At 52.6% G+C, this 70,563-nt stretch overlaps 2 protein-coding genes across 2 annotated transcripts in view; both read right to left on the reverse strand.

The window, feature by feature from the left end:
• Positions 1-40,013: 40,013 nt before the first annotated feature.
• On the reverse strand, positions 40,014-54,882 carry MFNG (MFNG O-fucosylpeptide 3-beta-N-acetylglucosaminyltransferase). The gene is made up of 8 exons (XM_077807572.1): positions 53,887-54,882; positions 46,813-46,861; positions 45,624-45,726; positions 45,164-45,317; positions 43,400-43,485; positions 42,756-42,921; positions 42,046-42,131; positions 40,014-41,629 (listed from the first exon to the last, which is right to left on the reverse strand). The coding sequence occupies exons 1-8, from the start codon at positions 54,334-54,336 to the stop codon at positions 41,569-41,571; spliced, it is 1,155 nt and encodes a 384-aa protein (XP_077663698.1). The 5' UTR covers positions 54,337-54,882; the 3' UTR covers positions 40,014-41,568.
• Positions 54,883-59,455: 4,573 nt separating this feature from the next.
• The window catches only part of CARD10 (caspase recruitment domain family member 10), a 26,434-nt gene continuing 15,326 nt past the window's right edge, over positions 59,456-70,563 (reverse strand). Inside the window, exons 12-21 of the mRNA XM_077833593.1 lie at positions 69,880-69,997; positions 69,438-69,618; positions 68,198-68,321; positions 67,581-67,821; positions 67,200-67,269; positions 66,273-66,363; positions 65,437-65,613; positions 62,979-63,100; positions 62,157-62,272; positions 59,456-59,663 (exon numbers count right to left, since the gene is read on the reverse strand). Coding sequence (XP_077689719.1) covers positions 59,456-59,663; positions 62,157-62,272; positions 62,979-63,100; positions 65,437-65,613; positions 66,273-66,363; positions 67,200-67,269; positions 67,581-67,821; positions 68,198-68,321; positions 69,438-69,618; positions 69,880-69,997 — 1,448 coding nt within the window. The remainder of the gene's footprint in view (positions 59,664-62,156; positions 62,273-62,978; positions 63,101-65,436; positions 65,614-66,272; positions 66,364-67,199; positions 67,270-67,580; positions 67,822-68,197; positions 68,322-69,437; positions 69,619-69,879; positions 69,998-70,563) is intronic.

Genomic DNA, 70,563 nt, shown 5'->3' on the forward strand with positions numbered 1-70,563 from the left:
TAATTAGCATGTGAGGCAGAGGTGGCATTATTAATAGAGATAAAGCACAACGTTAAAAATAAACAGGCCGTCCTTCCCCCTGCCGCATATGCAAATGCCCTTTGGGATTGAGGTGATGTGAGATTCCCCCAATGATAACCCATGCTGAGGGGAGGAGGTGCTCTGGGCCAGAACGAGTGAAGGGACACAGGGGCAAATCAATGCACCAGGGAGCGTCATTCCTTTCTGCCAACATCCAGCCCCTCATCCCTGGGGGTAAGTCCCAGATCACTGGCCTCGGAAGCAGAACAGCAGCTTATCCTGACCAGATTCTACCTCCACCACGATAGGTAATTCAGGGGCACTCAGATCGCTCAGGGAGTGAGAGTGCTCAGCCCACACTAATCCCTCTAGTCTTCCAGCTCACCCTCAGTGGGAGAGGAGGGCTAGCAAGCAAAGATCTCAGGGGGCCAGCACGGCACCAGTGGTGACTGCTCCGAAGCATGTGGGGTTGACGCGGAAAGGAACTCAAAGGAGGCAGACAAGGGATCTCTGGGAAGATGGGATGCAATTCACACATGCATTTCTTGACCAGGTAAGGAATGGACTGGGGTGCTAGGTTAGTGTACAGAGGGATAGTGTAATGGGGGCAGGCTTGGCAGTGCAGTGGGTGGTTGCTAGAGGCTGGGGCTCTGCCCATGGCTTAAGATCACAAGTTAAAGGAGTTCAATGGGTCTGAGCCTCGTCTGCTGTTTGTGCACGCTCAAACCCACAAGCCAGAACCAAGCCGCTCTGTTACTGCCAGACAGGACTGACTGGCTCTGGCCGAGAGATCTGCTGCAGTAGAATAGCAGAGGGGAGGCTGCAGGTCAGGAGAGGCCTGCACAGCCAGAGCTGTGGGTGGGGAGCCCTGGGCTGGACTAGCGGAGGGTGCTGAAAGCTAGGAATAAGGTGCATTGGCAGTGGGGGCAGAACTGGGGGTGGGAGCTGAAGACTTGCACAGCAGGGGGCGAAGTGGGTCTGGACTGGAGCGCCTCAGCAGAGCTGTGGGTGGGAAGCTCACCCAGCGCCTGCCTACACTATACTGCCTCTAGACAGTGATTTCAGTCCTTTATTTTCATGGGCAGGAAAAATTCACTCACAAAATGTGAAGAGAAAAAAACTGAAGAGCCAGCGATGGCAAGGATGTCTGCACCGAGGGCCGTGCTGGGAGCATGTCGCTGGCACCCCCACAGCACGGCCTTGCCCCTCCCTCAGCGCCCACGGAGCGTCGCTGCTCCCAGAAACACACGGGGAGACTTTGTGGAGCTGCCAAGGCACATGAGAGGGGCAGCCTGGCACACTCACGGGTGCACGCCGTTGGATCCCTAGCACGTCACACATCTATCATCATCACGCTCTGGAGGAAGGCATGTCCCAATGGGCTGAAGTCGCCCCCATCCCTCTTTCCCTGACCGCTAGCACCCATAACTGCAGAGATGGAGACTTGGGGCCTGATCCAACGCTCACTTGAATAGAAAGGTTCCCAATGGGCTTTGGATCAGGCCCTGAAGCGTCAGTATCTTGCTGTGGTGGAAGCTGGTTAGAGTCCCCATCATACACGGCAGTGACATTTAGCACCAGGGCTGCTCCCTGCAGCATTCCCAGGCCCCTGATGGTCCCGGGGCTGACAAAGCCACAGCAGGGACCTAGCTCTCCCACAAGGCAGTGCAGAGCACTCACCCCTCAGGCCAGCCAGCCAGCCCGCCCCACCAAAGCCATTCTTGCAATCATTCTTCTCTAATCCTGTTGAGCCATTTTTCAGTTGCTTTAAGGCAGAGATGAAAAAGCCGCTGCTGCCTTAAGATGTTTTCCTGACCTGGCGCAACTCAAGATAAAGGCTTTGATTTCAAACATTGCAGTGGGGTCTGTCAATAATCCATAATATGGATTAAGGAAAACAAACAGAGACCCATGGCCCAGCTGGCATTAGGTAAGAGAGTGGGGGTGGAGAAGACAGAGGGAGGAGAGAGAGCACAGAAGAGAGAGGGAAAGGGAGAGTGGAGAGCGAGGGAGGCGTAGGAGACGTAGGAGACGGAAGTGGGGAAGGAGGGACAGAGATGGAGCGAATATATTGCAGGGACTACCTACGGGTGGGAGAGGCTGGGCAGGAGGTATCTCCAGCAAACATAATGGTACCAATGGCAGGGATGTGGAAAACTCCAGGGACCCGGTTTTTCACCCCAAACTCCCTCTCCTTCCCTTGTGCCCCTAGCACGTGCTGCACGTGACTGTCCCCACCACCCTCCCTCTTGCTTGAGTCTACCTGGAAAGTTGCCTTTTATCCTGAAAGCTACAAAGAGGATCTGGGAAAGGGGAAACACCCACAATATTAACCCAGACTGCCCAGCCAGGAGGTCTCTGAGACTGGAGCTGATGATGAACAGAGCAGCCCCCAGTCTGCTCTTAGCGTGGCAGCCTGCTGGGAGAGGAGATGGGATACAACCCAGGAGACTCTCCTAGTTGGTTGTGGGTAGACTACAGCTGCATGCCATCCTGGTGGGTGCCACACTGCAGACGGGGCCTCCAAAAACTGGGCAGAGGGCCAGGGGAGCAGCCAGAGAAGCAATGGCTGAGGAGGACAAGGGGGGAGATTATGGGAATGAAAAACCAGAGGCCTTGCAAGGCAGTGATTCTGTAGTCTGGTGATATTACTGGATGCTACAGACAGAGCAGCTCTGTTCTGTGCCACAGATCTCCCCATGCTGCTCACCTCTGCTACTTCCTCCTTCCCCTCCTCCCTCACCTTGGGCCACTCGACCACCCCTCATCCCTCCTTCCCTCTCTCATCATTAAGTCCCCCCTCTTCCTCCCTACATTACAACCACTTTCAGTACCCCGCTTGCAGCTGGTCCCTTCCCCAGCTCTTCACACAGCCCTCCCTAGACCCTAACGGTCTCCATAACCCATCCCTAATTCTCCCTTTCTCAGCAAAGCACCAGGGAGAGCAGTTCTCTCACCAGCCACCTCACGCAGCAGCATCCTCAGCCCTTAATCTGGATGGCTTGAAAACCACTTTCCCTCCTTAGAGCTGACCTTCTGTAGGCTGCTGCTCGCTCCTTTTTCCCACCTCTTCACCTCCATCACCATGGACCACTCCATTCCCCCCCGACCTCCTCTAGAGCCCTGGTTTCCTCCCGTTCAGGTTCTGTCCCTCCTTAGCAATCTGCCCTGCTCCTCTCTGCCTGCAGGCCTATCCCCGCGGGAGTCTGGGGGAAAATTCCTTCCTAACCCCAAATATGGTGATCAGTTAGACCCTGAGCATGTGGGCAAGACCCACCAGACAGACACCTGGGAAAGAATTCTCCGTAGTAACTCAGAGCCCTCCCCATCTAGTGTCCAATCTCCAGCCATTGGAAATATTTGCTAATAGCAAACACAGATGGGCCATATGCTCAATGCCTCAAAGACAGACATGCTCCTCTCGGAGCCTCCTCAAACACAGCTCCATCTCCTCTAGCTCCTTCCTTGATTCCTGTCTCCAACAATTAGTGTTCTCCTGAAGTTCCCATTTCCTGTGTCTGCAGATTTGCCTAGCATCACTTCCACAGCCTTGCCTGTATGTCCACCACTACCTTAAAATTCCCATCCAGGTCCTCATCTCCTTGGGCCTTGGTTCTGACCTCTCTTCTCTCCAGCCTCCCCAGGTCCCACTCTCCAGGCTCCTGCATGTGCAGAATCACACTGCTGGACATCTCACCCATGCAAAGGAGCAGACACATCACTCTGAGACACCATCGGGTCCCTGTATATCCCAGAATGCAGTTCACAAGCAACTTCCTTTTTTGTAAAGCCCTCTGTGATCTTGCTCCACCCCATCTCCTGGACCTTGACTCTCTCCACTGACCACAAAGCCCCCTCCCTGTTTCTTCCACTCATATCATACCAGCCTCCTCTTTGTCCTTTCACGCAATCCCAGCACTGTTGGCATGACAGCCTTCTCTGCATCTCCTGTTCCCCATTTCTCACTGCCATATCATTTCAAATCTCCTCTGCAAACACCCCTTCTCTCTCCGGCCTGTGTCCCTCTGCCATTATTTATTGTTTAATTCTACTCTGGCATATTGGGGTCTGGCGTGAATGAAAGACTCTGTACAATGCTGTGCTTTTTTACTGAGCAATGAGAAGAGTAGAAATAGCAGATTTCAGATGGAACAAGAAAGAAGGAAGTTGCAACTGCAGAAACAAGTTGTTTTTTACAACCAGATTAACAACAAAATGGAATCAAATTCCAGAAGGGGCCAGGAAAGCAAAATTGCCTGAGATCTTCCACATGAGCCCATGCTGGGGAAGGGCTAACGACAGGTGCGACAGTCGGGCTCCAGATACCCCAAGGGGAGAGCAGGGGGGTTGAACCCAAAAGAATAAGAAGTCAGATCAACTGATTGTGTACAATAAACGCCAAAAAAGGGTCCAGCTAGTTCAGCAAGGTGGCGCAAGACAAGCAATTTACATGGTGGGTGTCAGTAAGGTCATCCCTTCCTGCTATCTTGGGGCTGGACTGTGACTCAGGACTAATTGCTATCAAAGACGACTTTCTGTCATGGAGTTTGGGATGCAGTGCAGACCAGAGAGGCATTGTATCACCTCCTACCCTGTAACTCCCTGCCTGGGACGTTCACAGTTAGCAACACACGTGCATGTCACACCCTGAGTGTTTCTGTATAGCTGCAGCCCTGATCCAGCAGCTCTAACTCCAGCAACAAACCAGTCACACTCCCTGGTCTCTACCCACCTAGGTTACTATCTGCAGGGTGACCCCAACACCTTACCAGTCCTGAATTTTCCCAAAACCATGTGCTCTACAATGTCCAGCTCTGTCCTGGATAGTTCAGAGAAATAATATGATCCTTTTGTTCTTCTGAAGACACAAAAGCACATCACAGCTTATTAACTTAACTGGGGTAAATACATCCTTCCCTTTAAACACAGCACTGAGTTGGTTTATAAGAGAAATAAAAAAAATTATTATCAAAATAGGCAGAGGATTAACTGAGTTCATGCACAAGGAATGACAACAGAAAGCATTACAAGTAAAACAAAACAAAACAATGCTTCTAAAAGTCTAAAACTTAATCTAGCTAGATACAGGCTTTGTTCAAGATGGTTTCTCTCACCAGTCATTCTTCTTCCCAGTCATGGCTGACTTTCCCTCAGTTGGGATCTTCCACAGAAGAACAAGAGGCTGGTTTCCCTTGTCTTCCTAGGTGAAAGAGCTTTGCCTAAGCCTGTTTCTCACCTATATTCAGTTTCCAGACACTTCAACCCCCACATTGGTTGAAGGACCCATCTTTCTCAGCTTGCAAGAAGAGCTCTCTTCCCTTGTGTCTGCCTAGTGAGGGATAACCTAGGGGTTCTCTGCCCCTCCTTTTATAGTCCAGTAAACATTTGAAAGCATCTCTCTCAAAGTTCATTGACTTTGCTTCAGGATGACTTCATGCTGTTCTTCCCTTCCTGAGGTCTTCCCACCCCCCTGCTAAATTCTCTGTAAATGGGGCTTCCGTTGTTTTTGGCCACACCTTGCTTAATTTCTTTGGAAACAGGTAGATAGCTGTGACATTCAATCCCTCCTGTCTGGGAAAGACCTGTTTCTCCCTTTGGGTCACTGACTTTAAAGCATAATATCATTAAGTATCCATATTTCCTCAGATACCGTTAATATACACATTTCACAATTATATTAATCACCAGCGTGATATTAGCTTTCAAAAAAGACCTCACTCGATACACTTTTATAACACAGTAAGATTGTACACAATCAACATCACTTGAGATGCAGCCTCCCGGTTTTTACTGACCAGTAAACCTTTGCAACGTATTCTTTGAAAAGTAAAACCCGGACCAAGTTTCTCTCTCCTACTGGGACACAGATGCCACGTCGTCTCCTACCTGACTTGTTGGCTTGATAGCTTTGTTCACCTAATATGTAAAAAATAGACCTTCACTGTCTTTGCCTGAAGTCCCAGCTAGTCAGAGAACCAGCTACACATCAGTGTGTCTAATGTGCTTACTCACTGCTTGCCAAACACATTTTAAGAACATAAATCTAGGGCATATTCATAACTTTTTGTACACACCCCATGTATACATCATGCAAAAATATTAATGATCAGTGAGTTATTACTTTTCCAATGATAGCCTGCCTGACACCCTTTAGATACAGACTATAACCATAGTGAGTTGGAGTACACTGAATTGGTCAGGCCATCTGAAACCCATCACCTGCTACCAGTGAGCCCCTTGCCTTCTGGCACTGGGCTGCTCTTAGGGTCACACCTCCCCACTTACAAAGTTGCAGGCAGGTTAGCCACTGGCTGACCCAGACACAGCAGGTCAGGGCCCTCTCTCCTGGACAGGGCATCTACCATAATATCTCCTTTGCCCTTTATACAGAAGAAACCTGTGTTGTCACCTTTGTCTGTTTGTAGTCTCCAGGACAGAATAGCAGCGAGAATCCATAATTACACCTACTGAGGAGTTACAAACATTTCACAGTGACATTAATGACCAGTGTGTTTATTACATTTTACACGATATACTACAAGTTACCTTTTAAATAATCAGCCTGACTCCAGTGTATGAGGTGTAAGGAGTATGTCAGGCCTGACAAGAGTTGCTGACACACCGTACTGAACCACAAATGGGTGTCTGTGTCACACCTTCCCTGCTCCGGAACCCTCTTAGGGAGAATGTCTGTGGTATGGAGTTAATTCCCCCGACACCTTACCTCCCCTCCCCAAGGGCACTGTTCTGGTGCCCGTCTGTCTGTGACTAAAACTTAATCCCCCTCAAATCCCCGTTCCCACTCACTGAACATGTTGTCCCCTTGCTAGATTGTCTGTGACAGAGCTAATCCCTCTGAAGTCCCTTCAACCTTCCTGGACTTCTATCCCACGGCTACACTATTAGCATCTCACAGCTAATCCTTTTATCTGACCCCATTGTCCTACTCTGTGACTGGGGGCTGATCCCCTTGACCCCGCTGTCCTGGTGCTGGACTTCTCTGTGAGTGGGGCAGAGCCAATCCCCCTCGCCCCACTGCCCTGGTGCTGGACTGTCTGTGACAGGGAGGGGGGCTGATCCCCCTGAAATGGTCCTTCAAACCTAGATTATTCTAGCAAGTTTTTTTTTTTGACACAGTTCCCATCTGATCACAGACCATACCCCCCACCCCCAAGGCCACTTCCTATACCATGTTTCTAGAACACTTGGGAGTGGGGGCCTTACTCAGTCTACAATGGGGCAGATTCCCTCTCCTCTGGGCTCCCTTGGCTTTTTCAACCATGTCTGCAGTTTTCCCCAGCAGCAAGACAGAAAAGCAATAAAATGAAAAACGCAGTCAGCCGAAGCACAAGATTATGCAGAAATTAGAGACGGAAAAGGCCTCTTAAGTCACATCCTCCTGACTCTACACCAAGGCAGGACTGTTCCCCGCAGTATTTTTCACCTGCCTATCTTTAATTGCCCCAAGCGATCACGTCTCCAACGCGCCCCCTGGGAGACCCTTCTGTAGCCTAACCGAGCCTCACGGCAGGAAGTGTTTCCTGACAGCCAGCTGAAATTTTTCCCCTTTGCTCAGATTCATTCCATTACTCCAATTTACACCATCTTGCGCCACCTTAAATAATTCCTCTCCCTCCTTGGTGTTTCCACCTCTTCACTGTGTGCAGACTGTTATCGTGTCATCGTTTAACCAAGCTCTACATATTTAGTGCATTTAATCTTAACTCATAAATCAGTCCCTCCAGCCCCTTAAACATTTCTGTGGCTCTTCTCTGAATTCACTCCACTTTGTCAACATCCTTCTGCTAGCGAGGCACCCAGGACTGAGCGCTGTTTTCTAGGCGGGTCTCACTAGAGCAGTGCAGAGAGGAACTATTAGCCACTCGCTCCAGGGCATGTTGTCTCTGGATGTTGTCATATACAGACACCATGAGAGCTAGCTCATTACATACAGCTGGCACCAGGGAATAGAATTCAAGAGCTTTATCTTTTGAAGCACAAACTCTCTGCCCAGGGAGTTAAAGAAGCAGAACAGGAGCTCTGACAGGAAAGGGAGTTGATATATACCTGGGCAAGACTGATCAAGTCTAGGAGGGGGCAGTGGTTCATACACACGTGCCAGTACAAAGAGTAGCTCACAACCCTGGGTTTAGCAGGCCAATGCTCAAACCACTGAGCTATCCCTCCCCCCAACAACTAGCTCACTTAGTTCATCCAGGAGAGAGGACCTCAGATACCCCAACAACTCTAACACAGTCCCAGCACACAAGCCACAGAAAGAACTGATGTGAGCCCTGACATATCCCAAATAGCCAAGTGGACACAATCAGGGTAAGAGTCTGTATGTCTAGAGCATCGTCCATCCAATGATCTCAAAGCACGTCACAAACATTAGCTTGTACCAATAGTCATTAATGAAGTACAATTTGTGAGTGTTAGGCCCATATTTCAGCTATGGAAACTGAGGCACAGAGCGATCATGTGACTTGCCAAAGCTCACATAGGACAGCAGGGGCAAAGCCAGGAATAGGACCCAGGTATTCTTACTCCCAGCCCGCACACCTCACTCACAAGACAGGCCACCCACCAAAACCAAACACCCACACTCGTGCCAGAGAACAAGCCAATATACGTATGTGCAGTGAATAGTCACTGCTCCTCCTCTATATTGGTACCCACCAGCACAGACACAACAATGCCGATAACGGCAACTTGCATTTATATAGACACTTTAAGTCAAAACTCACCGAGTGCTCTACTAAGATGAACCCATCCATGCCCCTCTGGATAAAATCTCTCCTATGAGAACGCTGACCTCAAAATTGTTCTTCCCAACCCTGGTAACCTTGTGCTTTTCTATAGGTTCAACAAAGCTTCTTCCTGACTAAGTTCTCAGAATGCCTGAGATTCTTCAGATTTCAGCATGGCCGGACAAGACTCACTGGGCCTGAGGCAGAGCCCAGTAATAGGAGATACATCCCCCATCACTAGCTGGAGACTGGGATGGAGGGGTCTTTGGACTCAGTTTCCAACATATTAGATTATGCAAGGTATGGCTAGATAGATAGATCTGGGTTTTCATACCATATTCATCACCATGGTATCGGATACCATTCCACATTTAGAGTGCTATTTAGCAACATTACCTTCCCAACCCAGGGCCACCTGTAGTTTTAATTATCTTTGTGAGTATTGATGACCCCAGTGTAAACCCTAAGATCATTAACACCAGACTAATGGTTGATCACCTTGTTTCCCCCTAAAATACCTTGGGCCCAAGTCCCATCCCTCCTCCATACATCAGCCAGGCAGAGATCTCACTGTCTTTGAGTTTCTGTTGACTGGCATGTGTGGAGCACATAAAGCCAGTCTCCTGAGTATTAGAAAATTATTTTATGGATTCCATCTCTTATGTATTTTTATAGTTCTCCTCACTGTAGTACGTGGGCATCTTCCAAACCCCCATGACTCATGAGGTAGGTAAGTATGTTAATTTTCATCTTATAAATGAGGAACCAAGGCACAGATAAATTACTGTAGAACCTCAAAGTTACAAACACCAGAGTTACGAAGTGACCAATCAACCACATGCCTCATTTGGAACTAACTGGAAGTATGCAATCAGGCAGCAGAGACCAAAAAAAAAATCCCACCATAAATACAGTACAACAGTGTTTTAAAGCATAAACTACCAACAAAATAAAGAGAAAGTTTTTAAAAAAGATTTGACAAGGTAGGGAAACTATTTATGTGTTTGTTTCATTTTAAGATGGCTAAAAGCAGCATTTTTCTTCTGCATAGTAAAGTTTCAAAGCTGTATTAAGTCAATGTTCAGTTGTAAACTTTTGAAAGAACCACCATAACGTTTTGTTCTGAGTTATGAACAATTCGGCGTTATCAACAACTTCCATTCCTGACATGTTCGTAACTCTGAGGCTCTACTGTAAGTGACACGCCTGACATCACCTAAGGAGTATGTGGTAGAGGTGAGAATTAAGCCCAGGTCTTCTGAAGCCTAGTGCAATGCCCATAACCACAAGACCATCCTTCGCCTGAAGCTCCCAACTGGCTATCCTACCGTTGATGTCATTCCTGTGACACCAATGCCAAAGCAGCATACCTGGCTCTTTTTTGTTATTATATACAACATTAATCCTCTTTCATGTAGGAAAGCTCTCCCACCAGATCACCTCTGGAGAGAGGAGAGTCACTGACCTTCAACCTGGTCCCCCACCTCTGAACTCTTGCCTTTCAGCCCAACACAAGCCATTCTATAAACACCTTCTTTCTAGAAATGTGCTGTCCAGAATATTTTGTCCCTTGACACCCCAACATTCAATGTGGTGCTAGGATTCCTGTCTTTACAACCTGACTCAACATCATCACCGATTGAGGCTATGTGACTTAGTTGCAAAGCCTCATGTGAAACTGAGATTCCCTGACTGCCTGTAAGAATGCAGGCCAAAGCCAAGAAGACCATGACCATCCAGAGAATTTCAAAACGGTGGTGACCCTGGCTGGGGCTGGCCCAGGAGATTTTACCCCAGCTGCAGAAACTGAAGGATATGTCCAGGGGATAGCACTCCCTGGTTTTCTGCCAGCACCAGGGACATCCTGTCATCCTGGCCAGCGCTTCTGTTCTTTTGAAAAAGGAAACAAAACCATCCACACTCAATGCAATGGGGACTGCTCCCTGGACAAATGGCACCAACACCTCTCTATATGCGATGGCTGTACCACCTCGACCCCACACGGCCACATGGTCTACAATGGGCCAGGTTCTTGTTAAAGTGAGGCATTGCTCAGGTGTGTCTTTTGTCAGATGATGGTGTGAAGTGCTCTTCTGAGTTAAACTGGCTCTGACCCAGCTGCTAGGATCTACTGGAGCTTTCGAGGATCTAAACAGGCCTCCATGCAGCTGCTACGATTTTTAATGGCTGAAATGGCTCTGATATGGCCATTAAGGTCTTCTGACTGAGCCTAAACTAGTTTTGATGAGACTGCTAAGATCTCACCTGCCTGAACTGGCTTTGGCATGGCCTCTAAGATTTCCCATGGCATGCTCCGGGCTGCATCCATTCATGGGGAAATGCCAAGCGGGAGAGAGGAATTTAAGCCACTTTTCACCCCTCTCATTTCTACCCTCATCTGATCAGTTTACCTATGTGAAATTAACAGTCTTCTTGTTTTAATCCCATCCTGCAATCCACTCTGTATGACACAAGCTGAACCCAATAACCCACCCAGAACCAGCCCTGCTCTTTGGCAGGTAGATCCCATGCCCCCAGTGCCTGGAGAGGTCTTCTCACCCACCCAGGCTCATCACCACGGGGTGAGGGCCACAGACACAGCCCTGCCTATAGTGCCTTAGCTGTTGGCCAGGGCTGCCAGTCCCCAGGTTTGCACCCTTGCGGAGCTGCTGCCTTGCATGTGGAGGGGGCATATAGGGGGCAATCTGTTTGATGCGGGGCTCGCCCCTCCCTCTCCTCCCGCACCGCGGCCCCTGACATCTCCTCGCCTGTGCCTTCCTGCTGCGCAAACAGGGAGGGGGCGGCGAAGGGAGGCGGGGGGCGGCGGTATTTAAATAGATTAATAATGCATGTTCCATGCAAACGAAGCTTTCCCGGGCTGTTGCATTAGCGCTGCCGGCAGGCTGCACCTCCCCCGGACCCACACCGGCGGGGGCTGCTCAGCGCAGAGCGCCGCGGTGGCCGCATCACGCCCAGGCGCTTGGGGCCCCGCTCCCCAGCGATCCCACCCCTGCCCCGGGCGTGACACAGCGCGGCGCAGGCCAGCTCCCCCCGGGCACGGGCCCGGCCGCCCACCTCCCAGAGCGACCGGCCCAGAGCCCCGCTCAGCACCCCGGCCTCGCGGGGGAAGGGGTGAAAATTGAACCACGCAGCGCTTCCAAGGCCCAGCCACACGTGCATGCATGTGCTGGGCACTCTCTCCGACCTGCAGCAGCCTGGCACCCGTGGGCACTCACACGTGCACACACAGGAGGACGCATGCACGGCCCGGGGCGCCCATGCCTGCATGCATGCTGACACACATGTGCACGGCGGCCAGCGGCCACACGCGCACACAGGAGCAGACGCGCAGACAGCTCCTCCCGAGCGTGCCGGCTACTGCAGCACCGGCTGATCTCTGCTGCTCTCCGGCCAGCTCCACGGTCTGTCCTGGGATGACAATGGGATGCGTCTGGTCCCTCTTGTTCAGATTCTCCTCCCCTCACCCCATGGTCCGAAGCAGGGGGCTGCTGACACATACAAATGTGGGCACACTTTCTCGGCTGCAATAACCCGGCGCGCGGGCACCCTGCTCCCAGCACACACACACACAGGCACCCGGCTCTCTGGGCTGGCCCCTGCAGGCACACACCACACATTCCCGGGGAGCCTCCTGCAGCCAGTGGAGCCTGCCAGCAGAGCACGGGGGAGCCAGGCACAGCAGCCGGGGGCTGACTTTCCCCACCCACCCAAAACATACCCCCGCCACCCACGCACTCCTGCCTCTGCAAAGAATCCCCGCCAAAGTTTGCAAAGCCACAGAGGCTGGAGAAAAAGGGGTGTGTGTGTGGGGGGGTGGGGGACTACACAATCTCTCTCTTGCCCCTATAGTTGCCAGCAAAAAATTAAAACCTACCCCTCTTGCTCCCGCAGGGGTTGCAATGGGGAAATCCAGCCGACCCCAGCTGCACGCCGCCGGCTCGGCAGCTATTCACGATCCCCAGGCACACAGAGAGACCACGGGCGTGCAACGCACGGCTCCCTCCCTCTCCTCTTCACGTGTGCTTCATCTGGCCGGCCAGCCCCTCGGAGCCGCTGCTCTTCCTTCACCTGCCTCCCCCCCCCCCCCCCCCGCGGCCCCAAAGCAGTGACAGCTTCGAAGAGAGATCGGAAGGGGGAGGGAGAGATGCAGAGGCGGGTTTGATCCTTCTCGCCCTAACCTGGCTGGGAGACACGGGGCGACACGAAGAGCCGGGGAGCCAGCCCCACGGTGCATGCACAGCCGCCGCCGAGCGAGACACGTACCTGCCGCTCCAGCGGGGAGACTCTCAGACCCCTCCCGGCTCCGAGGATCGCTCCTGCAAGGGCTGGCGCTCCCGCCGCGCGCGCGCGCTCCTGTGTGTGTGTGTGTGTGCGCGCGCGGGGGGCCCCCTCCCCCGGCCTCACCCCTTTGCACGGTGGGTTCCCCTCTCCCCCAGCTGCTTCATTGCCCCGAGGCCCAGCGGCCGGGCTCACGACCCCCCGGCCGGGCGGAGACGGAGGCTGAAGCCGGGGCGGGCGGAGACAGGCGGGGGATTGGCCGCCGCTGCAGCTGCATCACGGGGAGCACTAGGCAGAAGGGGCCGTGGTGGCATTTAAACCGCCAGTGATGACTTCGGCCTGGGCTCTGGGGCGAGGCGAGGCTGCTGCTCCCAGCCGGGCAGGCTGTGACAAGCGAAGGTCTGTCTCCCCTGGAGCTAGCGCCCAGGCTGCACCGCCTTGCCCAGCCACAGCTCCGGTGCACACAGGTAAGGGGGTGGGCCTCCGTTAGATATGTTAAAACACACACATGCACCAGCTGCTGGGAAACTACCCCCTCCCCTCACACGATCGCACACATGCAACAGCTGCTGGGAACGACCCCCTCCCCTCACACGATCGCACACATGCAACAGCTGCTGGGAACGACCCCCTCCCCTCACACGATCGCACACATGCAACAGCTGCTGGGAACGACCCCCTCCCCTCACACGATCGCACACATGCAACAGCTGCTGGGAACTACACCCCTCCCCTCACACGATCGCACACATGCAATAGCTGCTGGGAACGACCCCCTCCCCTCACGCGATCGCACACATGCAACAGCTGCTGGGAACTACACCCCTCCCCTCACACGATCGCACACATGCAACAGCTGCTGGGAGACTACCCCCTCCCCTCACGCGATCGCACACATGCAATAGCTGCTGGGAACGACCCCCTCCCCTCACGCGATCGCACACATGCAACAGCTGCTGGGAACTACACCCCTCCCCTCACACGATCGCACACATGCAACAGCTGCTGGGAGACTACCCCCTTCCCTCACACGATCGCACACATGCAACAGCTGCTGGGCATGCACCTACATAGCTGCTGAGACACTATCGTTCCCCATACACACAAGCACAACAGCTACAGGGAAATCATCGTATCCCTCACAGAAACAGACACATACAAGTGGTGTAGAAAAATAATGCATGCCTCCAACCCCCTGCCCTCCCACACCTAGATATATGCAGCAGCAGAAAGGAAGATAGCTCTGTTCCTCACACTCACAAACACCACAGCTGTAGAAAAACTGGCCACTCTCTGAGACACAAACACACACAGATAGACACAACAGCTGCAAAGAAACTCCTCATGTCTTTCGCCCAAACATACACATGCAACAATGGAAGGGAAATGGTCCAAGTCCCTCAAACGCAGCTGCAGAGAAACTGCTCACATCTCCTTCTCCCAACACACACATGCACACAAAGAACAGCTGGAGTGAAACCAGCAGCTCTGCACAAATATAAACACACATACAACAGCTTCTGGAAAACTACTCATCTCTCTGTCTCTCTCTCTCTCACACACACACACACACACAGAAGCTGATGGGAAACAACTGACATCACACACAAAAATGCAGCAACTCTAGAGAAACTACCCTGTTGATCAAACATATCCGCACAAGCATATGAAACAGCTATGTTATTATTAATTATTACTATTTGTATTGTGATATTACCAAGGCGCCCCAGTCATGGACTCGGAGCCCATTGTGCTAGGCCTGTCTAAACAGAACAATAAGATGGTATAACTACTCCATCTATCAAACACACACACACCACACGCAAGTGTGGGGAACAACTATAGAGAAACTCTCTCCTCTGTTATAATAATAATACTTAGCTCTTTTCAGCTATAGATCGCAAAGTGCTTTGCAAAGGAGGTCAGTATCATTATCCCCATTTTACAGTTAGGGGAAACTGAGGCATAGAGAAGTAAAGTGACTTCCCCGAAGGTAAGCAATTAGGCCAGTGACAGAACCGGGAATATAACCCACATTTCCTGACTCCCAGTCCAGTGCTCTATACACTAGGACACACTTCCTCTCTCTCTCACACGCACACACATACACACACACAAAACTATCCACATCCGTCCCAGTGGCACTAATTATGGAGGGCTGGGGGGCGAGGTTTTTACATTTGCTCAGAGTTCCACGGGGTAGAGCCGGGGCGGGGCCAGGGCCCAACCACTTTTAAGAAGTGGTCCAATACTAAATCAGAGCCACTGCTGCCGGAGTGGTTCAGAGCATCACTCCAGCTGTGCGGTTGCAACACTACTGAAATTGGACCCAGCCGCCCCATCTCTCAGACATACACAAACACAGGCAACAAGTGTAGAGAAAATAGCCCCTTCCTTTACTCTCAGATTCAAAGTTGCAAGAAAAGTAGCCCCAGCCCTCACATATGCAATAGCTGCAGAAAAGCTGTTCTTTCTCCCATACACAAAACACACAAGTACCCCAGTGCTAGGGAAACCAACTACCTGCACTCCACACACATATTGCATTGGCAATAGCCTCAAAGAATAATTGTATCTCTCTCACACACACACTCTCTCTCTCTCTCTCTCCAGCTTCAGGAAAACTACTTTATCTTGCCCAGCCACAGCTGTAGGAAAACCACCCACAGTGCACACACACAGACTTGAGAATCCAAGGGACTATGAATGGACAAGATATATTACGCCCCATCTGGTCCATCCCCTGGTCCAGTGCAGAATTCTTCCTTGCAATATATTCTTCACGGCTTTGTCCGCTGCATTTGTAAATGTCCGTGGGGGATTATCCCATGGCTGAATAGACTATACACATTAAGAATGTTTTCCACACCTTCCACCTAAGTCAGCTGTAGAGACAGTCCCTCTCCCAGTTCATCACCCAATAAGCAAGGCCTTCTCCTCTCCCCTGTCCACTGCCACCGTTAGTAGCCTAGCCTTCCAGACATCCCTCAGCGCTCAGTTTCGTAAACGTCGCCCTCCACGAAGATCAGTAAGCAGACAAGGGTGTAGGGTCTGGGCCCCATTAAGGCATCTGTATGACACTCTGGAGAAGGGGGGTTGAAGTAGCCCCATAGAGCCCCCTCAGGGTGTTTGGGGAGGGAAGGTGCAAGCCATTCCCAAAGGAGCATGAGGGGAGGAAGTCATTCACCCTATCTCCCCCCATCCCACACACACACACTTCTTGATCCAGGTGTGACCCCATGAGTGGGAAGGGGGAGGGGAGGAAAGTGGCTGTATGCACAGGGTAATCTGCCTTTGGAGCCTGGTGAGTGGTGGCAGGGGAAGGGGTCACATTGAGAGGGATTCTGATCACCATGCCAGCTGAGCTCTCTCTCTCCCTCCCTCCCTCCCTCCGTCTGTCCGTCTGTCTCAGTCCCTCATCCCGGGGCTGCATTCCGAGTCCCTGCTCTGCGAGGGAAAGAAGGAGGGACCCATGAGGAGGCCAGGCTCAGCCTCTCGCTGCAGTCAGAATCTCTCCACTGATCTATAATGCGGTGAGCAGTGACAGATTGATTTTACAGCTCTCCTTGGAGCCGGCCGCTGGCCCTGCGCGTGGGATGAATCAGCTTTCTCTGGGCCTTGGCTTTTAGTTCATTATTTTCTCTGAACCTCCCTCGCAGGCAGCTGGAGAGAAAGAGAGAGGGAGAAACACAAAGTTGGTGGAAGGGTTTTTTTGTTGGACATTCCTGCACTCACAGCGTGGGGCAGGGACTCCAGAAGGTGGGAAAGAAGAGGGAGGGGGAAGGGAAGGGAAGGGCCTGTTGTCCATTACACTGGTACCTTGTTCTGCACCTGCTGCCCTGTTCAGAGAAGCCAGGTCCATTTTACATGACTAACTAGTTGCTCCATGTACACTGTTTGGGAGATGGAAAGCACTACATAGGGCTAAGTAGTATTCATGATGATGATGATTATACCAGAGCCTTATTCTGCACTGAATGGAGCCTGGGTCTATTTTAATGTTACCAGTACTGGGTTCTGCAACACAGAGATTGGGTTCATTTGGCATAGTACCAGTACCAACTGCTGCCCTAACAGCCCTGTATATAGAGGCCGGTTCCAATGACATGTTACCGGCACTGGCAGACTGAACGTCGTCCCCTTGGCACGTCTATGGGATTGCTGACTAGCAGGCACTCACAGGTGAGTTGAGTTGGAGAGTTCTCTGCCCTAGATATCAGCTCCCAGGGGCAGGGGTGGCAGGTTTGTAGAAATTTTGGTGGTGCCCAGAACCCGCCCCTGCCCAAACTCAGCCCCCCACCTGCCCAAGGCTCTGGGAGGGAGTTTGGGTGGGGGAGGAGGTCTGTGGTGTAGGCCCTAGGCTGGGGCAGGGGATTGGGGTGCAGGCTCTGAGAGGGAGTTTGGGGATGGGAGGGGGTGCAGAGGGAGGGGGTGTGGGATGAGGGCTGTGGGGTGTGGCTGCAGATGTGGGGTTTGGGTATGGGAGGGGCTAAGGGCAAGAGTAGGGGTGTAGGGGGTGAGAGCTCTGTCTGGGGCTGGGAATGAGGGGTTTGGGATATGGGAGGGGCTCAGGGTGAGAGTAGGAGTGTGGGGGTGAGGGCTGTGTCTGGGGGTTTTGGGGGGTTAGAGAGGCTAGGGGCTCAAGCAGAGGGTTGGAGTGCAGGGGGATGAGGGCTATGGCTGAGGCTGGAGATAGGGGTTTGTGGTGTTGGAGGGGGCTCAGGGCTGGGGCAGAGGGTTGGGGTGCGGGGGGATGAGGGCTCTGGCTGGGGCTGGAGATGAGGGATTTGGGATGTTGGAGGGGCTCAGGGCTAGGGTAGAGGGTTGAGGGTGCAGTGGGGGGGTGAAAGCTCTGGCTGGGGGTGTGGGCTCTGGGGTGGGTCAGGGCTGGGGATGAGTTTGGGGTGCAGGCAGGCTGCTCCGGAACAGGGGCCAGAGTGGAGGACTCCCCCCAGCCCTTTCCCTGCCGGCACCAGCGAGCTCTGGGGGAGGAGCCCCCCTTTCCCAACCCCCCAGCAGCACACTCACCCCCACCACTGTCACTGCATGTGCTCCTAGGGCCCCTTTCAGGTCCAGGAATCTCCCTCGCCTCCCCTGTGGTGGGAGCCAGGGGGTGCTGCGTGCGCCTCCTCCCCCGCTGTTGCCCCTGACTGTAGCCTCACTGGGGGTGAGGGATGGGGCTGCCTCCTTGCCCAGCATGGGGCAGGAGAGGTGACTGCGGGCGGAGGGGCCCCCTGTGCTGGTGGAGGGTCCCACCGGAAAAGGGAAGGGTCTGAGGTGGAAGGGCAGGCTCAGAGTCAGTGTGCCCTGGCAGCGGAGTGGGGGGCACTAGGACCCTGCGGCAGCAGTTGCTGTGGAGAGGCAGCATGGAAGAGGCAGAGGCAGGGACACTCTGCTCCGGGGCCGGGGCGGCGCGTGGGGGGCCCCCAGGGGCAGCAAGAGGCGGCCGGGGGACACTCGGGGGAGGTGCAGGGGGGGCAGCAGGTGGGGTCACCCGGCCCCAAATATTGGTGGAGCTGGGCCCCTGGGCTCTGAATATTGCTGGTGCTAAGGCACCACGTGGAGATATAACTCGCCGCCCCTGCCCAGGGGTGGGCATGGCACTGCTGGCATTGCCCAAATTACCCTTCGCAATCTGAGCCAGCCGGACTCATCGCTCAGTCCATTGCAAACCCCACTCAAGAGGAGAGTAATAAATCCCACTACCCAGTCTGAAGGGGCAGGATGAGGTCAGGTTTTCAGATGTGTACCCAGGAGCATCGTGTACCTCCAGAGTCGGGAGGGAGCCATCAGGACCCTGCACGGAGCCATGGATTTGTGCAGGACGAGGGGCTCTGGGTGACGTATGCCTAATGGGAGGCAGGCACAGTTTGGTATCTAACGGAAGATAGGGTTATTCCGCTCTCTGTCCCCAGGCTCCGTGTAATGAATTGGAGCTGATCTCTGCTACGTCTGAATCTGAGTCTAGACCCACTGCTTAAAAGACATGTCAGAGCTGCCTATGGGCTCTAGGGAATGTCACCCTGATGGGACACACCCCTCCCACCTGGCCTGCAGGAGAGAGAGAGGAGAATCCTACCTCCAGTTCATTCCATTCCAGCCTTCTTCCCACTCATGGCTCCCCCTGTCAGACCCCACCCATTCCTCCCTCTGCTGGGGTGAAAGAGGAGCTTGGCCCCAATGTTCAGTCTATCCCAGGCTTCTCCTTCATACCCTGCTCTCTGAATGGGGATGGAGCCCTGGGTGAGACACAGGCTGCCTCTGATCCTGGCATGTCCCAGGGCCTCCTTGGAGGGGACAGATTCCTGGACTTACAGGAGGGAATGAGGGTGTCCCGTGGAAGAGAGGAAAAGGAGTGGAGCTGGAGTCACAGGGAGCAGCTATACAAAGGGAGCTATGATATCATTATGATGGCTGCACCAATCCCAGGCAGACAGCTTTCCACATCAATCCCATCCCCCCCCCACACCATATCTCCATCCTCCCCACCCCACCTCGCAAATGCCTGTTGACCTGCACACCATGTTTCAATCACCCCCTTAGGGGACAGCTGGACAGGGATGAGAAAGTGGCCTTCAAGACAGACGGACAGACTTGTGTACTTCAAAATCAAAAGTCCTTTTGATCTTCAAAGATCAATGGGAGATGAGACAGAGGAGGGTGGGGAAAGAGGTGGCAGGGGGAGACAAAGAGAGAGAGTGAGGTTTCCTAGATTTCTACCCCAGTGAGAGGAAGAGAGACAGCACATTCCGTCTCATCCACTTTGGGTAATCTTTTAATCTCTTCTGTTTTAATCTTTCACGTCAGGAATGAGATAAAATAAATATTAAAAAAGAAAAACCCACAGTTGGAATGGGGGAAGGAGGAGACAGACAAACAGACAGTGTATCCTTTCCAGGCCTTCTCTCTCCTTCCCTCCCTTTCTCCACTGTCAAGCAGGAGCCTGATTCAAGGCAGTGTGGGATAGTGGATCGAGCATCTAACTGACAGCCAGGACACCTGAGATCATGGCAGTACCATTGACTCACTGTGTGGTGTTGGGTAAGTCCTCACACCATTCTGTGCCTCAGTTTCCCCAACTTTTTGAAGGGCTGTGGGAGCAAGAGATGAGAAGCAGTAGATGTGGGAGCAGTAGATGTTGTTAGTGGGATTTCAACCCTCTCATGAGCTGAGGGTGAGAATAACAAATGAGCCCACAGTGAGCCACAGGGAAATAATCCCAGCCAGTGTGGCCCATGGAGGGAAGGAGAGTGGGGGCATCATCAATTCCCAGGGCAGAGCTGGGAGATGGAGATTATGATGTGAAAAAGTCATGGCCCCTCCCCACCTTCTCCCATAGCTAATGGCAAAGGATCCAGTCCTGGCTCCCATTGAAATCAACAGCAAAACTCCCATCCATTTCAAAGGCAGCAGGATTGGACTCTCTTTATTTCTTCTGTGCCCTTTCTAGGCTATTGATTGACCTGTGTTTAGTGAGAGAAAGCTAAGATATTAAATGAGACATTTGTTTAACAAAAATATAGATCCCAGAAGGAAAATTGAACAGACTTCTATAGCACAGTAATAGGTGCAGTCAAAAAACCAGAGAAAGAGAGAGAGAATCTTCCTATATGCATGGAAAGTGCTCAACACGTAGTAATGATGGTAATGCAATTATTATTAGATTTATACAAAAATATTGAAGGCTACAGATTTCACTGTCACAAATTATCAAAACAAATAACATTATGAATATTTTACATATCTATCTCCCTTATATACAGTCCTAGCCTATAGAATGTCACTTACTAACCCATGGATCATAAATATTCTAAAGAACCTAAAACTGATACAGTATAAAATAGTAACTTGACGACAGACTCCACTTAATTAGAGCAGGGCCACAGGGATGCTGAACTGGCCTCGTGAACTCATATACCATGGGTAGTTCCTCCCTCTCTCTGTTAACAAATTAGCCCTTCAGCTGCTGCACTGAGGTGACAGCTGCTTCCCTCTTGGTGTTTGATCCTGAATGGTGCTGAGCACTTGGGGTGAGATCCTGGCCCCGCTGATGCATATGGGAGTTTTGGCATTGCCTTCAGTAAGGCCCTCGGACCGTGCTCCAGCAGAGCACTCGAGCCTGCACAGGAACAGTTCCACTGAAGTCAACAGGACTGTTTGTGGGCATTGTTGGGTTGGGACCAGAGTGCTCAGCTCTTTGAGGATGGAGCCCTCAGTGTCTGGCTCAAAGCCCATGCCAGGTGAATGCAGTGTAAAGGTGGTTTCCACTGGTGCTGGGTGAATAATGCAAATACCTTTAGGCAGCTATTCAGGCAACGCTTTCTGTGGATCCACTTGGCCATATCCATGCCCCTTTCACATTCACTTTCCATAAGAGTTTGAGCAATAACGTTTTGCTCACAAAAATGTTGGCAGAATATGAATTTCAGAGTTGCAGCTGGTGTGAATACCATAGAGACCAAAATGACTGTTCACACACAAGTACCTTCACCAGAAATGCTTCTTGCATCTTCACTCAAACAGAGAGCAGGAAAAAATGCATGTGACTTATCTGACCAATCACAACTCAGCAATGTGGTTTGAATGTGGGATATTTGCAATCAACCTAACGAATGCAAGAAAATTGAAATAACATATAAATTGTGATCTGCAAGCAGAAAAAGAGGTTCCATTGGTTGAATGAATTATTCTTAACAATTAGTTGCTCACCTCTGCTTTCAGGATTCCAGAACTTAACAGAACGAGTCAAACTGGAAATATGGCCAGGAACTTATTAAAGGTTGCTCTTACTTCTTAGTCCAAACCTCATCTTCTGTTGTTTGTTACAATATTTCCTTACATCCTATCCATCTCATGCCTATTACTATCTATCCATCCATCTGTCAGGCGCCTGTCACTGGTACCTATGCAGCGCTCTCACCTGGTATCTCATCCAACTCCCACTGAAGTCACAGGGAGCCTTGCCATTGTCTTTAATGGGAATTGGATTTGGCCTCCTGGCCCTTTTCCCATAATTCCCCTCTCCAGTCCCTCCACCTGCCCTGCAATCTCCACCCAGCAGAGTTCCCCACCCTTTACTCCCTGAGGGCCACACTTTTGCCTTCACTTCCAGAATGCCAATGGATAAAGAGAATCTAATCTCCCAACCGACCCCATCTCCGCCCCATCGATAAGGCAGGAAGATGGCTTTAATGAGGAACAATTTGCTATTCAGTAGGTCCTTAATTAATATTAAAATCTAAGGCAGGTGTTGAGTTTTAATTTTAAATCTTCTCTCTTTTTTTTTTTACATTTATTTCACCTTGTTAACGCATTTGTGATTTAGATGCAGTTTCCTCTCTCCACCGTGCTTAATGAGTCGCAGGCTTTATTCCCTCTCACTCTTGTCCTCATGGGAGCATGCTTTGATTTTCTAGTGGGTGCATGAAAACACAGATTAAAGCAATTAGACAGAAATAATCTTAGGGAGAGGAGAGAGAGAGATCCAGAGCGCCTAATTATATCATTTTAATCAAGACACAATTATGCAGAGACTTTTATAGATGATAAATTAGCCAAACTCCAAAGGCAAAAAAGTATCATTTTAAATACTGTGCATTGCGCCTGTTGTTTCCTCTTTTCAAACTTTCCTGAACTGGATTTCTAGGGCTCATCTGTCCTGGGTTCTGGAGGCAGCCTGTGGGAGAGGGAGGCGAACCAAAACTGAATTTCAGTGCTCACTGAATTTGTTAGCATTTTACTGATTAGCTGAGGAAGTTGTGTCTGCTAACAGGCCACCGTTTACTGCAGAAGAATTCCAGCAGTTTATAAATCAGACAGAGCTTGGGTTTGGTAAGAAAAGACAGGGATCTGGATGCTTGCAACTTCACCATGTTTTATTTCCCCCAGTACACCCCAAAAGGATATGCCCAGCAGCTTCCTCGTAAGGATTCTGGGTAGTGTAGTCCAAGAGGCAATTTCCTGTACTACGTGTTACAATTAGAACCACCACTAGAGGGTTTCCAAAATACTGTGGGCAAGAGTCCGCTCTGTGTTGCACTGTTATAAACATAGAGTAACTCCAACCAGTTTTACTCCAGTGAAACTGTGATCAGAATCTGGTACCATGAGAGCATTACCGTACAGGATGCAGCCCCCCAGAAGAGGAGGGAGAAGTGGAAATGGAATGCTTTCTGGATGCAGCCTCTAAGACTAGGAGAGCCTGAAATGGATGTCAGGGCCCACCAGGAATGGATTCCAGCCTCATCTCATGGGCAGTGAAGAAGAGGATTGTTCAGTCTCCATGGCCCATTCAATACTTGGCTTCTGCTGGGGCTGCCAAGAGAAGAATCAATCAACATCATTCATAATAGGGAACAGCTGTCTACTAAAAAGAGACCCTGCCTCCTCACAAATCGAGTTTTTATTTGTATTATAGTAGCACCCTCAGTAGGAGTAGAGAGATTATTTTACCTCTGCATTAGGCAGCAGTGTGAGTGCTGCTGGAATACTGTGTCCAGTTCTGGAGACCACAATTCAAGGATGTTGATAATTGGAGAGGGTTCAGAGAAGAGCCACGAGAATGATAAAGGATTCGATAACATGCGTTGTAGTGACAGATTCAGAGAGCGCAATCTATTTAGCTTAACAAAGAGAAGGCTAAGGGGTGTCTTGATGACAGTCTATCAGTATCTCCATGGGGAACAAACAGTTAACAATGGGCTCTTCACTCTAGCAGGGAAAGAGAAATGGTTGGAAGCGGAATATAGACAAATTCAGACTAGAAACAATGCAAACATTTTTAACAGTGAAAGTAATTAACCATTGGAACAACTTACCAAGGGCTGTGGTGGATTCTCCATCACTGCCAACCGTAAGAGGCTAATTAATTAAGAGGAGCTATTATCAGCAGGGGGAAAAAAATTAACGTAGGTTTGAACAGAGACTGGGAATGGCTTGGACATTACACTAATTGAATCTATTTCCCCATATTAAGTATCCTCACACCTTCGTGTCAACTGTCCGAAATGGGCCATCTTGATTATCACTTTAAAAGTTTTTTTTCCCTTGCTGATAATAGCACCTCTTAATTAATTAGTCTCTTACAGTTGGTATGGGTACTTCCACCTTTTCATGTTCTCTGTATGTATAAATATCTTCTTACTATATGTTCCATTCTATGCATCCGATGAAGTGGGTGTAGCCCACGAAAGCTTATGCCCAAATAAATTGGTTAGTCTCTAAGGTGCCACAAGTCCTCCTGTTCTTTTTGCTAGGTATTATTGTTTCTCTAGACCAGGTTTTACAGGTGAGCTGGTGGATCGTGTTAGCTAACTCAATCTAACTAGTACCTTTAGCGGTCTAGTCAAGACTAAGGTTGTGCTTTAGCACATGCAAGCTGGCCAAGCTAGGCTGTAGCTCAACTGTGTAAGACGAGTCTAGCAATAAGATCACTTCTGCGAGAGGTGCTGTGAGGCAGTACTTCTTTAACTGTCCAGTGCTTTCAGATGCTAGGAATGAAGGTGCTAGAGAATTATTAAATTCCCTCTCCACTTGCAGGCAGCTATACTTCACTTCCTGGCCTATCTGGCTGCGCAGTGTTTCAATGTGCTATTAAGCTGGTGCTGCTCTCCCCCAGTGACAAGTAAAGGGAGTTCTCTCTACCCATTAACTAACTCATGAGGATGTTGTGAGGTTTGAGTCATTAGTGCCCAGTTCTGCCCCCCTTTCTCACTGAGTAGCATCTTACTCCGTGAATAGCTCCACTGAAACCACTGGACCCACATGTGAAGTAAGAGCCTATGCAGTGTGAGTAAGGGGAGCAGAATCCAGCCCACAATATTTGTATGCACCCACCTCTGTGATGCCCGAGTGCTAATACCCGAGATGAGGTGCTTTGCATCCCAACCTAGGAGTGAAAGGCTCAGCAACCCATTCCACAATGCCCCCAAGCTGTTCCGTTTCCCAGACTGGAGTGGGTAACCCTAAGGTGAAAGGCTGTCCCTAAGATTCCATATTTACCGTACCCATCCTCAGAGCGTGTGTCTGTGGATGTGTGTGTGTTTATGAATGCGATGCCTTGATTTGCCATGCCAGTGAAGTGTGATTGAATGTTTATGTGAACCAAGACTGTGCGGGTGTGTCTGAGCGACAGCCTGTCTCCTAGACATTTCTCTCATACCACTTGTGTTGTCTATTACTTCATCTTGCAGAAAGTCAAGTGGGTTTGCAGTCCCCATGCCGTGACTGGGAAGATCCCTGTTCACCACCCCCTCACCCAAGAAGACACACCCCACACCCGAGATCCAAACCACACAAACAGGCGGAGGGCCAGGGAAGGGGTAGTCAGCTTTGGGAATCTGCCTGCTCTCACAACCAAGAGCTCAGCCCTGAGGGGGCGTTGAGTAAGTAGTGGTGTTGGAGTGCTCCCTGCTGGCACTCTCGCTGGACTGCCAGCTCCTTCACAATCCTCCAAACCCTGCACACTCCCTTACACATACACACATGGTTGGTAACTCTCCTGCAGATAGTCTGGCCTCAGTTTCCCTCCTTCCCCCCCTCCTCCCCACACACATTGCTACCATTACAGTCACTGCTGGATCAGTTATGCAAATGAGTCCATCATCTGGCCAACCTCATCTCTGTGACCGCAGCAGAGCCAGTGCGTGAGCGTGATGGGAAATCCTTGGAGAAGCAAGGACATAAATAGCGATAAATCTGTGTCTGCCTCTGTGTGTGTGTGCTTCTCTCTCTCTCTCTCTCGCTCTCTCTCCCCTACTGTTGCTGCAGAGACACAGCGGGGACTCCCAAGGACTATTTGGATCTGTTCCCAGGCTCGGATGAAGGGTCCATCCCCTCCTCTTGCCTGCCCCGTCTAATCCAAGAATAAATAAAGCCAAAGAGGCTGGGCAGGGATGACCTGAGGCCTCTCCCAGGAGCCTGGGCATAATTCAGATTTCAGGCTGAGTGGTGGCAGAGGGGAGATGAAGGCCTTGCCACAGAGTATTATCCTGTCTTTATGAATGTCTCCAGGACTATGGAGGCGACATCCCTCAACTGACCGCCCAGGACCCGTTAGCAGGCCCTAAACAATGCCAGCACGCGCATGCTTTGCCTTGTCAGCCCAGCATGTTCCTTGAAGCTCCTGAAAATGTTTCCCCTGCCTGTATTCCCTGACTCTCTAGCACCACAGAGCGGAAGGGGCTGGTGCACCAGCCAGGGAGATGAGACAGTAAAAGGTCTAATGGTGAGAGCATAGGATTGGGAGCCAGGACTCCTGCATTCTAATCCTAGTTCTACTATTAAATACAAGGTCACATTGGGCCAGAGCCTTGGATGATGTAAACTGATGTAGCTCCACTGAAGCCAGCGTGGATTTACACCAGCTGAGGAGCTGATCCACAGTCTATTTGTGCCTCAGTTTTCCAATCTGAGGATAAAATCCTGACCTGACAGGGGCATTGTGAGGGTTAATTAGTATCATTTGGTCTCTTTGTGATCCTTGGAATTAAGGTGCTAGAGAAATGCTAAATAACAGTATTCATTATTATTATGAACAAAACAGAATTATTATTATGGGTAAACAGAAAGCAGGAGTGGGGAATCTGCCTGCCTCCTGGCTCAACACAGCTGGGATTTCTTGGCCCCAGAGGAAAGTGTGGGGCTTAGAGAGACTCAGAGAAGGTTCCTGCCAGGTGCTGAGCATCCTTGTCTCCTCCGAATTCCAATGCCAACTGAAGGAGCTAAGTATCAGCTAGGATCAGCCCCTGACACAGCATTACCAGCTGGCTTTTGAAAGGATGCAATCAGGTCAATTCAGTCCATAATTTAGGTTTGGTGAAACCCTAAACATCAATGGAAATGTTTTCAGGGATTTTCTTTTGTCAAGAAACAAACCCACCTTCAGTGAACACAGTTTGCTTTCAAAAGAATACCGTTTTCCTGCAGCCTCTGCAAGCCAAACAGCGCAGGATCCTGTGAGCCTAGGAGAACTGGAGGGTGACACTGACCAGGCCTCCAATCCAGCCAAGTACTTAAGATGGCTCACAAGCAGTAGTTTAATTTACTGGAGAGGGACAACTCCCCTGTTTAGAATTTCACATCTGCTTAATTGCCTTGCAGGAGAGGGGCAGGCACCTAGAATCAGAAGTGAAACTGACTGCTCTGTCTTCATCCTCCCAGCTAAAAGAAATGCAAAAACTAAACAAACAGCAGCAGGGGTGGAAAGTAAATGGGATTTTTTTTTTCATTTTTAATTAGAGCTGGGCCCTAACTGAAACCTCCTGTATAGATACACCAACCTGATGATGAGAAACTGGAGCAATCTCCAAGCTTCGCTCACCTCTTGTTTTAGGCATACCACAGGTTCGGAAATCTGCTTGGTAAAAATATCAGAATGCCAGCTTTCCAGTGCTCCCTTAAAAAGCAGCTCCCCCCAGGGAAAGCCCGTCACTTTCACAAGTGACTTCTGGGCTGCACTTGAGGACGCAGTCTGTCTTGCTGAGATACTGGTGTTGAATAGCCTGGCTGTGCTGTCTTGCCAGACCCATCCGCTCACCCCTCCTCCTTGGTCCTGCTGCAGCAACCTAATGCTGACTACCCTGTGGTGCCAGGGGGCTGAGGAGGGCCTTGTCATCTGCATCACAACACTGACGGGCCCATCTTTAAAGAAAGCAGAATATCAGGCCCTGAAACCATTCCGGGAGGAATGGAAAGCCAGAGAAGAGCACCCCCTTCTGGATCTGTTAGGAAAAGGGACATGTAGTCTGGATCCCATGCTGAACTCAGCACTTACGTGTTACAGTCTGCTGAACACCAGGGAGAGGGTAACTGATGGAGGGTGGGAGTTGTAGGGGCTTTTGTAAATGCCCTTGGTACTCTTGCAAATGTCCAGAAACACAGGCAAAATGATTGGTTAGCCCTGATGACAATTTTTTCCAGGAGTCCACATAAAGCCTCAGACCCAATTCTTCCCCTACAGAATAGCTACCACTGAAGTCAATAAGAGTTACGGGTATCCTGCCAGGGAGTGATCAGGACCCACTCTGGGGTGTATCTCGATTTGTATACTCTTGGAGGAAACGTCTGAACTGGATTCCTGAATAGGCTGGAATGGACTCTGGGAGGAGGAACTGGATAAGACTCCGAACTGGATCCCCGTGTCCCTCTGGAATGGCCTCTGGGTGCAGAACCCTGGTGGGAGGAGACTCAGAAGGGGATTTCTGTGGCTCCTTGGCTGGAATGGACTTTGGGTACAAGTCCCTAGGTACTGTTTCACCCCTTCTGCTCCTGTAAGTGTCTGTGCAGTTTCCCACACCATTCCCATGCTACTTGTGTGCAAGCACATATTATAATGCTGTTCAGTGAGGATTAGAGCTGTTATTAGAACCCTAGACGAATGCAGTTGATCTAATCTAATCTGCCTATCTATGGATTTTCTATAGTGCCTACCACCAAAGTCTCTAGGTGCCTGTGTCTACTCCCTCCTTGATTCCTTCTTTGTGCTGCTATTGGCCTGTATCATCCATGAGGTGTGACACTAGACTGACCGGGATGCAAGGGCTTGGCCTGAAAAATGGTTAATGCTTCTGCTATGTATTCCAGGCTTCATCCACTGTAGGAGGGCCATGCCAGATCGGCCCCCACTGGGTGTTTTGTGCCTGATCTCTGTATGCAGGACTCCAGAGAAAAGAGGCAGCTCTTTGATAAACTCACAGCTCCTTGGAAATGAGCAGCTCAGAAGGGAGGGGTGAGAAAAGGAGGAAAGAGGGAGGGGGAACAGATACAAAGGAGATAACTATGGAAAAAGGGGAAAGAAGAGAGGCACTGCAAGGGTTAAGGAGAGAAGAGAAAACTGTGTATGTGGAGAGATGGTTATAGGAAAATAGACAGGAATCAAAAATGAGGGGAGAAGGGAAGAGATGCAGAGAAAGAGCTGACAGGGGTGAGGGAAAGAAAAATGCAGAGGCTGACAGAGAGAATGAGATAGTGAAAGACACAGGGAGCGAGAAAGAGAGGGCATTGGAGGGATTGTCTGATGTCAAATCTGATAGAAAAGAGGATTTGTCTGCAAAAAATAACCCAAATCTAAGCTGCAGCTTCAGAGCAGCTGCATATTTAGCGCCATCGACTCTGCATATTGGTTCATAAAGAGGAGCCAAAGGGCTGCAAAATGAAAGCCACTGCTGTTTAGGAAGCAAAACAAAGCAAGCAGGGATGAGTATGATGGTCCCTTCTGACCTAAAAGTCTATGAGCCCCAACTGGGTTGAATGAACCTCCAGAATGATCTAATAATGACACCAGCTGGGAGGGGATCTGCCAGGTGAGTGGGGTTAAAGCCACACTTGGCTGGGCTGTCCATGGTGCTGAATGGAGTTGGCTACTCAGTCTGGACTGGCCAAAAATGTAACTGGCCACTCTCCCCCTCTATGCCTTTCCACTCACACCCGCACGCTCTTCTCTCAGAGTAAGAGGCACCAGTTAGAGGGTGCAATGCACTGAGAAGAGGCTCACACATCTGTGATGTTGCACTCCATAATGTTTTTGGAAACCTCTTTCCTTAGAAGTTTTTAAGGTCAGGCTTGACAAAGCCCTGGCTGGGATGATTTAATTGGGGATTGGTCCTGCTTTGAGCAGGGGGTTGGACTAGATGACCTCCTGAGGTCCCTTCCTACCCTGACATTCTATGATTCTATGATTCTATGAAAAATGCTTATGAGTGTGAATATAATGTAACTAGAATATGCTTCATGCAAAAGGTCTCTTGTAAGGTATCATTACAAAGCTTATGATCGACTGAGTGTAGTCATCCTATTCGTTTGCCTGTATTATTTCTATGTCTGAAGTGAGGAAAATAAGATATAAACTTGTATTACTGATGTAAACCCATTAAATGGAAACCATTAAGGGTGCTTCAGAATCAATGACCTGTAAATGGCTCTGTTTACTTGCAAACCTTCCTGGGAACCTGCAGGCCAGCCCTGGAGGAATGGAGGCTGGGGTCTCACAGGACATGTGAACATGTCACCTGATACTGGAATCCATCTTAAAGCTGGGGCTTTTCCATTTAGAAGGAGGGGTGGGAACCCAGAGAGACAAACGATTCCCACCTCATGCCAAAGCTATAAAAGGGGGCTGCCAGTCATGAGAACACCCCCTGCTTTCCACCTAAGATGTCTGCTGGAACTAACAAGATGGTACCAGGGGAAAGGATTGGGCCCAGACTAGGTAGGAGTCTAGTCTGTGAAAGAAGCTTATTTGAACATCTCTGAGGGTGAGATTTTACCTGTAAATAATTTCTTAATGTATTCAGCTTAGCCTTGTGTATTTTTGCTTTATTTTGCTTGGTGACTTAATTTGCTCTGTCTGTTATTACTTGAAACCACTTAAATCCTACTTTTTATGCTTAATAAAATCATTTTTTGTTTATTAATGAACCCAGAGTAAGTGATTAATACCTGGGGGACCAAACAGCTGTGCATATCTCTATGAGTGTTATAAAGGGTGCAAAATTTATGAGTTTACCCTGTATAAGCTTTATACAGAGTAAAACAGATTTATTTGGTGTTTGGATCCCATTGGGAGCTTGATAGGTAACCTGCTGAGCTGTTTTTGGTTAAAGTCTGCAGCTGTGGGGGTGTGGACCAGATCTGGCTCTGTGTTGCAGCAGGCTAGCGTGTCTGACTCAACAAGGCAGTGTTCTGGAGTCTGAAGTTGGCAGGGAAAATGGGCTTAGAGGTAACTTTAGCACATCAGGTGACAGTCCCAGGAGGTCTCTGTGACTGAAACTGTCACACACATCAACTTGGACAGAGGCAAAGATTGCCCACAAAGCAGGAATGAGTCCTGTGATGTTTCTAACAGCTTCTGTCTGAGAATCCATGGGTCTGGAACCCAGGTGTGCTGATTTCTGGGTGGCTGTCATATCCACACCACCCCCAACAGCTCTGGTGTAGTGGGGAACAGCAATCTAAGAGCCCTGTGGGTTCAGGCACCACTGGATGTCCTGCGCCCAGAGGTCCTGACTGGAAGAGCCTACCACGGTCTCTGATTGGCCCAAGCATGCTATTTAATAAACATCTGGAGGCTGTCTGTGCAACTAGGTGGATCCCTGGCTTTCTGCTGCAAACAGACCCTGCTGTGCAATTCCTGATACCTTGCCTTGCTCCTGATTCCTGGCCCCAGCCTTGCTCTTGATACCTGGCCTCACGCCTAGTCCTGGTTCCTTGCTCCTTGCTCATGCCTCACCCTGCCTCAGTTCCTAGTCCTTAACTCAGCAACTTACACCTTACCCTGCCTTTGTTCTGCTAACCCTACTTTGGCTGACTTACTTGGCTCCAGGCTGGTGTGGCCCATTGACCTTGACTCCAACCTGATGCTTTGGCATGGCATGGGTACGGCCTGCTGCTTCTGGCCTTGACCCTCTAGACTGAATTCAGACCATGTTCTTGAGTCCCTTCCAAATCAGGCCCCAGCCTCAGCCCACACCCCTGTAGCCAGGGTCCTGACATCCTGATTTATACCTGGAAGGATTCCATTTCACTGCGCAGAGAAACAACATAGGATTCAAGGGGTAGAAGAGGACTAGTGGAAAAGATGCCCAGGAATGAAAGGACATGAAGAATGAATTCCCTTCCCTTTTTAACACTGGAGCAGGATCTATCTAGAGGCACAGTTGGGGGTCCCATTTGGTGAACAGTGTGTCTACGATCTCCCATTGGGGGAGAGGTGTGTATGTGTTTGCTCACACATACATGTGGGGAAGGGGCTTTCATGATGGAATGAATTGAACACATGGCCCAGATCCTCAATCATATTTAGGTTCCTAACTTACATTGAAATCAATGGGCGTTAGGTGCTTTAACACGCTAGAGATTCTTGGCCTTAGCTCCCCTCTTGCACTGGTAATCAGTGTCACACTAGGGAGGTGTGTGTTTGTGCATTGTGCAGGCACACAGTGGGGCTAGGGCTCTCCAGATGGGAGGAGCATCGAATCCCAGCAGTAGATCTGGAAAATACCTTTTAAGTGACCTTTTCTCTCACATTCGCACCTCATCAGCCAGTGCATGATTGTTCCTTAGAGTACCAGCTGGGGTTCTCATGAGGGGCTGCATCCTGCCAGGTGCTGACAAATTTCCAGAGCTGTTGAACACTGAAGTCATTAGGAGATGAGGGCTATCAGCACCTCCAGGAGTAGCTCTGAATCTTGCAGGATTGGGCCTCAAAGAGAGCAGTGTCCATCTCATCTGGGCACATATGGTATTGTTGCCCCTTCTTTCGATCCCAGTAACCCCATCGTTCCTCTGCTGAGCAGTGGCAGATATCGGGGGCCTTGCAGATCAGCCTCCCCATGGGGAATTTGGTGTACTCAAAGTGTAACTTGGCATATTTACACACATACACCAGTCCTGGAATAGAGGCAAGACAATCCCTTCTTTCAAGGCTCTATCGAACACCAATGTCTGGTTCCCAGGAAGTAACTCAGCCTCAAGAATGGACTCTAGTCAAAGAGCATGGCAGAGAGCTGACTCTCCTGCCACTCTCACAGCTCTCTCTACCCAGAACCTCGTGTAACCCCAACAACAACGCAACACACACTCATTTCTTCCAAGACTAAAAACTTGCTCACACACTAAGAGGAAAAACAGCTTGGAAGACTGTGTGTAATTGTGACACCTGGCAACTCTCACCATAACAATATGTTTTCTAGCCATGATAAGGGAGGGCTGGTGATGCTCTGGCAAACACAGCCACAGGTTCTGTGCTCACCATGTTGCTATGAAAGCCTGAAAAGTGCCTTGCAACAAGAAAGGGAGGGTCGGGTGGGGAGCAGGGAAGAGACCCATAAAAACTTGATGGAGGTCATGACTGATAGCGCCCACACAGGTGCCTCTGCCATTGGGTAGGTATCTGAGGCACACACCGTAGTGAGGATTGGCTCAGTCTTTCCCTGTAATTGAATTTCGACCCAGATGCCAACTGCTCCAGGGTTTACGGGCGTTTGGGACTTCAGTGTTTGGAGCAGCCCATTGCAGATCTGGGGCCAGTCTTGATCTCCACTCTGATTCAGAACCAGCTCAACATTCAGAGAGGTTTGGATGCAGAGCTTCGGCTTGGCCCCATCTCCACAGTGGATGGAATGGAGCCCAGCAGGGGGATGCAGGCTGGGTAGCAGGCAGTCGGGTCTTTTGCCTGCAGCAGGTGTGGCCAACCTGAGGCTGAGAAGGAGCCAGAATTTACCAGTGTACATTGCCAAAGAGCCACCATATTACGTCAGCAGCCCCGCATCAGCTCCCCTGCCCCAGCATCTCCCACCCACTGGCGCCAGGCTCAGGGGATGGGAAGGGAAGGGGGGAAGTGGGGGCAGGGCCTGTGGCAGAGCCAGGGGTTGAGCAGGGAGCACCCCCCAGCACATTGGAAAGTTGGCACTTGTAGCTCCAGCCCTGGATTCGGTGCCTCTACAAGGAGCCGCATATTAACTGCTGAAGAGCCGCACGGGGCTCCAGAGCCACAGGTTGGCCCCCCTGGCCTACAGCGTGCACTCCATGTGCTTGGCCATCCCATTGCTTGGGACAATTGAAAACTAGACCTGGGAAAGCCCAGGAGGACACACTGTCCAGAACAACCCTGTACTGGCGAGGCAGGACAGACTAACTGCCCCACTAGGTCTTTCCCATCACTGCTCCCTCTGGTTCTAGCCGTGCGGAGCAGGCGCTGCTGTTCCCCTCCAGCGGGCACGTGGCTGCTCTGGAAGGGTCTTTTCCCATTGGATTATGGATCAGAGCATACCAGCTGTTAGTTACCTTTGATTAAAACCAGGACTCCTCCCTCCCAAGCTGGAGAGACCTATGTCGCTGTTATTTACTCTGCTGCCAAGCCTGGCGTTCCATCTCTGCCCTGTGGCACTCACTAAAAGACAAGGCAGGGTGGGAGCCTTGCGTGGGGGTGGCGACGCAGGCCCCGCTGTCCCATTTGTTTCTTTTGCAATTGGATTTCATGCCAGCTTGGTGCGGGGGCCAGAACTGCCCGAGCCGCCCGCCTCAGTGGGGCATGCTGGGTGAGAGAGCGAGAGAGACCTTCCAGGGCTGGGGGCTGGCCTGCAGGAGAGACAGAAATGCGCTGCCCTGGCTGTCTGAGTGTGGGGCATCGGGGTCTGTTCCTGGACTATACTCTGCATGTTCCCGCTTCACTTCGCTCCTCTCTCACTTACCGCCTCCCATTCCAGCCTTCCCGCCTCGCTCGCCTCTGCTCTTCCCAGCCTCCTTCAGCTGCCTCTCATTCGCTCCTCACTCTTATTACTGTGCTCTCCCCTCAGACTCTTTCTCTCATCCTTTCTTTCCTCTCCTCCTCTCTAGCTCATGTCTTCACCCTCCCTATGCTCTCATCCGCTTTCTCGCTCTCTCTTATCCCATTTTTCCTCTGCGCCACCCCACCCCCTGTTTGCTTTCACTATCTCCTTCATTTTTCTCATTCCCTCCATTCCCCTTGCTCGGGCTCCCTCTCCCCCAGCCCCAGCTGCTAGTCCAGGACAATAGAGCAGATGGCAGGCTGTTTGTTTTATAGGTCCCTTTGGAAACTCGGCTCAGCTTGCGAATCTGCCACTGTTTCTAAAAACAGACACCGTATAACGCTGAACCGAGCACCATGGGGATCGGGGGGGGGGGGAGGCTCGACTCTCCCCCCACCCGCTGTATAGGGGCATCGTCCCTCTCACTCCTCTGGCCCACACCAAGCCCATGGTAAAATAAGTCTATTGCAGGCTCCCTAGTGGCTGCAGCAGAGCACAGTCACAAGTGAAATGAGTCTGGCCAGCCTCTGCAGCAGGGATTCCAGTGATAGGAGACTGACTTTAAGGCCCTCTCACCAGACGTCAATGTTACTGGGTAGTGTGCTGGCTCCTTCCAAAGGAGTCGGCACTAGCAGAAGGCTCCAAGAAACTGAGCTGTGTTTCACACACCAACAAGTGGGCAGGACTCCGGCATTCGATTTCTGGCTCTGCTGTGTGACCTTGGCACAGCATTTCAGCTCTCTATGTTGTTGTTCCCCACACCTTCCCATCAAGCCTATTTATCTGTAAGCTCTTGGGGGTAGGGACAGTCTCTGGCTCAGGCCAAGGCTATACTGCATAGTGTTGCTGGCATAGCTATGCTGGGCAGGGGTAATCCCTGACCAATGCAGCTATGACAGCAAAAGGCCCTAGTGTAGACACCGTTTCACCAGCAAAGCTCTATTTTTGCAGGCCTAGCTTATTTTGCTGCTGGGAGAGGGGTCCTGGAATAAGGAGGCCAGGCCAGGGCCCTGAGGGGGCACTGAACGTTTTCTCTCTCAGGTGCTCAGCTGGCTGCTTCTTGCTCACGTGCTCAGGCTCTAGCCACACATGTGGTCGAGAAGGACTCCTCCCCCAGGTCCCTTATGGGTCTTTCACCTTCCTCTACAGCGGGTGGGTGTAGGTGTCATATCTGGGTGTCTCTCAACCATTTCCCTGCCACTGCAGGGGCCTCGGACACTGGTGCACCTCAGTTCCTCTGCTGCTCTGCCTGCAGCATATATCAAGTCTCCCACGGGCTGTAGCACTTTGGTCGAAGTTCGGCTGTTGGGTTTCGTGTGCGGGTGCTGGGGGCCTGCGATACGCAGGAGTCAGACTGGATAATCGGGTGATGTCTTCTAGCCTTAAACTCATGACGCTAATAAGCTACATCACCAGAAGTGCAGTTTTGCCCACCCTGGGAGCCCTTTGCTGCTGTAGCAGACCAGCAAAGCACTCCTCGTGCAGGTCTGGCCCATGTGCTTGCACTGTGCCTAGCACAATGGAGGCCTATAGGCACAACTGCCGTACAAACAGTAAACACACATCAACCCTGGCGTACAACCCAATTGCAAATGGAACAGCCAGCGCGCCTAGCACTGGGAGCACATCGGCTCTTCTGAGCCCAATCACTGCTTGACCTCCAAGGACCAGGCAGGTACGGTGCAAACGTGGTGTGGGTGGCTATGAGGATGCTCTCCTTGGTGAGCCCAGTCCAGCATGGAATTATGACCCACTGGGATGGGGGAAGTCCTGTCTTTTGGCTGAGACATAAGGTCCTCTCCGCTCTGTGGGCCATTAAAGAGCCCAGCGCACTTTTTGTAAGAGCGTTCGCCTCATTCTCCCCATCAAATTCCAGCTCAGCTAATTACACTGGCCTGGATCCTCAAAGGGATTTAGGAGGACTTGTGGCACCTTAGAGACTAACAAATGTATTTGAGCATAAGCTTTCGTGAGCTACAGCTCACTTTATCAGATGCATGCAGTGGAAAATACAGTAGGGGGATTTTATATACACAGAGAACATGAAACAATGGGTGTTACTATACACACTGTAAGGAGAGTGATCAGGTAAGGTGAGCTATTACCAGCAGGAGAGAAAAAAAACCTTTTGTAGTGATAATCAAGGTGGGCCATTTCCAGCAGTTGACATGAATGTGTGAGGAACAGTGTGTGTGTGTGTGTGGGGAAATAAACATGAGGAAAGGGATTTAGGCACCTACCCACCATTAAAATCAATTGGAGTTAGGTGCCTAAATACCTTTGTATATCTGGGCCTAAGAGGATTGGGAACTATGGGCCAGGGAGCCTTTCAATGCTTGACACCAGCTCTAATGACCAGCAAGCTGTCTCCCCCGGGAGAAGCAGATCTCCAACAGCAAAAGTCTCCCCCGCTCCCTCCCACCAATGGCCAGGGGAAGGAGAGGCAGCTCCCGGGTTTCAGCGTTACCCTTCTAGCTGCAGCAGGGCTGGACTGGCATCGGAGCTGTGGTGATCTGCCCTGGAGCAAGGCCGTTGCGACTCTCCAGCCTGCACCAGCGGGTGCTAACAAAGCGAGAGGCATGCGTGCTTTGCAGATCACAGCTGTCCCGCCCCAGCCGTGAGCCGCACAACCGTTGCAGAGAATGAGTATAAATAATGACAGCGGTGGCACAGGGAACGGCTCCCCAGAGCAAGAGAAGCACCTCGTCACTGAAGCACCGCCCGACCCGAGTGAGCGATGGAGACTGTTCTTAACTGCAGGATTGGCCTGACTGTCAACGGCAGGGACCAGCCTCTCTCCCTTTTCTCTCTCCCTTTTCCTTCACAGGCTGCCTCTCCTCCCCACACTCAGTCACGTGTCCTCACCCCTTCCCAATGGGACACATCCTCAGCTGGCATCAATCAGCAGCTACTAAAGTCAATGAGGCGACACTGATTTTTCCAAGCAGAGGATCTGGCCTTATCTCGGTCCCCCATTCTGGCTGTCTCCTCTTCCCCTCCCTTTCCCTCCTATGCCAGCAGCCCCTTGCCCCTGTTTCTTTATCACCCCATCTTACTGGCCTGCCCCACAAATGAAGCTGACTTTGGGCAGGGGAGGGAGAAGGTTGCTCCTGCTGCCCTTCCCAGCACTATCCAATTTCCCCACGCTGGCTTTCACTCCCAAACCCTTTCTCAATCTCACCCTTACTCCTTTGCATACCCCCAAAGGACACTGCCCCAGGGGCCTTCAGCAGAAGATCCTCTTGTCCCTGCCAGCTCTGGTTGTGATTACATGGGGGTCACAGCAGTCTCTCCCCACCCCACAGGCCCCTGATCAGTCCCGTTTGCAGCAGGGTTGCTAACATTTCCAGCAGGAGACAGGCCAGATTAGGAGAATACAAGCACAGAGCGTCCCATTTAATTTTTCTCAAAGCTCACTGATAACAAGTTCTGGCTCCGGGAACAGAAAGCAATGGGTGCTGTAATGAGGTGCATTCAGACGAGATGTCTGAATAACTAACTTGGGCTCACTCAATCTTGGGAAGCAATTTAAACATCAGAGATAGGCAAATCACTCCATCTTGGGGTCCATAATTAATCGCACACATTGTAAACAGTGGAATGAATGAGTTTTTAGCTTTCTTGGAATTCAAGCTAGATCAAATTGCACCAGGCAGAAAATTCAAGTTGTCAAGGGACAGCAGTTAAGGGGCCACATCAGTTTAGCCACCACAGACCCCTCTGAGTTTATTTTACCTGCTGCTGTCACAAGTGACACCCCAGATGATAGTACCTGAAAGAACAGAGGGGGCACAAATAGTTGTCACTAGTTTTCCCATCTTGTTTCTGTGCATAGTTAGTGTCACCATTTCCCCTCTTGGAGTGAAATCTTGGCGCCTGTGAAGTCAGAGGCAAAACTCACATCGATACCAGTAGAACCAGGATTTAAACCCTTTGTGGATAGTCAGTTAGGCCCTGATCATGTGAACCGTGACACAGGGAGCCCCCACTCCAGTCCATGGGGTTCTGCTCTGTCAGTTGCAGGCCTGGGGCCTTAGTCAGGTTCACCTCTTTGGGGGAGTGTCTCACAGCAGCCCATGAGAGACAAACATCTAATAGAGCTGGTCAAAACAGCTCAAGCCTCAAAATGTTGCCATGGAGAACAGTGAAAAAAATTCCACAAAAACTTTCACATTAGAGTGTTCCCAATAAAACGGGATTGTAAAACCCCGTCACAGGGATAGGGATAGTTCTCAAACCTGATTTTAAGACACGGTTTTAACACCGATCAGATTTCAAGTTGCCAGTGTCCCCTTAAGCTGGCTTTTATGTGCTTAAAGAAATGCTCTTGGATCCCTGTGTCTGCTTTGAGGAGCCCTTTTCTTTCTAGTATAGTACCGGAACAGTTACCACAGGCTCTTTTGTAGTTCACTTTAACACAACCCTACTTTCCTCCACATCCTGCTCTTCTCATTAGTTTACAGGCTCTTCATGAGAGCAGATGTTCTCCACAGGAGCGGTGCTTGCTGGTACGGCAAGGAAATGTTCCACCAGTTTAAGAAGGTTTGGACTCACACACCTGCTGAAGGACTCGACCCTTTCAGGGCCCGATTCTCAGCTGGGGTAAATGGAGCTGTGCCAGTTTACACCAGATGAGGCCCTGAGCCAGCATTTTCCTCCTATTTCTGCAGCTTGTCTTCCCACAAGGCTCAGAGTGTGTTGTTTAGTCGCCCCCGCCCCCTCATCACCCACTGTGTTGTGCTGTGACTGCCTCTGCACCTGCTGTCACTTCTTCAGATATGATTGGCTTTTTTAATCGAAGCACTGAGATCTCAGATGTGGGCGGGAGGGAATCCAGGCACTGTAGACTCCTCTCTTAGGCGCTAGGCTGAATTAGGCCAGCCAGAAGCTTTTCCCTGTTCTGGTTAACTTGAAACCCCAAATCACTTCTCTTACCCCGGGGACTTCAAACTCATCCTTAATCTCATTGGATTGTCACACACTTACTCCTGCAGTGTGGGTGACTTCACTTTCATTGGCTTCGATTCATACGGTTACTGGGCTCCCCGTCACTGTGTGAGGAAACCATTATACACCCAGGGAGAGGTAATTGTTATCAGCAAGTCCTTGTTCCTGGTCATCAGAGAGGAGTTTCCAGATGAAAGGGTGCATTTCTTGTGACAGAAAGCAGGACTTGAGAGTCATCTGCTTCTTCAGAAGTTGATCACTGACTGGAAGAAATGTTTGTATTGGAAAGTGACAAGAGGCCACGGTGTTCTTCTACAAAAATCAAAGCACGCTTTCAATTCTTGAACCGTCTCTGCCCAGGTGGAAACACTTTGAAACATGTGATTTTTAACCCTTCAATATCCTACACAAGTGTCTGCAGTGCAAGCCGGGACAATTGTACTTCCTTTGCAGGGGGTTGGGCTGACCAGTTTGCAAAATGGTAAAGACACAGTGGTGCTCTCCATAGACCTCTACCACACTGACTGCAATAGATGCAGTTGTATTATCCTGTGTTAAAGATTTCTCTTCCAATCTGGATGACTCTGTAGAGAGACCACACCCGCATTTTCATCTGCATTCTCACAGGACGCCAGAGATCCCCCTTGTACACCACTGGCTTTTGAAAAACACCTTCCCTTGAAGAGGCAATTACTTTACATTTCTTTTATTCAGAGCATCCATTGCCATTGAAAGTGGTTTCTTTGCTTTTTAGCTTTCCCCCAGTCTACTCTCTCTGTGTGAGCAAGGACAAAACGTAACTGCTATTCATTTTCCATCAACTACGAGGGACCTTTGGGTAACACAACAAGCCCAGTCCAGGGCAAGAGACATTCCCCCCAGGATCTGGAAACACTTTGAACAGTCCGCAACGCTGCATGTCCCACCTCTCCCTCTCACTCCTTCTTCCCCTCTCTGCTGCACTGAGCAAGGAATGAGGAGCAGATGAAGGTGCCCCCTAGTGTCTGAGGGACTGAAGAGCAGGGGTAATAAGCTATTTGCCCTTCCGTTTTCACTCCATAGTGAATTAGGGTTTTTTGGCATGGCTCTTAAATCCACAATCTCCAATCTGCTCCTGTGCACTCCTTCACTATCTCCTCCTCCCATCTTCTACCTCATTCTCCCTTTCTCCCACTCCAAATCCTTCTTTAAGACTATCCTCTCATATCCCCTCCTGCCAGGTAGAGGCTGGAGTCTAATGTCAAAGAACAGGCTGGTCATTAGAAAGAGGGATTATCCCAATCCCCAGTGGAGCAGAGAAAAGGGAGGGTGCTCAGGGAGAGACAGAGAGATATCCCCACTTGAATAATGCACAAATCCACACACTCCTCTACCCGCCCATCTCATGGGAGACTCCTGGAAGGACCCAGCGCTCCAGCTCCTGGCCCCCATCCCCTTCCCAGGGCAGTCCTGGTACAGCGCTTCTCATGGGCTGATCTAGCACGAAGACGTGACCACAATGTCATTTTATTGAAACGGATTATCAAAGACTTGAGTTTCTGACTTGAGAATGTAGCCAAACTATCTAAGCAGAGGCTTAGCAAGGGGGCTGGGGAGGCGGAGTCCTGGCCAGCAGAGGCTCAACAAATGAGAGGACAGAAAAGGCTCTTGTCCAGCGTAGAAAACTTGTCAGGCAGAAAGGATTTGGGGGCATAAAGGGAGGAGAGAATCTGCCCAGCAGAGACTGAAGTGAAGGCCGGCTGGACACTCCGTTCACAGGCGGCCCCACGCAGTCCGTGTGGCTCAGGATGCATACAGAGATATGCTCCATCCAGGCAGCAGGGGGCACCAGGTCTCCATCTATTTCCGCACAGCCAGTATCTGTGGCCAAAGTCTCGCTGTGTTCATGGAGGCATCAGGTTATCTCACCCACCTTGACTCTCGAATATCCTGGGACCGACAGGGCTACAGCTACACTGCCTACATTACCAGAGGCACGTCGACTTCCCCCTCCCACCCATCCTCACCCCCCACAAGGGTCCCAGAGCCCGTGGGAAACTGGGTTGCATTTGAGTGTTCCACCAACAGTGTCCTTCCACATTTTCACCTGGGTGCCTTGCTGTGGATCCTACCCACTCACCCTGTGCCGTGCTCAGTGAGCACTGACCCACAAAGCTATCGCTAGCTGCAGCAGGGCGGTCACTGCAAAGGAGAGGGAGCGCGCAGGGCTCCCTGAGTGCCCCCCCCACACACACACCACGAACTGCGGGTCGCTGGCCTGAGTGGGACCCTTTGGGTGTGGGAGCTCAGACGGGCCGTGGGCACCAGGCAGTGTCCGGGTAGAGAAGGCAGTGAAGGGATTGGAACCTGTGGGAGAGAGGACGAAGGTTAGGCGTGCGCTGTCACAGCCGAATGAAGAGGCATGGGAGGAGCGTGTCTCCCTGGTGCCCCATCCCACACCAGATGCTCTTGCTCTGCACTGCAGCTAGTGATCTACACGTACGCCTCCAGACTCCAAAACTTCACAAGGACGTGAGGGCGGTTAGAGGTGAGCCCTGGATCCAGATCCAACCAGCGGCAAGATGGGCCCAGCTCCCGCCAGGGCCAAAGCGAATGCCACAAACAACAACAACAGGGAAGGCAGGATTCCAGCTCCAGCTACACAGCTCTGCCAATGCACGCACCTCACTCCTGAGCAGCAGCCTGCCCCCACCCTGTTCCAACCCTGTTTTCATAGGAGACTCTGGGAGCAAGCCAAATGAGCCAGAGACTCAGGCACCCACCTGGAGGGGTCATCGTGCTGGGAGAAGGGGCCGGCCAGCTCAACAGTGTTGAGTTTCTTCTCGAAGACACCATAGCTGAGGGTGACCTGCAGGGAAAGACCATGAGAAAGGAAAGGGGGAAGTTAGGGAACAAGAGGGCAGCTTTGGAGGCTCTCAGCTTTTATGTGTCTGCGATATAGACGTTCCCATCATCCCCCAGCCGGGAACCACTCTACAAGCTTTGCATCCCACACCCAGATCCCCACTGCTTCTCCCCTCTGCCCAGGCTGATTTACAGGGCCAGGCTGCAGGCTTTCACCCCCTCCTCACCTCCATTTCCAACACATCTCCAGCCCCGATCTCTCCTAAGCCTCTCCCCCTTCCTCCATGACATGCAGGGCTATATCACATGGGCCCCATGCGTGGGCAACAGTCACTTCCTCTGCCAGTGCTGCAGCTCCAGAGCGGAGGGCCCTCCCCCTGCTCTTTGACTGGCAGCAGTTTTACTGGCTAGTTAATTGCCTTTTCATCCTTTGCCCATCATTGCAGAGAAGCGTCTAGGGATGCATTTGTCAGGAAAACCTCATCGAAATAATGTGCGGTTGATTCAATCAGGGTCACAATTACCGCCGGAGTGACGTGAGTCATCGCCCGCCTGCTCCGCTCCTTTCCCGCCGCCCCCTCCAAATCTCTTCTCCAACCTCTCCTTCTCCCTCCCCTTCTCCACGCACCTGCTGCAGGAGCTGGGGCCTGGGGATCAGCTGCAGGTTCTCCAGGTGAGAGTGGAAGAGCGTGTTGGGGAGCAGATGCCCGCCCAGTTTGCACTCAACAATGTAGCCCACGGTGCAGTCGTCCGGGAGGCGGATGAGCTCCGAGGTGCTCAGGAAGTTACTGCCGCTGGAAGAGAATAGGCTGCATTGATCAGTGGGGAAATACAGACATTGAATGGGATCCCCGTCTTGGAGCGGGATGAGAGATCAGGAGCCAGAATCATTGCTGGGGTAACTCCACTGACCTCAGAGATTCACGTCGCCCTGGCCATGAAGAGGCAGGTCGCTGCCCAATTCTGTCTGTTTGCACTGCAAGAACTTATAAAGAGATACCCACTTACATGCCAACTCAGCTCGAAGTGCACGCAGTGCCCAGCACGGGTTAGGCCTCTAGGAGCTACCACAACACACATACATTCCCTTACCTACCTGCTCTTGCCCACTCACGGTTGGGTAGGCACACCCACACTGTGCCCTCTCTCACGTACTCTCTGTGTGCTCACATACATTCCCACACACACACACACCCCCCAACTCGTGCATGATCTTCCGTGACATTCTCCTGGGTTTCTGATGCTCGCAGATCTACTGGCTTCACGGCTCACCTGGCCCAAGGTGCCATCTTGACGGCCAGCCTGTGGCTGATGCAGAATCCTGCCCCTCCAGTAGCGAACCAGAAGCGCACGGACCTCTGGGGAGGGAAGAGCAGAGAAAGGCACGGGGCTGACCAATGGGTACCACAGCTCCTGTACCTGCAGGTCTCAACACCAAAGCGCTGGCCATTAGATACACACACAGACCCAGCTACAGCCCACCTTCTGCACCACGACGTGGGGTGGCACAGAGCAGAGCCTGGCTTCACGGCATCAGCTGGTCGAAAATGCAGGACAACTGTGCTACTAAAATAGAACCAGAATTCTTCCCTCAGCCCAGTAGCAAAGGGGGGCCCTCATATGAGAGATAAGGAGTCCAGAGATGAGGGCAGATTAGCTGAACATAGAGGTGGAATTCTCCCCTCACTCAGAGAAGGGGTGGTCCCTCTGAAGCAAAGGCGTCCTATTCGTAGTGCGGTATGGGATGAATCTCTTAGTAGATGGGGTTCCCACTGAGGAGCAGCATGTGTGTGACTGCCTCTCTCTGGGCTGTGCATTGCTCAGATTGAGCCGCACATGCTGTCGTGGTTGTGTGACACAGGACCAGAAAGGGTTAAGCAACTTGCAAGTTAATTGACCCAGATTTAACCTGTAGAGACATATTAGTAGATAATGTTTCTGGTTTTGTGTGTTTACACAGATATTGCTAGAGGTGAACAATGTAACCAAACAGTTCCTGCCTATCACCTCAGAGATCAAAAGGAGATATTAACAGTTAAATGAGCTGTGACTGGAGTGATATCACTGTCTTGATTTCTCTTTGGAGAATATATCAAATCACCTGAAAATGGTGGGAGATAGGCAATTGCCTTATGTTAATCCATATAGCTAATTACCAGAGATGTTTAGGAAATAGGAGGTTACTTCAAAGACACTATTGTTCAACCAAGAACTGCATGCAGTCAAAAGGCTGCCCAGAAACTGTATAAAGGGCTCTTGGGATCTGATCCTTTTTATCTCAGATCTGCTTATGCTGCATCAGAGGAAATTTGAGCCACAAGATTGAGATCTCCAGTTCCATTCTGGGTCACCCTGATACTGAACATTGGATTGAACCTATGGACTAATTCTGAAAGAGCTCTTTGCAATTCTAGAGCTCACCATCTCTACTATGAACCTGACCTAAGGACACTATTCATGTCTGTATGTATAATGATCTTTTAACCAATACTCTCTCTTTTCTTTTTTTAATACATTTTAGTTTAGTTAATAAGAATTGGCTGAAAGCATGTATTTAGGTAAAATCTAAAATATTCATTAACTTGGTGGGCAATGTGTCCGATCCTTTGGGATTGGTAGAACTTTTTCATATGATGAACAAGATTTTCAATAATCCTCATCATATTTGACTTAGCTGTCTGAGTGGGAGCCAAAGGCTGGGTTGCTTTAAGGGAAATGTGTTCTTGGCTTCTGGGTAACCAATAAGGTATTATAGAAGCTGTTTTGTAGTGAGCTAAGTATTAGAATAACCACCAGTTTGGGGAATTGTCTGCTCTATTCTTTATAGTTTGCCCTAATTGAGAAATCTCAACATAGCCTCCCTGGGACTTTGGTCACAGGTTGCATGGGACCAGATTGGGTCCAGCGGAGGGCAGGCCTGGAGCCCTCCTCTTTTAGGGGTTTGACAAGACATGTGTTCAAGAACCATCAGCTCCCTTCAGAATCCCCAATGAGCCAGTCAGCTGCTTGGCCCCGTTGCTGCGGGGCAGGATTTACCGTCTGATTGTTGGGCATTGTTTCGGACGCTTGGATGGGCCGATTCAAGCTGGGCTTCCCAATATAAATGTCCCGGGCTGGAGAGAAGGAAGACAAGAGCTTCAAGAGGGCCTGTGGGTTTAGGTAGTTATCATCGTCCAAGTGGCAAAACCAGCTGGCAACAGACAGTGAGACAGACAAGAGGAGGTTAGGTCAGGAGGCTGCTGCTGACTCAGCTTCACGTCACGGGCCTTATTGATAAAGGTCATGTGCAGCTACACGCTGATGGCCTTCAATCAGCACCTCTGCAAACTAGACCCTTCTTCATCCTTTCCCACTGGAACTCCATTCACAGCCCCCTCTTAGTCACACAAGCAGCCATCGGTTAGCAGTGACAGCTTCCCATCCCTACCAGCCTGCAGTGGGAAGTTCCCTCCCATGCCCCTGTGAGCAGATGTGAAGGCCACCCCTGTGTACTCACCTGAGACCGCTGGCCAAGAATGCATCAAACTCGGCTGCCATCTTGCAGGAGAGGGCTGGGTGGCTATGCTCTGCGGAGCAGTTTGTGAATACCACATGGTCACCTGCAGGGAAAAGAGACAAAGCTTCTGATCACTGCATTCTCACCCCACTCCACCTGCCTGGCCTGGCCTGGCCAGGAAACCCCTCCGGCCAGCGAGAGCAGGAATCAATCACTGTGTTAATTCAGTCCTGGCCTTCTCACATTCACACCCTGCTCGCCAATGGGGTCCCCACATCTCTCCTGCCTGTTCCCACCTCACCCTGCTCTCTGGATTCTATCTTCTTCCTATTCATGCAGCTCTTTGCTTCACAGCGTACATGCTGCTCACCTAATGGAACACCAGCCTTGCCCTGGAGGAGACCCCATCCCTTCTGCTGGGCTGAAAGGGGAAAACTTGTCTCTGTGGGTTTTCAATCCCGGACTTCTCCCCACACAAGCAAGACACCAGCAGGAATGAGTTCACTCCTCACTGATGGTGGCACTTAGTCTGCGCCACGCAAATGATCTGTCGCGGAGCTTGTAGCACCATGGCATGTGGGCGCCTCACAAGCATTAATGACCTTCTCAGGAAGTCAGGCTAGACATGTGGCATTCCCTTCTGGCTGTAAACTCTCCGACAACAGCACTGTGATGCAAGGAAGTACCGTCCTCCCCATCCTGCAGATGGGGAACTGGAGCAGCCAAGGCGGAAGTGGCTTGACACAGGAAGCCTGTTGCAGAAGCAGGAATTGAACTGAGCTCTTCCAAGTCCCAGACCAAGGGCTTTAACAACAGGATCCTCCTATCCACCAGTCTCTGGGACAGAAGACAGGGGTGCCCGACCCCCGTGTTACCTCCCAGCTGTTCTTCAGGACAGCTGGAATCTCTGCAGCTTCTCCCGGCATGTGCTGTGCCAGTCTCCTGTCTCCCTCCTTTCAAAAGGCAAGCCCATCCCTCCGACTTTTCAGAAGAGAACTAAGCTTAGCTGAGCCTTATCCCCAGAGTGAATCAGTGTCACTCCTGCTGGGGGCTCTGCGGGGTTCATCCTATCACACAGATCCAGAAGGGCACCCTATTGTGTGTAGGAGGAGGAGAACCAGCCTCACTCAGGGCCTGATCCAAAGCTCACTGGAGCTGGGGAGCTGCGTGATAGGAAAGACTGGATTACCCATTCTCTTCTGCAGGGTTTCGTCTTCTTCGTCAGTAAAGACATAGGTCTGAGAAAACAGGAGAGAGAGGAGAGGGCGAAGTTACTCCAAGGCCCGGCGCTGGCTAGATTTCTGGCCTCCCAAGCTGTCACTAGGCCTCCTGCCTCCCCATTCCGGCCTGTGCCTTTGACATCCTGCAGCTGCCTCTCGCTAGGGCAAGGGAGGTGGGAGCCGCTGCCCCAGCTCATTGCTCACCCACCTCTCCTGCTTCTCTTTCAGGGGTGGTGGGGGGATAAATAATCCTCTTAGAGCCCTGTGCCCTGCTCGCAAAAGGCAGGCACAGATCCTACAGCCTCCTCCTTCTCCAGTCGACACTAGCTGCAGGCCAGAGATAGATTTCCCCTTGGTTCAGGGGAGTGAAGGAAAGGGGCTCAAATCCCAGGCTGTCCTCTGCAAGAGGAGCTGGGAACCCTGGAGGTTAGCTCCCCCACACAGCTGAGACCCCCTCCTGTGTTCACACTGGGAAGGTTCCCTGACAGCCAGGGAACCCAGGAGTCCTGGGGTCAGACTCCCAGTAGTTCCAGTGAAGTCAATAGGGCTATGCTGATTGACACCAGCCAAAGATCTGGCCTGTGGAGTCTTGTTTTCTTCAGGGAGACTCCAAGTAGCTGGCCAGTGCAGCAGAGAAGCCTGTTCTGAGGGCTTCATTACAATATGCACCCTTGTTACCTGTAGAGTCTGGGGACCTGTTCTTGAGCAAACTCCCACCCCCCCACCCCACATGGCCCTGCCACCTGGTGAACGGAGAACTCGGGCAGCAAGCCGGGGGTGGGGAGGCCCAGCTTTGGGATTTGAACGATGTCAAGCAGCAGACGAAAGCAGCAGCTTTGTGGTCAAAGGAGACATGGGTTAAGAGGGGAACATCTGTTTGTGTGTATTGCAGTTATAGCCCCTTGCTGCTTCCCAGACCCCCACCCCCACTCGGGTCCATCCACCTCCCTGCCCCACCAGCCGCCATTCTATGACACATCCCCCCACCCCAGAGGCAGAGGGGGATCACGGCAAGCTGAGAAAAGCTCCCCTCATGCGGAAAATGTGCTTTCAAGGAACTAAAGGGGCTGAAAGAAAGAGACACAAGCCTTAAACAATCTCCCCACCAGCTGTCCGCAGGCTGGTTAAACACAGCGCCTGGGCTGGGTGCTGGCGGGAGGAGGGGGAGAGTACAAGGGCATTCAGATGGGCACCTGAGAAAATGGCTCTGGCACTGGGCCAAGGGAACCCACACCCCACACCCTAGTTATCAGCCCGGGTGCCGCATCCCGGCTATTGGGCAAGGCGCAGGAGGGCGAAGGGGCCAGAACGTCAAAGGGGGGAAGCCAGGTTATGAACATGGGAATGGGCAAGCCTGGGGGAAGGGATGTGAAGAGGTTGTGCTGAAGGGCAGCTGGCACCGGCCGATCCACCGGAGCGACAGGCTCTGAAGCAAGAGGGTGCAGGTGCCGAGAGTGCCGGAGGGGTGAGACGCCGGGGCAGGGGAGGGGGATCCCCCCAAGGGCATTAGGAAAGCTGCCTCCAGGAACACGTTCAGCACAGATGAGGGTGCACTGTTTGACGAGGCAGTGGTAGATGGGGGCCGCACATCTGTGGGGAGAGGGTAAGTGGGGAGGTCACCCTCCATCCCCACCCCAACTCTGCTGTGCCTTTCCAGCAGGACCTGGAGAAGCCACTCCAGTGGTGTCAGAGTTCTTCCCGCACTGCGCAACCCACCCCCCTCACACCCATTCATTCAGGTCTCTAGATAGCAGGGACCCTGTCCTGCTCCCCAGCCCTTGCCCTCCACTTGTGTCCGAAAGGTGACTGCAGCAGAAGAGCCAGTGTTGTGCCAGCTGACAGCTCCCTCCCCACCCCACCCCACCACGCCTGGTGGAGTCACTGGAGAGATGGCCTGCCCTGTCTCCCTCAGCGGGGCTGCCCAGGAGGGCTGGGACAGGAGAGAGCCGGGAGGGCCCCCATTAGAAACCTGGCAGAGGGCATTTGCTCCAGCCCAAAGGTCCGTCTCTCCAGGAGACGCCAGCCTCCGTTATCCACATTGAAGGTGTCTGGAAGGGGTTTGCTGGAGCCTCAAACCACATCTCCCTCCACCCCTGCCCCTGCAGGGGACACCCAGCCACTTCCAGACAGGGCCACCTTGGTGCCGCTTTTACCAGCTCAGCCGAGGGAGGGAGAAGGTTCCCTTTGGGTCCTCTGGCCGACTGCTGGGTCTGTCTAGGTTCGGACATCCCGCCGGTCGCCACGGTATCCCAGCACCTACAGACTGCCCAAGGGGCTTGGTCTGGCAGACAGTCAGGCGCAACAGAGCTGGAGTTCAACCACACAGGGCAGCCTACAACGGGGAGGCTTGCTGGGGGTGGGATTCCCAGCCCTCCACTCTCAGAGCCCCTGTCTAACGCGTGGAGCTTGCAGTGGCCTTTGCCACTCTTCCTACAGTGGAGTGGGCTTGGGAAGGCAGAGGGGCTTGGATGCGAGTCTATCCTTCAGTTCTGAGGAGGAGCAGCAAAGGGGGGGAAGGAAAACTCCAACTGGAACCCAAGTGCAAAGGAAAGTCTGGAGCCCTTGCTGCCAGACAGCCTCATCTGGCAAGCTCCCCCGGGAGCATAGATGCCCACGGCTGGAGAATAAGGACCAGGCTTTGGGCCTGCACAGCCCATGCTGCCAGTGTGTTCATTAGCAGCATTGCAGTAGTGCGTCAGAACTCCCACCCAGGCCCCATCGTGCTGGGCACTTTACAGACAGACACAAGGACAGTCCCACCCCAGAGAGCTCACACTCCAGAGTTTAGACACCATGCAGCAGGTGAATAACCTGATAGGAAGGAGTGAGGGAACAGGCCGGGATCCAGGGGAACTGAAAATGTCAGGGCCACCATCAGCGTCCACCCTCACAAGATTAAATTTAGCTCTTCTCCTGGCAGCCCTGAAAACACAAACCCATCACCAGGGGTGAAAGCTTGTCACATATTAGCCCTCAAGAGAGGCAGCAAAGTCCAGTGAACAGGGGCACTGGGCTGGGACTCAGGATACCTGGGCTCTATTCCCAACTCTGCCACTGATCTCCTGGATGAGTTTGGGCAAATCACTTCCCTGCTCTGTGCCTCAGTTTCCCCTCCCATCCTTTGTCTGGGTTGTCTATTTAGGCTATAAGCTCTTTGGGACAGGAAATGTGTGTGTGCAGCACCTAGGGCAATGAGGCCTGATCTTGGCTGGGGTCTCTAGGCTCTGCAGTTACTAATAATAAGGATCACAGGTTATCCCGACTCCTGCAAAGCCACCCAGATCTGATCTTTGGGGCCCCATGGAACCAGGCTGGTCCATTTGAGAGGATCCTAAGCAGATTCTCAGCTCAACGCCAGCACCACCCAGAGTGGCACTGATAACACAGACAGTTGCTGTAAGGAGGAGGCTCTGCGGCTTAGCAGCCAGCATGTCCCCAGACCACAAGACGGGGAAGCTCAGTTAGCATGAGCAGCAGCTTGGTTTAGTGGAGTAACTGCAAGACTGAGAGCAAGTTACCCCTGCAGGTTAGTCCTAGTTCTGATACCAACCCTCTCTATGCCGATAGCCATGTCCCTGCCCTTTCTGCCTTCGTTTCCCCACCAGGCTAACGATACTTGCCTCCCTCATCGGCATGGGTGTTACGGGGATGAATGAATACTGCGGAGTGCTAGCTGGGGGCTCAAATTCCCCAGAGTGCACCCAAAAGCCTTCATAGGATGGGGTCTGGTGCAGTGGGACACCTGCCCCTTGCAAATCGGACAGGCTGGTATTTATTGTGCAAAACTTTCCTGGGGGTAGAAAAATGCAAAAGCAAAGCATGTTTGATTTTGCAACATTTCTGTTTTGTTTCTAATGAAAACTGAAAGCTTTTGTGTTACAGTTTTTCCTTTCGCTCCCTTCTCCCCTCCACCGTCACCTTTTTCACTGGCATGGTAAAAGGGGGGAGGGGGACAAAGGGAGGGAAAAAGAGGAAAAACTAAAGGTTTTCAGTACAAAAAAGTCAACAAACAGCTCTTTTTGAAAACATTTTTTGAAAATTCCTCCCCTTCACCCTGCCCCCCTTTTTTTCCAGCCAACTCTACTTGAAGAGCTTTCCGCTGTGTTGGCAACTGTACCAGACCTCAGCACAATCAGTGGCGCTCCCCTTCTACAGCAGGACCCAGGGGGGTCAGGCACATATTTTATAGAATCACAGAGTCACAGAAATGTAGGGTTGAAAGGGACCTCGAGAGGTCATCGACTCCAGCCCCCTGTGCGGAGGCAGGACCAAGTAAACCTAAAGTGTCCTGACAGGTGTTTGTCCAGCCTGTTCTTAACAACTTCCAGTGATGGGGATTCCACAATCACCCTTGGAAGCCTGTTCCAGAGTCTAACTACCCTTACAGTTAGCAAGTTTTTCCTAATATCTAACCTAAATCTCCCTTGCTGCAGATTAAACCTATTATGTCTTGTCCTACCTTCAGTGGACATGGAGAACAATTGATCACCATCCGCTTTATAACAGCCCTTAATATATTTGAAGACTATCAGGTCCCCTCCCCACCCCCCCAGTTTTCTCTAAAGTTTTTTTTAACCTTTCCTCATAGGTCAGGTTTTCAAAACCTTTTAACTTTTTTGCTGCTCTCCTCTGGACTCTCTCCAGTTCATCCACATCTTTCCTACAGTGTGACACCCAGAGGCCTCACCAGTGCCAAGTAGAGAAGGACAATTACCTCCTAAGTCTTACATACAGCACCTCTGTTAATACACCCCAGAATGATATTAGCCTTTTTTGCAACTGCATCATATTGTTAACTTATAGTCAGTCACTGTAACCCCCGGATCCTTTTCTGCAGTACTGCCACCTAGCAAGCTATTACCCATTTTGTAATTGTGCATTTGATTTTCCCTTCCTAAGTGAATTATTGAATTTCATCTTGTTGAATTCAGACCAATTCTTCAATTTGTCCAGGACCTTTCGAATTTGAATCCTGCCCTCCAAAGTGCTTGCAACCCCTCCCAGCTTGGTATCATCTGCAACTTTTATAGCTTTCACACACAGAGAGAGAGAGGTTCAGGTAATTTGGGGTGCTCCAGAGAATCTTCTCACTCCCACTTCCCCTTCATTCTTGGCGTGGCCAGAATAGACAGGTGTCAGTTATGTTTGGGGTAAGGAAAATGGTTTTGCAAGCGCACTCAGAAACATCAAGGCTGGCTATAATCATAGTGCCCATGTGCCAGGGCTCAGCCCACATCATAGCACGTATATGCCAAGAAGTATGATATCCACTAAGAGTCATTAAAGGGTAGGAGGCAGAGCACTCAGGGCTTGGAGAAGCATGTCTAGAAGGGGAAGTATGATATTTCAGATGCTAACGCACATAGAGGAAGTGGGTTCAAAACAGGACATGGCTTCCTCTGACAAACCGCAACTGACTAGGTAGCGGAAAGCACCAGACAGTTACAGCTCAGCCTGTGGAAGGGAAAACTGCCCTTACCCAGAATGCCCTGTTCTGTCTCAGGTGCTCTTTTCTGCTGCACCCCCATAACCTAGCCTTCTCATTTAGGCCCCGATTCTGCAACTAGCTGTGCATGGGCAGACCTGTGAGCCGCCGCTGACTTCTGTGGGGTTCTGTCCAAAGTCACTTGCAGGATAGGGGCCTTAGGCTGCACCTGCACTTTCAGCACCACAGGGGAAAAGGGGACCCCAAAGCAGGGAAGCAGCAGTCAGAGAACCCTCCCAGCACCCCTTCAATTATCATGAGATTAGCAATGGGGCAGCCTCTAGGCACTGATTTAGCGGTGGAAAAATGTGGTGATGCCATGGCCTCTACCGACTGACCTGTTTAAACATAGCCCAAGTTCCTGGAGTCTACAACGAGCCCCACGGGGGCTTTCCCCAGGCTTTCCCCATTACGGAGGGAGATCCCAGGTAGCAAACGGTATTTTCCCCCAGCCATTATTAAGTCCATTGTGGGTCACCAGTGTGCACTGACCTAATGCACCCCAAACCAGCTCTCCCACCAGAATGTGAAACTCTCAAGACTCCGCTGGGTGAAGGGGGAAGAACCGTCCAGGCACCAGTACCAGAACACAGAAACAAGAGCCACACACACAGAGCGGGGCCGAGGAATAGTCACCAGAGCGCATGTGAATGGATTTGGTGCTCCAGCATGCGAGAGACTGACTGCACTGGGACAGACATGGGGCGTGCAGACGCTATGCTTGCACCCACATGCAGCTCCACTGCACCCCTCCTGCTATTCCAGCCCTGGGCCCCACTCACTCAAACTCAGCTACATGGCACCTCTGTGCCCTCTGCTGGGCTAACCCTGGGCTCTCTCCACCCCTCAGCCAGGGCACAGCATCTTGTTCTCAGGCACCCGTGGCCACTCCAGGCCCAGGCAGTCCTTCCTGAGCAGACACTGCCTAAACCAGATGTGGTTTTGTGAGGTGTACAAACGGTGTGAGACGGGAGGGAGCAGCTAGTCTGAAACCGCACAAACTCATTCCACTTGTGAGCAAAGATCAGCAGTTTGAATCAGGCCTCTGAGGGTGAAAGAGCAGTGCACTCAACCCTGCCATGCCCCACGCATGTTTTAACCCCAGCAGCTGAAGGGAGGACAGCTGTCACCTATGTGCAGCATTACAGTTTGCACCCCTAGTGTAGCTAGATTTAAAGGAGGGTGAACTGCCCCACTGAGGCTACACTTAGGTGAGAGGCTGACGGTCCCTGTCAAATATCACTCTTCTGCCCAACCCTGTGCGAACAGCCAGGATATACCCCTTTCTTTCTCTAGAGCGCTTTCCCCTGAGCCTAAAGCTGGTTCAGACCCAGTTAATAGAGTCCTCCACCCAACCAGGGTGAGGTGTCCCTGTCTCTCTGCACAGTGGAATAGACATGATGTCAGAGACGCACCGAATGGGACAGTTGTTCTTAACCACCTTCAGCATGACCCTTTCTTCAGTATAATGAGTCCTTATTCCTCCCTGCAGGCATTAGATTCCTCCTGTCCCCAACATGCCCACCAAGGAGGCCTCTGTCCCCAGCTCCATACACACCTGCTCTTTTGCCTTGGATATCCAAGTGTCCAGCAGCAGCTCCAGCCTCGTTTGGTGGAACCTCTTGGTTGTCTTCACAGCAATGAAAACCTCTCCAAGCTCCAGGCCTCTCCTCACACTAGAGCCCACCTTGGAAGGGCCCGGTGGCTCTTTCAGCTCCTGTCTCCTGTTACTGTCTCCTAGCACATCCGCTGGGGATATTTTAGCCTGGTGCTCCGGGATATCCGATGTCCCATCACCAACCCCTTGGTAGCGGACCACCTCTTGAGTGCCATGGTGCCTCATGGAGAGGAAAGCCATGGTGACAAGGAGCAGAGCAGCTCCAGAAAGACAGCGGAGGAGATGCCGACGCATCACTGCCAACTTCCAACGCCACGGAGAGAAGCCCAGCAGGCCGAGGGAGCTTCTTCCTCTGCACCCCAGGATCTGTGAGCCCCACGCTGGCCTCATGCCTCCAAAAGGGGAGGACAGGCAGGCTGAGGCCCAACTAGGACATGGCCATGGAAAGTAATGGGAGGGGAGCAGAAAGTGGCAGTGAAATTCTTAGAGAGCCAAACACCAAGGCTGAAAGGCACTGTTGCCCCTGGGATGGGGGAAGCCTCCAGGAAAGAGACACAGGGACCAGGAAGACCTGATTTTCCAGCTGGCAGGACAGGTGACAGGCAAACACCTGCAGGCCAGCAAATTACACAGCCAGAGCTGAACTAACCCAGACCCCAGGCTCTTAGCTGAGAGGCTGAGGGTCCTGGGCAGGTGCCTGGTCAGGGTGAAAGGTCAAAGGTCCAGGAGGAGAGTCCATTCCATGCAAGGGGCTGAGGGTCCCAGGTTTCCAGGAGGCGTGATGGGGGAATATCCAGGTGAGTGACTCTGGTTTCCAGTTTGCTGGAGGCAAAGGGGCTGACCCAGCGTCAAAGGATGCATCAGGACAGGTCCCAGGCTAGAGGCTGATGCAGGCAAGAGGCTGGGGATAGCCAGGTCCGGGGAACGAGCAAGCGAGCTGCCTTCCACCTGCTCTGTCTGTTCAGCTCTCACTGACTCCCTCTAGCTACAAGCACCAGGCTCCGCCCACCCCTCCCTTGGGCAGAGGGTAGGCGGGGCCCTTCAGCCTGTGGGGAATCCTGGCTAGCTGTCCCCTCTGCTCACAGCTGCTGCCCTGTGGGCTGCTCCTTGTGTCAGGCCAGGGGAAAGAGCTCCTGAGTTTAGTTAGACTAAACTGGGAGCCTCCCTGAAGGAGGAAGTTTCCAGGGGCCCGACTCTCATGTCATCAGCCTGAGGGGAACATGCTTCTGCCCCCACCCCCAACTCTCAGGGAGCCTCTCAAAACTGAACCAGGCTGTCCGGGGGTTGAGGGGGAATTCACCCCACACTGCAGCCACTTCGCAGTGACACTGGGGGCCCCAGCAGGCACAGAGCCAGCGTGACACCCCTGCAAAAGGCGATATGCTGGCAGGGCTGGAGGAGGCATGGCCAGGAGTTCCAATGGCCCCTTGGAACTTAGAATGGCCCATAGGAGCCATTGCAGACAGCATGCAAGCTGGGACAGCCCCTGGCCACTGAAGAATCAGGAGGCACATTGCCTCCCAGGTCAGTCTCTGTGCCAGGCTCAGCACCAATGCAGAGATGAATTCCCCACCAAGGGGCTTTCCCAACCCCTCTTCCCAGCTGCCAGGGCAGCTCCAGGTCCAGTCTCAGGTTCTGTAGGGTCCTATGCAAAGTGACACAAAGTAGCTAGAAAGCCAGCTTAACTGGCTCACTGCCACTCCTTGCCCTGTTTCAAGGGGGAAGGATAAGGCATCCCTACACTCCAGCGATCCCCAGCTGTTGGAACTGCCCCTTGGGCCCATGGAGCAGTTGGGCATCTAGAGCAGCCCCAAGGTTTAAAGCCATTTGCGCTCTCCCCTGTTTCACATATCTCAGCAGCAGCTGGGGATCTAGCCCTTAGCTTAGATATGTTGCTCACCATGCCATCTAACCCTGCTCAGAGCAGATCGCCTCCACACAGTGCTTAGGCCAGTGGTCGGCCATGTACACTGCAGCTGCTGCTGTTAACCCCTGTGGCACTGAGCCAGCTTGAGCAATGGCAGGGAAGTTTTGCAAACTGCTCCTAGGGAAGGCTATAGCTAGTGAAGGACTTGAAGTCCACCCCCAGCCCCTGACTGCACGTGCACGCAGACACACACTCCAGCAGATCCCCTCCCCTGAGGACAGGCGGAAGAGTTTTTCTAAAGGAGTCTTTACATTGGGATTGTACAAGGCTTTTACAGCTGGTAATTGGTGCCCATGGCGGCTAATGGCATTCCACCTGTTCCTTAACCCGTGACTCATTCCTCTACAGCAGGCAGCGTTACCTCCCCGGGGCAGGGAATTCGGGCACCCCCCAGGGAGGAGTGATACAGTCCAGGGTGGAACCGAAGCCAGGGAACATTACTGGGTTAATGTTTACCTTGGATTCCTCTCTTCCCCTCCATCACATCTGGAACCAGCTGGAGCTGGGCTTGTGGAATGGATCAGCATAGGCCAATGTGACCCCTGAAACAAACCAGGAGGGAATGGAATGACTCCTGGAAGGAGCCTGGGAGGGGCAGTGCTGTCTAGTGGTTAGAGCAGTGTGGTGTGGGGGTCAGGATCTCCAGTGTGCTATTCCAAGCTCTGCCAGACTTGCTTTGTGACCTTATAGAAGTCATCCTTGCCTCCGTTTCCCTATCTTTAAAATGGGGATAACGCCTGCATCTATGGGGTCCTCTCTCATCCACATCTGCTGCCATATGTTCAGGTGACAGCAGTGGCCCCAATGACCGTTTATGTTCTGCACCAAACAAGAACATCTCCAAAGATCTAGTGTCTCCCCAGCTCTCGCAGGAGGCTCCCCGATGGCTGTATTTGTAGAACCCTTTGAACAGCAGCACACTCTTTGACGGATTGGTGGGGGCACAGCTACGGCATTCAGAGGTGCACCATTCTAGTTAGCCAGCCTGGGGATTACTGCCATGCACGCTCCATGGTGGCTTGCCTGGAGACTGTTCAGGAGCCGCAGCAGGGGCAGAAGGCAGCTGCCTGATCCTGAATCACTGTCAGGGATTTCCTTACATCCCGTACCCCCCAAACTCCCCCATCTGCCCCCCAGCGGTCAACTAGTTATAGGCAGTGTTGCCAATTTAGTCATTTTTCACCACCACCCCCCCCCCCCGTAAATTTGAACATCCCCTCTAATTTCAATTCCTGGGGGAAAACACTGTGTGGTTCACAGACAGCCCCATGGCACCAATGCTCCAGGAGCTGCACTGGCTGCCTGTTAGGACCTGGGTGCAGTGGAAGGTGTCGTTTTTGACCTCTAAAGCCCTCAGCGGTCTGGGTTCTGTCACAATTGCACTCAATGGCGGCACTTGAGCAACAGTCTCCCTTGTTTCAATGGGAGGGGGTTGCTAGCAGGGCAGTCTCCAGGATGGGTCACCCTTGGGCCTTGCTTCCACACTGGTCCAACAGAGGTCACTTTGCAAGAGGCACCCTGGTGGCAGAAGTGGCATCCCTGGGATGGGTGGGGTGAGGGTTCTGAGGGGGGTGGAGGGGGCACACGTCTGGACAAGGGTGAAGTCTCTGGCTAATGCCTGGGTTACGTTCTGTACTGCTGTAGGGCTGCTCCGGGAGGTTGCTCTGGGTTTTCGTGGCTGTAGGTAAAGACGCAGGCACTGATGTAAGAACAAATTACCTCATCCCAGGGGAGCTGTGAGGATCAGTGAGTTCATCTTTGCCCAGAGCTGGAAAACCACAAAGCACTAGCTCAGGGCTAAGCATCGTTATGGGGACACAAAGGGGACTTGGGCCCAGGCAGAGGATGGGCTAGACAATGCCAAATACCCACCTCCTGCGAAAGCAACAAGCATTCAGCCTCTGCTGATCTCTGTCCCTCCCAGCCCATGTTGGCCCAGTCCTGGTCTCATGCAGACCTGCATCCAGAGCTCTCCTCCCTTCAGGCTGCTCCCCATCACCCCTAGCATGGGGCTGTGCTGGGGGGCCCCAGCACTACCTGGCCCACACTTTTTTCCAGCCCTATGTCTGCCTGCTCATACCAGCTCCAGCGCTGTCCACCTTCCCCCATCCTCTGCAGGTCCCCCAGCGCTCCCCAAGCATCCAGCCTCTCCCAAGTGCTAAAGGACTCTGCAGCTCGGTCAGCAATTGCTCTGCAAAGCAGCCCTGGCACCGATGGAGGGAGGGTTCTCCAAGCTAACCACATGCCTGAGAGAGCTATCACTCCCCGAGGGGTGCTTCTAACACCAGCCACCCTCCCAGGAGTGTGCTGCACACACACTGCCTCCTGACCCCCTCCACTCCTCTCCTTCCTTCCCTTCATGTCAGTCTCTTCATCACTCTGCTTCTCTCTTCCTCCTTTTCCCTCAGCATGTGAGAGGAGGGGCAGGAAGGGGGAGGGGGGCTGGATTTCAGGCACAGCTGGTGCCAGCTCCAGAGTCAGAGTGGTGGGGTGAGGACAGCCTCCGTTCGAAGGGTGAGGCAATCCCCAACCTTCCAGCAGCCCCGCTGGCTCGCCCCTCTCCTATTATTCCCCTGGAGAAGGACCCAGATGGCAGAAGCCCCAGACTCCCGGAGGTAACAAGAGCTACAGGAACAAAGGTTCTGGGAGACCCTGGCAACCTCAATGTTCCCCTGACTTTCCCAGAGAGGGACCAGCTGCCTGAGTCCGAGCAGGGGAGAGAGCAGGTTAGGAGAGGCATGAGGTAGGGATAGGAGAGAAATCCCCCAGCACCCCAGTCCTGCTGTTAATGCAAGCAGCAGCCCCTCCTCCGTTCCCATTATAAATGGTATTTAATTCTCTTTTATATACAGGTTTCCAATTAAAAAGGGTCCATTAATAATTTATACACTGTAAAGATTACAATTACCATCCATTGAGGAGGCCTGACAAACCCCGCGTAGTGTCGCTCTGCCTGCGGCAGGGAATGTGTACCACCTCCGCTTCCATCCGGACATCAGCGGACGTAGACAGGGTGCCAGAGAGAGCCATGATGGGGAAGGGGAGGAGATGGGGTGGCAGGGGAATGGAGCAATAGGAAGGCAGAGAGTCTCTCACTCACACACACACACACTTTCGCAGACTACCCTCGGTTCCCCTCACGTCTGATTCCCCAAATGACTGGGCCATACGGAGGGTCTGGGTGCCAAGAGCACTCTTGGAGGAGCGGCGGCTGTAAGCTGTGAGGGGATTCTTGGTGGGAAGGGGAAGGAAATCCCTCCACTAAACCTGGACATGAAGGAAAAGGAGTCCGAGTCCGCATGTTACCCCCACCCTGGCCAGTCTCCAAGCAGCCTGAAGTGGGCCCAACTCCCTGACACATGAGGGGCCTCCTTGTTCCTCCAGACCTCCGCTGATGGCAAAAACATCCCACTGCAGCCGATCAGGGAGAAGTGGCATGCTGTTTCGGAAATAGTTTGGGGATGAAGGAGAGAAGCCAAGTGTGCTCCAGGCACCGCCCTTGGGAAAGGAAACTAGCGCCCCACTCCCCCATATGGAGCCTCCCACCATGAAGACACGGCCCCAGCTCTGCCGGGTGTGAGATCACAGCTCGCCATCCTCAACCCACACGACCCTGTTCTGCTCCTGGAAGACGCAGCGCCGCACCACTTTCACCAGCTCCTCAGTTTGGCACCAGGACTGGGCATCCACACAGGCCCACGAGCAGGGCAGGGCGTGGAGAGCCTGCTCGGCGCTCCGGCAAAGCTTCATCACATCAGAGTCACGCTGGCCTGGCTTCCGCAGTAAGCTCCTGACAGAGAAAGGGAAACAGCCATAAACATCATCCACCCAGAGAGCTATGGTACCCCAGTGTACCCCAGCCAGCACTCCTGCCCCCTTCCCTCCAGTGACTCCCCCTGCCCCCACCCAGGCAGCACTCTCACCAGGGTCAGACTACCCCCCAGGGGGCCTCGGCCAATTTGGGGGCCCCCCACAGGAGTGTCGGAACTCTGGCCCCGCCCCCTGCTCCTCCTCTCCCCACCCTTCCTCGCCCCTTGGGGCCCCGCCACCTGCTCCTCCTCTGCCCACTCCACATCTTCCCACAATGTTCCCAACCACCCGCTACTTACCTCTCTACACCCCCGCATCTGAGGCGCCCCTGCCCGCCATTCCAGGAGCAAACAGTGGGCAGGGGAGGCCTCGAGGGAGGGGACAGAGAGGCACGAGTGGCGGACAGAGGGGTGTCAGGGGAGGGGGCTGACTGGCCAAATGGGAGTGGGGCCTGAGCGGGAGTGGGAGTGGAGCATGGGCAGGGCCTCACGGGGAGGAGGTCCAGTTGGGAGGGCCTCAGGGCAGAGCCACGGTTTGGGCGTTGGTGGCCTAAGGTTGCCAATTCTCCTGGTTTCACCGGGAGTCTCCCAGAATCTGTCTCTATCTCCCAGAGCCTACTGGAGCCAATCCGGGAGATTTTAGGCTGCTAAAAGTCCGGTGGTGCAGCAGGGCTAAGGCAGGCTCCCTGCCTGACCTGACCCCACTCCGCTCCCAGAAATGGCCGGCATGTCCCTGCAGCTCCTGGGCAGGGGAGCAGGGGGTTTCTATGCGCTGCCCCCACCCCCAACACTTTGGCTGGGAACTGCAGGCAGGGGCAGTGCATGGAGCCCCCCATAGGCACTGACTTAACCTCTGCCCTGTGGGTGCTCGAGCCCCCCTGGCCCCTGCACCACCCTCGCCCTGCCCCAATTCCACCCCCTTCCCCCAAGTCCCCGCCCCACCTCTTTACCACCTCCTCCCCCCAACACACTGTGTCCCCACGCCTTCCCCTCCTTCCCGGAAAGTCCTAAGTGCCGCCTAACAGCTGTTAGGGCAGGAAGCACTGGGACGGGGAGCAGCGGGGATGTGGCGCGCTTGGGGGAGGAGGTGGCGAGGATGGGGTGGGGGCAAGGGGAGCTTGGCTGCCAGTGGGTGCGGTGCACCTGCTATTTTTTCCCTGTGGGTGCTGCAGCCCAGCAGCACCGGGCTGCAGGGACGTGCAAGTGTGAAAAATCGGGACGGAGGTGGGGGGTAATAGGCACCTATATAAGAAAAACACCCAAAAATCAGGACTGTCCCTATAAAATCGGGACATCTGGTCACCCTACCTCTGCCCCAGCCCTGAGCCCCCTCCCAGAGCCTACACCCTGCACCCCCTCCCACACCCGACCCCTACCCCAGGCTCAACTTGGAGCCCCCTCCCACACTCCGAACCCGTCGGCCCCAGCCTAGAGCCCGCACCTCCTCCTGCACCCCAACCACCTGCCCCAGCTTGGTGAAAGTGAGTGAGGGTGTGGGAGAGTGAGTGATGGAGGAAGGGGGGAAGGGGTGAGCGAGGCGTGGCCTCAGAGAATGGGCGGTGCAGGAGCAGGGCCTTGGGGAAAGGGCAGGGCAGAGCAGAGCAAAGGTGTTTGGGTCTGTGTGATTAGACAGTTGGCCCCACACATACACTTCTAGGGAGCTTCTGGTGCTCTTGCCCAGCCTCCTCAAATGCAGGAGTCACACACCACCCATGGCCCCGCCCCCTGCTCCTCCTCTTCCCCCTGAGGCTGCGCCCCCTGACCAGAAGCCAAAGCCCAGTGAGCATATTGCCCCCACCCCCCGCTGGCTGAGTCACTGGCCCGAGCCCCTCTCCTCCCCTCCCCACCCGGAGGGCTCCTCCCGCTAAGCCCCTTTTTGGCAAAACTGGGCATTTGTCCCATTTGCAGTTGGCAAGAGCAAACGTGACAAATGCCCAGTTTTGCCAAAAAGGTCAGGGTGTTTGGGGCAGGGCTTAAAAAGAGGAGTGTCCTGACCAAAACGGGATGTATGGTCACCCTAGCCCGTAGTAAGAGCCACCCAGGGAGCCAGGCAGCTGTGGGGAGCCCCGGAGCCCCAGACCCCCCCACCTGCCCTGGGTGGGATGCCCGAGAGCAGCCCCCGGCCCATGTTCCTGCCCTCCTGGGCATGCTGTCCAGGGCAGGTGGAAGATCCAAGACTCCCCACAATGGCTCAGCTTCTGGCCAGGCAAGGGGGTGGGACTTGGAGGAAGGGGAGGAGCAGGGAACAGGGCCCCAAGGCGGGAGGAGGGGCCAAAAGGTTCTTTGTGCCCAGGGCCCCAATAAATCTTAATCTGCCTCTGGCTCCTGCCCCCGCCCCTCCAGAGACACCCCTCGCCCCCCCCCCCCCCGGCAGCATGCCCACCCCCTTCCCTTTGTCTCTCTTTGAACATGGGCCAGAGTCACTCTTTTTCCATGGTATGACCTCTGCTAGTCCTCTGAAGGGCTTTCCGTACCTGAGTCCCCTGACGTTCTTCTCGGTGACCTCCACGTGGATAATGATGGGGTATATTTCACTTTTAATTAGATCCCTCACCCTCTGGAGGCCCAGCTCCAGCAGGCAGTGTTTATTCTGCAAGGAAATTGCATAGATTTACTGATTTAAATGGAAAAGAAATAACCCAAAGTCCCTGACAGTTACATTAAATCAAGCCCCATACTGTGAGATATCATTGCTTTTCCAGTAGTAATTCCATTACCTGTGGATTTACAGCTAGACCCAAGACGATATCAGAGAATTAAAGAGCAGGGTCATCTGATACATAAGGGACTGTGTGTCCAGCCTGGCCAGGGGGCCCTCGTAACCCTTCCCTCCCCTCACGTATGTGCAGTGTGCATCTCCGGGCCTTCCAGGGCTTCCTCCACAGAGCCCACATCCTCCTCATTCCACCCCCTCTTGGAGAAGGTGAGGAAGGTGCTGGGATGGAGCAAGCTCCACTGATTAATTAGTGGTTAGCATCATTAGCATTAACACCTGTTGCTCCCCCTTTGATGTGGACTTCATAAAGGGACCAGATCTGACGCTTGATGGGGCCCCAGAGTCTGATGGAGGAAGCTAGTGGCTGGAGAACTCCTTTGAAGGTTCCCAGCATCCAAGTCATTGACTCCTTTCCTTCCCCCGACTCTCCTCCCCATTCAGTGGTCTCTTCCCTTCCTCTCTCTCCCCCATTCAATAATCCCATCCTCTTCCTAGTGTCCGGTAGGACCTCCCATCCCTGCCCCAGGCCCACTACCACCCAGCAGGCAGCGTCCAGAAGCTGCTGCTCTCCACTCAGCACCTTGCTGATGCACTCCCGGATGGTGCGGATCCTCCTGCTCTCCCTCTGGTCCTGGAGGGAACCTGGAGCCATGCAGTTCTCCTGGGAAGGGGTAGCAGCTGGCTCGTCATTAGCCAGGGTCTCTGCAGAGGGAGGCAGAGTGGGTTGTCCATGACAGATATGGCAATTTTGTGCAGTATCCTAGACAAGCCTTACTGAATTACGTTAAACCTCATTGAATTAGGTTTCAGTATCCTAGGAGTTCATTGTGTTAAAAATGCAGCTGTTTACCAGTTATTGTGGGGTTGTATATAATGCCGCTAGGACACATGACTCCTGTAAACCCTGGGAAGTGTTATGAGTATCACAAGACTCCTTGAAACAATGTGCCAGACAAACTAAGTGGGATCCCTGGAAGATACTTGGGAGGAGGGGAGGACAACTTATCACCTCTGGACCCAGCCTTTTAAAGCTGCGCTCTGAGAAGAAAGCCACTGTGGGCTCATCACCTGTTACGTGAGGACAAGATCAGAGGCCCAAACTGGATCTGAGAGTGACCTACAGATCCATTTGGGGGGGTGGGGGGGAGGGCTTGTTCTGAACTAACAGCTGTAATGAACTTGTAAACACAGGGGAAAAACCCTTGGTGGGGATCTGAAAGGGTGTCACCAGCCAGAGCCCTTGTAAGTTTATTAGCATGCATGTAGGTTCTTTTCTTGTTTTTAATGTTTTCTCTGTAATGCTCTTACTTTAAGTGTGCTTGCTTAGAAAGAGCTGTGTGGTAACTTAACTGTGGGTAATCACACTGTGTATAGCCTCCGAGGAAGGAAGGCAAAGCTGGCTTGCTGAGGCACTCTGCCTTGCTGGAGATATCACAGTGTAGGCAGGGAGCTGTGCAGCCTGGAAAAACCCTGATCAGAAGGGAGAGCACTGCGGGTCTCTGTCCAAGAGAGGTGACAGCAGAGGAGCCAGGAGCCTGTGAGTGGGTGGACCACGAGGGGGAATACAGGTGCAGTTGCCTGAATTGTGGCATTGGCTATGTGGCGGGAAGATGTCCGTTAGACCCGCCTTCACCCTGGGCAAGGGCAGTCCATGGGTGGGGAGCAGGCTAGCCAGACAGGGAGCTTGTATCCTCACCATGGTTGATGTCCACAGCCCTTGTAAGTGGCTTTCATAGGGTCCCCCAACGCCACAGTGTGATGTAAGAGTGGGATCCAAGGGGTGCAGGACAGGGCACTCGCAGGACAGCACCCCAGCTGCACAAGTCACACGGCTCGTGAGTGGAGCTAGGTAGAACGTTTACTTTCAAAAGGTTCCTTTGCAATGGAAAATGGAGATTTTAACACCCCCCCTCCCCATTTTGTTTTAAAATTTTCCAGTTTGGACATTTCTGAAGGGAAACACCAATGAAAAGGGGTGGCGGTGGTGGGGGATTAATTCCCATAGAAATTTCTTGCAGAAAAAGAAATCGCTTCCCAACCAGCCGTGCTAATTGTAAAACAACAAAAACTAGAGGGAGAGACGTCCTTAGGGGAACAAGAGCAAGTGCGCGGTGCTGCAGCTGGTTACAATGGTCACCTGGAGGGAAGCTAGGAAGAGCGAGCTAGTGATGCTCACAAGCTACACACCTTCAGGCCAAAGGCAGGGGGCTCCCTGGGAAGAGGGCTACGGACAGTCTGGAGGAACCTACTAGAGCGACCACCATGCAACCAAAGGAAGATGCTCCAGCCAGACCAAGAGACTGGCTGGGTCCCTGGTGGCACGGAAAAGCTCGGTGGGAAGCTGGCCCGCCAGACGGCCGAAGACAATTGCAGACCAGATTACGACGGGAGGCATCAGGTGTTTCGGAGAGGCCCAAGCAAAATGGGACACTAGCTGGTTAGAAAGGCTGAAAGATGACCCGGCAGCAGCTGCCGGGTGGGAAGAGCCAGAAAGCATTGCATTGGCTGCTGAGGAGGATATCGAGGCATCTTTCCCCATCCCTGAATGACCTGTAAGTGCACTCCTCAGATCTCCAGGGTTCTTAGCTCCCACACCTGACTGGAGAGGGCCTCCCACGGGCATGGATATCACCAACTCTAGAGATAGGAACAACCTATCATAGGTGCTGGAACTAGGGGTGCTGGGGTGCGGCCACACCTCCAGGCTTAAAGTGGTTTCCATCATATCCAGGGTTTACAGTTTGGCTCAATAGCTCTCAGCACCCCCCCACTATACAAATTGTTCCAGCACCCCTATGACCTATCTTCAACATCAAATAAATTGGTCAGTCTCTAAGGTGCCACAAGTACTCCTTTTCTTTTTATCATCAAAGCCCTCTCCCTGGTAAGTGGCTGCAGATTAGCGGGAGGAAAAAGGCAATCCTCCCCAAAGAAAGGCTATGTGATTAGCGCAGGGACCGGGACTCAGTAGAGCTGGGGTCTGTTCCAGGGGGAGGCGTGACTCCACCACACTGCCTGTGGGATTCTGGGTAAGTCACCTGATTGCTCCTGCTTACTGGCTGGGCACACGTGAAAGTCCAGGCGCGAGGTAGGCAGGTCCAGCAGGTTCCTGATGAGCCTGGGTGCTATGCAGTCAGGGGAGAGTACCACCGGACGAGGGGCCTGCACCACCAGGGGGCGCACAAGGCTGTAGGGTTTTGGGCTCCTGTCTGGGTCTGGAAGACAGGTAGGTGAGTGAACAAGAGCTAAGAGCTGTCAGCAGCACAGAGATCATTCCTTTCTCCCCACGTAATGCCCACTCCTGCCACCTGCACCCCACCCTACTAGTACATACAGCCACCCAACCCCCTACTGCACCCACTGCCAGACCTACCTGTCACCCCAAACCCATCACCCCCACCCTGCCACTGTCCCTGACCCAGCACACCCACCTATCACCCCCACCCCGCTGCGCCCACTGCCAGACCCGCCCACCAGTAACCCCATTGCTTCCCCCACACCCCTCCCAATCTCAGCCTGGTAGGCCACGAAGCTGCCCAGACCCACTTCCTGATCACTGTGCAGGGTCAGGGCAGTGGCACACACAGGGCACTCCTCTCCCTCACCTACCTGCACAAACCCACTGCCCCCTGAAGCCCTCCGAGTCCCACAAGGAACCTGCTGGCCAGGCTGTCTGCCCTCGACCTATGATAGGGAAGATGGAGCCACGGGGGGAGGGGCTTCCCGGCTCTGCCAGGCAAACAGCCACAGAGGGGTCACATCAGGGACCCCCCAGGTACTATTCAGGGCTCACAGGGATTGACTTTGTCCCCAAGGGAGCCCCTTCCCCTGGGGAGCTGTACCAGAGGAGGGCACAGACAGAGCAGCAGCTTACCTGGGCAGTGGTCCAGCAGCAGCTGCTGAGGAGGCTCCCCGTGCGGTTTGGATTTCACCAGCCGCAGCTGGCCCAGGGTCCGTTTCTTCAGCTAAGGAGAATGGGGGAGAGACCAGGGACACAGAACCCCTCGCTCCGCTGCTCTCCACTGGCACAGAAAGGGCTCGCATTGGAAGGCAAACGAGCAGGGGAAGGCAGGGAGGCCCAGACCGCAGAAGGATCAGGGGCTCCGTTTAGAGGAGTATGCAAAAGCTCAGAGCAGCATTTCAGGCGTCCCCCTCCCAGCCACCTTTCCATGCCCACTCCCTGACATGAGGCACCCCTTCAGCCCCCCACAGCAGAGTGCTGCCTGCTGAGCGTTCCCCCAGGCTGGCCGAGCCCCAGCCTGGCACACGCAGCCGTACAGAGCACCGAGGTCTGGCCCCTGCAGCAGACCCAGACCCCAGGAAAGCGAGAGTCTGAGACTCCAGTTCTTCCAGACCCAGCACGGCAGACCTGCTCTTCACGCCCAGCCCAGGGAGCTAACACTGGTACTTCCATGCTCCGGCCATGGGAGAGTAGACGGCATGGCCCTGACTGCTCCTCCCTTTCCCACAGCACGTAGTGAGGTCGGACAATCTCCAGCAAGGTGTTCTCCTCTCCCCTTCATTTACCCCACAGCATGTTTCGGTGGAGGCGAGAATCCCAGCACAGGGCACGCTTGGTCAAATGAGCATATAACACCATGCTGGGATTGACCCTAGCCCCTCTGGAGCTCAAAGCATCAGCCACTACTGCTAGAGCCAACAGCCAAGCCTACAGCAGGCTCAGCCACCCCATATGTCTCCATCTAGCGGTGGACAGGACACAGAGCGCCACACTGAGTGAGTGCAGATCACAGGCACTGCAATACACACACACTTTCCACTGTTTTCTCCTCCAGCTTACATTTCTCCTGCAGCCCCTCTGCCGGCCTGAGACTTGGCCTTTCTCCTGTACCTTCAAAAGCTGGTGAGCCCTGGGAGGAGAGAGATTACCATCAGGTAGCTACAGAATCTGAAGGGGGCGTACCCCACTGAACCCACAGAGCTCTGTTAGAACATTAATGGGAAGGGATATACTCTATCACCCCTTCTCTTGGGTGTGCCTAGATGCCATGGTGAGGGGCCCTGTCATATGATCTTGAGAAGCTAGACAGCCTGTACTCCTACAGAGCTGCTGGGAACCCAAAGGCAAAAAGGGGGAAGACAAACTCTCCTTCCCCACTGTCAAGATCCCAATGAGAGGGCTCTCCCCAACAAGGACTACAGCCCCCTATGCCCGCATTACCTGCTGTAATTGGGCACTGTTCCCTTGTCCAGGTCCTGCAGCGTCAGGGGGTCAACGCGAGCACAGTACCACTCCAGCCGCCCCTTGTGCATGGTGTCGGTGACGTGCAGGATCTCCCGACACTTGACGCACAGGGCATAGGGGTCTGACTGCTCCAGGAGGATCAGATTGGTGCGCACATAAAAGGAGTCTCCAGTCACTTTCTTCCCTTCTTCTAAGGCCTCCTTGAGAGGCTGGTACCCTGGCACAAGAGAGACAGAATGAGATTCACCACAGCCAGTGCCCTTCTCCAAGGGACACAGGTAGGAGCAAGGTGGGCAGTCATCGCTGGAACTTCTGGGTCTCTCATACAGCTGTGCTACATGAACTGGTATTCACAGCCACATGGGCCTTGGTGTGAAGACAAAGCCTGGAACTGAACGAACATGGCGATTCTCCTCTCAGGCAGGGTGTGGGGGTCTTATGGTAGGGAGGGACAGAGCCAAGGACTCGGGTTGCTCTGGGCTGAATGGACAAGGAGGTTGAATTCCCCATCTCACCCTGGAAGGGAAGGGGAGCTTTTACCCCAGTGACAACCATCATTACTCCCAAGACAAGAAGCAGCCACCAGAACTTACCTTGCATGTCGGGCAAGAAGATGAGACCAGCTGGGTCATCCCAGTGCAGCAGGCTTAGGTAAGCTACTTCCCGTGTACAGTTCTCCAGGGACAGCACCTGCCCATTTGGCAAAGTCCCCCTCAGCTGCCAAAGAAAGAAGGATAGGAGGGAGAGGTGGTGACTACAACAGGACACACAGACCAGCTTGTGCCATTAGATGATAGGCCTTCCTTCTCCACTTCCCAGCTCCCTCCACCCAGCGCCCCAATACAGTTAAAGGACAAATGAGATCTTTGGAAGGGACTGAACTCCTCACAATGCAGGGCTTAGCCCAGCCTCTAGCCAGGGGGGAAACCATCTGTGACAGCAGGCTACCCTACAGCTGCCTACCACAGAATTTCTTGCACCTTCCTCTGAAGCCTCTGCTGCTGGCCTAGATGGCTCACACCATTCCCCAATGCTCTTCATACTGTGGCTCCCCTCTGACCGTCAAACCTTATAACCCCATGCAGCCCATGGCACTTTGGTCTCTGATGTTCCTACATCCATAGAGTTTAAGGCCAGAAGGGACCACCAGAGCATCCTTTCTGACCTCCTGTGTATCACAGGCCACCAGCACCATCCAGCCTGTTCTCCAACTAAGCAGCATCAGGTGCGGTTAATACCCAGATGGGAGACCACTCAGGTACTGAACACTCAAGAGGAGATGTTCTTCCCTCCTAGTCAGTATCCCAGCATGGAGCCATGTTGCTGGAGATGCAGGTCAAAGCTTGTAAAAAGTGGTTTTTCCAAGAGCAGGGCTGTTCATTCAAGTGGCCTGGCCAAACTGCAAGTCAGGTAATTATATTTTGCCAACATAAATACCCCAAGGCACTTCCACCGGAGCAGTTCTTCTCCACATGGGTTGAGGGGAGCGGGAAGTGTGAGGGGGCAGATAGGGGGCAGGGGCCAGGCAGTTTGGGGAGGCACAGCCTTCCCAGTTCTGCAACTGCAATGTGGCCCTTGGGCCAAAAAGTTTGCCCACCCCAATCTAAACAGACCTGTATCGATACGCTCACCGCCATTATATTATTCAACCATTCATTTCTGTGTGCCACATAGGAAGGGAGTGGCTCCTGGTGAACAAGGAAGACAAAGCGGGGACTCAAGCAGTGCAGAGACCCAGTTGTTTGTGTTGTAATTGTAGCTGACTTGTTTAATAAATGTCTCCTGTCTAAGATGGACTGTGGTTCCATAGAGCATGACAATCTCCAGACTCACCTCTAGGAGCCGGCAGCCCTCGCACAGTCCGATACTCTCAGCCTCTGAACCTGGCTTCACCCACTGGACATAAATCCCTGTTCTGTTCCCCCCCAGGATGGAGATGTCCCCTCCAAGCCCCCTGTGCTGGGGCACTGGGTTGCTCAGGTGATCCATGCTAGACAGCTGCACCACCAGGGATCTGGTGAGGGAGAAAACAATGGGAAATTCAAGCCTGTTGTCTTTGCAAGGAACTGTGTCCCTCCTCTCATCCTATCAGAAAGCGGCCTTCCAGATAGGGTCATGGTCCCATCTGGGAAAGCCCATAAATGACAGAACAGGGAGACCACCCCAAGACAGGGAGTGGGATCCCCCATTGCCTCAGTGTTCAGGAGATGAAATCCTTCACCTTCCCCAGCACCAAGCCTAATCCCAGGATGAGTCAATGAAAGGAAAGCACCACCTGATGAGCTCCTTCTGGTCAGAGACGGTGGACAAGCAGATCTCCGACTTCACCCTGGTGCATGCACTGCTGGAAAAGGAGGAGAGACCGGCCGATGAAACAGTAGTGGTGACACTCCCTAGAAAACAGAGAGAGAGTAGAGAGCAAGTCACCACTGATGACTGCATAGACACAGAATCCTGCAGGGGCCCAGCTCAGGGTCTGTCCTACCTGCAGGGTGTTTGGAGTGAGACAGGTAAATTGTGGAAGGAAGGAGGGCTAGAACCTGCACTGGGCTCCTAGGCCAGGACTCTGAGAACAAGCAACTCCTCCCCTCCCCGACCCGCTTCCAGCAACAGGCCAGGGGTTGACAGCAGAACCCAGGTAGCCTGTAACCACCCAGCTGCGGAGCTGCAACACTAGGCCGTGCCACAAATCCAGCCAGCCCCGAGATATACAGTGGGACATGCTCTTGAGAGTTACAGCCCGTCACCAAGGACCGATTACAACCCGAAGCTGAAGCATTTATCTCTTCCCATTCCTACCCCTCTGACTCTGAATCGAATTCTCCGTCAATAAAACCCTCTATAAATTACATATACCAGACCAGAATATCCTAAAAGCTCCGCAGGAGACAGGCGGGCCCTCCAGAAACTGCTACTGTGGCTGATGGTGGAAGCGTGGGGCAATGGTGCCCCCCAGTGG

This window comes from Eretmochelys imbricata, chromosome 1, assembly GCF_965152235.1.
Source record: "Eretmochelys imbricata isolate rEreImb1 chromosome 1, rEreImb1.hap1, whole genome shotgun sequence".
In the NCBI taxonomy this organism is placed as follows: Eukaryota; Metazoa; Chordata; order Testudines; family Cheloniidae; genus Eretmochelys; species Eretmochelys imbricata.

Excerpts from the sequence above, each read along its gene's own strand:
- MFNG (XM_077807572.1), bottom strand. The coding sequence starts at position 54,336 with ATGAGGCCAGCGTGGGGCTCACAGATCCTGGGGTGCAGAGGAAGAAGC. Across the intron at positions 45,727-46,812 it reads AACCCTGCAGAAGAGAATGG|GTGACCATGTGGTATTCACA; the intron begins GTAATCCAGTCT and ends TTTTCCCTGCAG. Across the intron at positions 41,630-42,045 it reads CAGCACGATGACCCCTCCAG|GTTCCAATCCCTTCACTGCC; the intron begins GTGGGTGCCTGA and ends TCTCTCCCACAG.